The sequence below is a fragment of the Eublepharis macularius genome, chromosome 15 (assembly GCF_028583425.1).
Source record: "Eublepharis macularius isolate TG4126 chromosome 15, MPM_Emac_v1.0, whole genome shotgun sequence".
NCBI classification, from domain to species: domain Eukaryota; kingdom Metazoa; phylum Chordata; class Lepidosauria; order Squamata; family Eublepharidae; genus Eublepharis; species Eublepharis macularius.
In genome coordinates this window covers 33,734,110-33,806,198 of record NC_072804.1, presented here as the reverse complement: position 1 = coordinate 33,806,198, position 72,089 = coordinate 33,734,110, and the positions used below count along the sequence as shown (strand labels likewise).

Here is a 72,089-nt window from a genome sequence, read left to right as displayed (position 1 = left end):
ATGCTTTTTAAAAAATCATTTGGGCTCATGTTCTGCTCACTAGTGGTGAGCAGGGAACTGATTTTTCATCAAACCTTTTGGCTGTTCAAAAGACCTCAACTCTCTTCGGTGGTCACTTTCTGCCTATTCAGTCAAGACAAGAAAGAGGAATCGTTGCCCTTTCGAGAATGCGTGTCCTCACACAGCCAGCAGGGAGACCTGGCTGGCATAGCCCTCCCTAGAGCTGTTATTGCTGTACCCTGTTGTTTAAATAAACTGAGCAAACCAACCAGTCAGCCAGTGATTATTTCTATTTTTCTATTTACTTCATTTGTCCTGTACTTTTCTCCCCAAGTGGAACCCAAAAGTGGCTTCCAACTTTCTGCCTCTCTTCCTTTTATCCTCAAAATAACCCCATGATGTAGGTGAAGCCGAGTGTGACTCGACCAAAGTCAAAAGAAGCTTTTGAGATAGAGTGAAGATTTGAATCAGGGTCTCCCAAGGCCTAGCCAATATTCTTAACTACTACATCAGGCTGGCTTTTTTTCCCCCTTACTGTTTGGTGCCTAGGTCCATAACTGAGGGAAGGAAAAGCCACCCCTGCTGGACATTCATTCATTCATTCATTCATTCATTCAACCCCTGCCGGGCACTGTACCTACTCCCTTGTCCCCACACTTCTCACTGCTGTCACTGCCCCCTCCTTCTCTGTTTCCTCATTAGATCAGTGCAGAAGTGCCAGGCAACAAGAATGTCGCTAGACTCCCCCTGCAGTCCAGGCATCCCCCCTCCTGCCAACCGCTGAGCCATCACTCGCAGTTGAACTGCATTAAAGGAAAAAAGGTTAAAGGGCAAAAGGGAGGAGCTTAGTACAGCCATTAGTACAGCTTAGTACAGTCAAAAATGGTACATTCACCTGCCAAACATGTTGACCGTGAAGTTCTCAGTACCCCTGATTTTAGTATCCCTTTTTTTTTTTTGAAAAATTTTTTATTGGGTTAGAATCCGTTATTTTTACATTTACATTCAATTTTCCCCAATTTTTTCATTTCTAACCCCCTCCCTTTCCCCCCCTTTTGTTGACTTCCAACAGTTTTCCAACCCTTTGTCCCTTTTCCCTTACTTCTATTAAATTTCTCTATCTAAAACAAATACATATTCTCCATTATACTAAGCAGTACATCCTTAACTACTTTTCTTATTGTATACCCAAACTGTAAGTCTTTGTTTCCATCTTGGATAAACAATTTATCCCATTTTCCAATTTTGAATATTTCTATATATCATAAACCTATATATCATAAACCATAAAAATCTTACACATTTTAAATCAAACAATTTAACTTATTCTCTATGTATTACTCATTCTATCTTTTTATGGTAATTCTATATAACTCTCGTCACATAGTCAATCAATTTGACTCGTCTATACATTCAGTTTGGTGCATTATACAAATCTTATCAAAGAAAGAAAATATTGTTGATTACTCAATCCGTATATTTAATCCTTATCCTTAATTATTTTCTATCAATATTCTATTTATTAACCAATATATATCTATATATATATCAATCTGTTAATCTAACTGCTTATAAATTCACATTTATCTCTTCCCCCCCCGGTAAAGTCACCCCCCTCTACATTTTATTATACTTCAGTAGTTCTCAAACTGCCACAGTTTTCCTCCCACCTCCCATTTCTTCTCCAGATATTGTTTCAGCTTCTCCCAATCTGTGTTAAACTGCCCTGAGTCCAGATTTCTCAGTTTTCTTGTCATCTTGTCCATTTCTGCCATGTACAGCAATTTGTAGGTCCAATCTTCAATAGTTGGCACTTCTTGTACTTTCCATTTTTGCGCATACAAAAGTCTAGCTGCTGCTGTCATATAAAATATCAACGTCCTATGATGGGCTGGAATTCCCTCCATTCCCAAGTTTAGTAGCAGGAGTTCTGGGTTCTTATTTATTTGAAATTGTAAAATTTCACTCATTTCTCTTATTATTTCCCCCCAGTACTGCCTAGCTACCTCACACGCCCACCACATATGATAGAGGGAGCCCTCATGCTTCCTACATTTCCAGCATTTATTAGAAGTGTTCAAATTCCCTAGCGCAATCTTCTTTGGTGTCATGTACCAACGATAAATCATTTTATAGATATTCTCTTTAATATTTGTACATGTCGTTGTCTTCATTGTAGTCTTCCACAAGTATTCCCATGCCTCCATTGTTATCTCTTTGTTAAAATTTATAGCCCATTTCACCATTTGTGTTTTAACTGTCTCATCCTCAGTATACCATTTCAACAGTACTTGGTATACCTTGGATATTCTTTTCTTGTCCTCTTTAAGAAGGGTCTGCTCTAGTTCCGAATTCTCTATTCGTATACCTCCCTTTACAGAGTCCGAGTTATACAAATCTCTGATCTGTCTATACTGGAACCAGTCGTAATTCGGTGATAGTTCCTCTTGCGTCTTTATTCTAAGTTTAGATGCTTCTATTTTAGTTATTTCTTTATAAGTCAAACATTGTCTTTCGTTATCAACAGCTCTCGGGTCTATCACCTCATATGGAACCACCCACCAAGGAGTTCCTTCTTGTAGATAAATTCTGTACTTCTTCCAGATTGTGTATAGACTTCTCCGTACAAAATGGTGCAGGAACATCGAGTTGACCTTTACTTTGTCATGCCATAGGTATGCATGCCATCCAAATATTTTTTTATATCCCTCTAGGGCTAATAGTTTCTTGTTCTTTAATGTCATCCACTCTTTCAACCAAACTAGGCAGATTGCATCGTGGTAAAGTCTCAGGTTGGGCAGTTGCATTCCGCCTCTTTCCTTTGCCTCTTGTAAAACTTTCATTTTCACTCGAGGCTTCTTGCCTGCCCATACAAAATCTGATATTTTCCTCTGCCATTTTTCAAATTGTTTAGAGTCTCTGATGATTGGTATTGTCTGTAGCAAAAACATCACTCTTGGTAACACATTCATTTTAACCGCTGCAATCCTACCCAACCATGACAGATTGAGCCTATTCCATTTAATCAAGTCTCTCTCAATCTGAATCCACAATTTTTCATAATTATTCTTGAACAAATCTATATTCTTTGCAGTCAGTTCAATTCCCAAATATTTCACCTTACTTGTTACTTCACAATCCGTTGTTTCCATTAACAATTGTTGTTTCTGCTTAGTCATGTTTTTGCATAGTATCTTTGACTTCTTTTTGTTAATGAAGAAACCTGCCAAGTCTCCAAACTCCTTGATCTTATCTATCACTTTTGGCATGTTCTCCAGTGGGTCCTCTACAATTAACATTATGTCATCCGCAAATGCTCTGACCTTGTATGAATAGTCCTTTATTTTTATTCCTCGAATTTCCTCGTCTTGTCGTATTTGTATCATCAGAATCTCCAATACTAAAATGAACAACAGTGGAGACAACGGGCAACCTTGTCTTGTTCCTTTGCTTATAGTCAATTTCTTGGTCAATTCATCATTCACCACAATTGCTGCAGTCTGGTCTCTGTAAATTTCCTTAATTGCTCTGATGAATCTTTCTCCTAATTGTAGCTTTTCCATAGTGGCAAACATAAAGTCCCAGTTTAAGTTGTCAAATGCCTTTTCAGCGTCAACAAAGAAGAAACCAACCTCTTTATCACAACGCTTATCATAATATTCAAGAGCATCAATCACTGTCCTTAAATTATCTCTTATTTGTCTGTCTGGCAGAAAGCCTGCTTGCTCCTCCTCTATAACTTCCGAAAGCCACCCCTTCAGTCTCTCCGCCAGTATCTTCGCAAAGATTTTATAATCATTGTTGAGTAACGATATAGGTCTGTAATTTTTCACACTAGTCAAGTCTTGGCCCTCTTTTGGGATCAATGATATGTTCGCTTCAGACCAAGTGTCTGGAATCCTTTGATCCCTTAAAACTCCATTGATCACCTCCTTTAGGAATGGTGCCAGCTCATTGGCCATAGTCTTATAAAATTTAGCTGTAAGTCCGTCTGGCCCTGGCGCCTTTCCTAAATTTGCAGATTGTATTGCCTTACTTATTTCCTCATCCGTTACTTCACTGTTCAGTTTATTTCTCCAAGCGTCCGAGATTTCTGGAAGTGTCATTTTCTCCAGATATGACGCTATTGAATCTTTATTTACTTCTTTCTTATTATACAGTTTAGCGTAGAATTTATAAAAGGCTCTACTAATGGTATTCTGTTCCAAATACGTTTTATCATCTTCACAAATTTTATTTATTGTTTTCTTTTCCCTTCTCTTCTTCAGTTGCCATGCCAGGTACTTCCCAGGTTTATTTGCACCCTCAAATGCTTTCTGATTCAGCCTTTTGAGATTCCACTCCAATTCTTTATTACTCATTGCTGTTAGCTGTTCTTGCAATATTTTAATTTCCTGGTATAATTTCTTTTTCCCTGGTCTCTTTTTTAACTGTATTTCCTTAGCTTTTATTTTCTCCTCAATCTCTTGTCTCTTCTCCTCTTTCTTCTTTCTTGCTCTACCATTTAAGTCCATTAGTATACCCCTTATAACCGCCTTATAAGCATCCCAAACTTTATCAGTTGGTACTTCTTTATTCACGTTATATTGTATGAAAAACTTTGTCTCTCTTCTCAATATTTCCATATTCTCTTTTTCCTGTAACAAATCCTCATTTATTCTCCATGCTTTCCTTTTCCTCCTTTTCCCCAGCTTCCACATAATTGGGTTGTGATCTGAGCCTACCATCGGCATTATTTCTACATCTTTAGTCCATAACGCCAAATCTTTTGAGGCCCAGATCATGTCAATTCTTGATAATGTGGAGTGCCTTGCAGAATAAAAAGTAAACTGTCTGCTTTTAGGATACTCTCTCCTCCATACATCTTCAAGAGTCTCTTGTTGAATCAGCTCAAAAAAAAGCTTTGGTAATAGTCCTCTTTTCTTTTGTGCCATTGTAGTCTTTTTATCCAGTTCCAAATCTGTCACTCCATTGAAGTCTCCAGCAAGAATTATCTGGTCATATGAAAGATCATCTAAATGCTTCCTCAAATCCTCAAAGAAGCTCTCTTTTGCACCGTTGGGTGCATAGATTCCGACTACCAACACTCTCTTTAAATTCCAAGTACATTCCACTGCTACAAATCTGGCTTCCACATCTTTCATTATGAATTTTGGTTGCAGCTCCTCTTTTACATACAACACCACTCCTCTTTTTTTCTTACTTGAGGCCGCTACAAAGTCTTTGCCCAATTTTCCCAGTTTTAGATATTTTACATCCTGTTTTCGAATATGAGTCTCTTGCAAACAAACAATATCACATTTTTGTTTTAGTAGCCAGTGAAAAATATTTTTTCTCTTATTCGGTGAATTTAGTCCATTTACATTCCAAGATAACACTTTACACTCCATATTCATAATCTTGTTGGTAAGTCTTTTTCATTGTCCCTTATAAATCGCTCCATCTCCCGCTCAGATCTGATACGCTTTTTGGCGCCTCCAAATTCGAAGGACAAACCCTCTGGGAGCTCCCATCTGTACCTGATTTTCATGTCCTTCAGCATCTGGATTAGCGCTTTATATTTTTTCCGATCTAGTAACACTGATCTGGGTAGTTCCTTCATTATAATGATTGTCTTGCCATCGATCTCCAATTGATCTTGAAACTGTTTAGTCACAATCTTCTCTTTCATATTTCTTGTTGTAAATTGTACAATCACGTCTCTTGGTACTTTTCTCTGGGTTGCAATTCTCGAGTTCACACGATATGCCACATCTAGGATAGCCACAACATCCTCCTCCTCCTTCCCCAGGTATTCAGCTAACACCTCCGTCATCTGCTCTTGCGCTGTCTTTCCTTCCATTTCCGGCAGGCCGCGAAATCTGAGCTGCTTCTCCATATGTCTACTTTCCGCAACCGCCATCCTTCCCCTCATCAACCTCATCTCTGTTTGTTGCGTATCTGCTAAGTTCTCCATCGCTCCTTCTACTGTTTTAACTCTCTGCTGCGTCCCTTGTAATTCACTTTGTATTGTTTCCATACCTTTCTTCACTTCTGACAGCTCCGATTTTACTTCTGACAGCTCCGATTTTACTGTCTGTTTAACCTCTTTGATCAGCTCCAATTTCATGTCTTTAAATTCTTTAATCACCTCCAAAAGTTTTTTATCCAGGTTTTCTATTGCCGATTGCCACTCTTTCTTCGACATCGTGGGGCTTGCTTTAGCTCGCTCCCACGAATCTGCTCTCTTCCTTAGCTCCGTGGCGTTAAATTTAGTACCTTTTTTATTTCAAATGTCCCGGTCTTCTTGCATAAATTAATTTTAAAGGGTCCAAAATGTCGGGCGTCTTTTCTCTATGGTCTCTCTATGATTTTATAATCCAATATGGCCTACTTCCTTTTCCGCTGAAGCCGCGACCCTTCCCCTCTCAAAGATGGCGATTCCCTTCTTCCTGCCCTCCAGCAAGGGCCGCTTCTCTCCAGCCGCTCTATTGTTGTTACGCACTTCCTGTCTCCCGTCTTCCCACAGCAGGTCTCGCGATGGTGTCTTTTTCTCACAGCTCCAAAGCCACAGGTATTCAAAACAATAATCCGATTTCTTTAATAACTTCTTTAAACTTAGTCTCTTTTCTAATACAACTCCTGCCGGAGCTTCCCCTCCTTTTCGCTAGTCTGTTGCAGTTTAAAAGTCTACTTTTTTTCCTCTCTGTTTTTATCAATCTGTCCCATATCGGAAGATAGTGATCTTTACCTTCCCTTCACTTTCCTCGGGTTGTAATCGCTGTTTCGATTTCAAGTTCTCCTTTCCACTTCTTCCCCCAATCGAAGCTTGGGTATGTAGGTCTTATGCCAGCCGAATTGGCCCCAAAACTGCCGCAGAGATTGTAGCCGACCCGTCGCAAGGTGGGACCTCAAGGATCGGGAGGGGACCCGTTATGTAGAGCCCCCCCTCGTCCGAGATCTAACTCACCCTAGGGTCTTGAGCGTTCTTTGCCTGCTCTCCGCCTGAGAGCAGTCGGCCGCGGGCTATTTTTCACCCCGCCGGCCGCTTAAAACGGCAGTCCGGTCAGCTCCACAAATGGAGCTGCGTTAGACCTCCATGAATCCCCAAGCCGGAAGTCGATTTTAGTATCCCTTTTAATGTCACAGAAAGGTTGCCAACTCCTCTCTGGGAAATTCCTAGAGATTTGGGGGCAGTGTCTGTGGAGGCAGGATTAGGGGACCTAGAATCAATGGTATATCACAGTTTGCCGCCAAAGTTGCCATTTTCTCCAGGGGAACTGATCTCTGTAGTCTGGAGATGAGTTGTAATTCCAAGAGAAGTCCAGACCCCACCTGTAGGTTGTTATCTTTAGTCACACACCACTTGTATGAAACTGAAGCAAAAAAATAGCACTAACAAATACAATTCCTTAAACTGAGTGAGAAAATATGGGTATAATGAAACAGGAAATAATACAAAAGCAAAAATCCACTGTTATGAATTTCATAGCGGGAAAGCAAAAATTAAACGGAGATTTGGGCAAGCCAGTGCCTCGATCAGGGTCGGGAGGGGGCAGGGCAGCAGGGCCGGGCATTGCTGCCTTCCCTGCGCCCCAATCTGGGTGGGGGCAGGGCAGGGGGGCTAGGAATTCCCGCCTCCACTGCTGGCTCGGCCTGATGAGGGTTGGGAAGGGCAGCGCAAGCACACTGGGCCTTCCTGCTGCCTGTGCCTGAGGAAAAATAAAAGATGAGTTGTCGGCTCATCACCAATACAGCTCACCTTTTATATAGTAGAAGATATGAGTTGTGAAAACTCATGTTCTATCTTGTAAATAAAAGTTCTGCTCTTTTTCTGTTTAACCCTGGCTGGCTTGAAGTTGCTGGCTGAGGGAAAATATCATACACACATACTCCAGTCTCAAACATTCTCCTCATAACCAATGGGCCAATATATCTAAAGTAAATGGTAACAGTGTACATATGGAAAGTAAACTGTAAGCGCCCTTTCTCCAATAGCTCTGGGCAGCAGCTAGGTGAGGGGAAATAAATATAGGGAACAGACTGCCTTTCTGGTGGAGCCTCTGGGAGAGGAGAAAGGGTGTGTGTATGTTTGGCTGAGGCCTGTCTGCCTGATAACAGGTAGTGTGTTGTAGTGCCTTGGAAGTCCCCAAAACCTGTGAAGGGAGGTTTGTATTGGGTGGTGGTGTGTAAAGGTTGGTTTGCCATAATATGGTATGTCAAACAATGTAGAAGATGGTATTATATAAGTAGAAAACAAATCAGAGAGAGCAAGTTAATACATTGAGCTAACAGATAATACAGGCTTTGCAAGGAGGTGTAGTCCACAGTCCCATTCCCTTTTAAAAAGCATAGGCCAGTCCTGACTTCGGAGCAGACAGAGCATACTGTGTAATATAATGTCAAATGTTCCGCTGGGAGGAGGGGAGGCAGTGGCTGAGCCCATATTGACCACGGCTCTGGCTAGGAGCCACCCACTCCCATCCAGTTTGGCTTGCCATTGATGAGGTCTTTAAAGAACAGGCTGGCAGAATTCTAGTATCTCCATCCCGTACTGGATCTAGTTCTATCTGATTCTAATGAGACCATTCAAGGATGGGCAACAAGCATGCCCTGGAGAGTCTCCAACATATGGTTGGGAAATTCCTGGAGATTTTATGGTGGATCCTGGGGAAGGCAGTGTTTGGAGAAGGGAGGGACCTCATCAGGATGTAATGCCATGGAGTCCATTATTCAAATCAGCCATTTTCTCCAGGGAAATCGATCACTGTTACCTTGAGATCAATTGTAATTCCAAGAGAACTCCCAGATCTCCAGGTCCCACTTGGAGGTTGGCAACCCCACTCCTAACCAGAGACAATTATGCTGCTGCTGCTGCTGCTGCTGATGATGATGATGATGAATTTTTACTGTCTTTTATATTCCCATAAGCTGCCTTGGAAGCAAAGGTTTGGCTGAAAAGGGAGATTAAAATGAAATGTACAGACCAGAGTTTGTTACTCATGATGGCAGTTCTTTAGACTTTTGGTGGTCATTCTTCCCAACCCGAATTTCTCTTCCCCATTAATGAATTGATTTGACATGACAGAGCTAGATAGATTTGGCTTATGTAAATGCCACATCAATCATTGTGGCTCGAGGTGTTCTTAATGGAATGCCTGTTCGTTGCTTCAGTGTATTTAAGTCGTGTTAAGACACGCTGAATTACCAATGCGTGCTCAGCTTATATAAAGAGGTAATTGAGCCGCTCTGCTCTTTGCCAGGTGCCCCAGATGAACCTGTTTGGAGAATTAAATGCACAGTTTCAATCTATTCCTACCTCTGAGACACCGCAATGCAGAAAACCGGAAAAGCTTTATTAGCCATCTTTAATTTTTGTTAAAAGAAAAATCTGCTTTCAAGAATCTGTCAGGTATATTTTGTTTTGGGAAAAATGTCAGTTCAGCATTTTTTTTGTTTTGTTTTTCGAAGAGGTGAGAATCAAATCACATGTACGTCAGTCTAGACCTACTGACGTGGTGCGTGTGCCAGCTGCAAGTTAACAACAGGGGTGGTTTGCTTGCTTAATCTGGGCTAATCTATTCATGAATCATGAACAACCTGCTGGAAATGATGGAGAAGGGCTTGGAGGGAATCTCATGTGTGGAGGAAAACTGTGGGAGTGAAAGGGCACTGAGAAAACCCCAATTCAGAAAGCAGGAAGTCCAACTATCCAGCCCTAAACACTCTATATTTTGTAATGCTTCCCTAAACCCTATTTCCTGAATACACAGATCTAGATAGGAAAAGGGAAATTCCATTCCTTTTCCCTGAAAGGTCGAATCTATCTAATCTACTTTCCACCAGCAATGAAGGCCCTTGGCTAAATATACACCTGTTCATTTGATTTATCAAAAATTGCCCAGGCCCCTAAACATTAAAATAAAACATTTCCTCATTTCTTTATGCAACTAGATAGGAAGTTCAAAACTTATTGACCTCATTAAGGCTCAGAGCCTGTGACATCAGAGCAGCTCAGCCAATGGCAGACAGAGGACATGACATCTGGACAGCGGACTCATAGGTAAAAGTAACAAAAACAGCTTTGATTTCGGGGTCAAACTCCAAAAAGAGTAATTTTAGATGGACACTTATAATGGCTTAAGCACATGAGTTATTGAGCACTCTATGAATGGTACCCCCTGAAATGTTTTTTTCTTATAATGATCAGGCACACAAGAGCCCAACATAGATGAAAATAATGTCACAAAAGGAAGGTTATGCCTCCCCCCACTGTGCCATTTTCCTAACCTCAAACAGTCCCTGGGAGTTGGTATCTGCCTTGTAAGAGAAAACATGCAGGTACCCTTATCAGTACTTGAACTGTTACCCAACTGGGCAAATACCAAGAGACCTTCCACCAGCAACCCCTGACCTCTGCCACCACTTCATATGCCGGTGGGGGGAAATTCCGGGACAATCACCATTGCGTCAATGGTGTGATATAATTTCTGAGGCAAACCTGGAAGTAGGGGTCCCATTCCCCAGTGGGGGCGGAGCATCCCCTGCTCTCACCCTCCACCCCGGCCACCACTCACCTGGCTGGTGGGGGAGAAGGTGGGGGAACTGGCCTCCTGGGTGCGCTCCTGGGGCAGTGCAACAACATCACTCCAGGGAGTGATATCATTGCACCGCCCCAACAGCACGCACACACTTTGCAACAGCCCGATTTGGGCCCAAATTGGGCTGTTGCAAAGTGCGTGCATGCTCCTGCACCTGCGCAATGACATCGCACGGGGGGGGGGGGGCAAAAGAAAGGTAAGCGCCAGGTCCCCAACCTCCCTCTGGGATGGTAAGGGGACCTGGCAACCCTACCTGAAGCAACAGCAGTCTGTTCCTGGATTCAGCGGAAATACTAGGATAAAACCATAGAGTTTCTGCTGAATCCTAAGCGACGTGACATCACATCCAGGTTCACTCCAGAAATGACCTGAGTGCTAGTGCCACTCATGTTCCTGCCAACCGTCTCCTGACCAGTGACAGCCACTAGCAGGCAACCCTAGGACACGTGCACCTGATTTTTTTTTTGGTTGAAAATCTTCTGGTGGTTCTGTTCCATGTTTAAGCTCTCAAATATGCAAAGGTCTTTAGATTCCGTGAACGTTCCCTTTTTAAAATCCTGTTCCAGGCTGTTGTATCCCACAGTGAATACAGCTGCTACTTCAAAAATATTTGTTCCCCTTGGCTGTTTCTTGTTTCCTCTTTTTTCAAATCAGTCACAAATAGATCCCATCCAGTAAGAGATCACATCATGCATGAGATGACATCATGCAATACTACATCTGCTGTGATGATGTCACTGGATGTCAAAAATAGAGTCATAGCCAGTCCTAGCTGGGTATATGATGGTATCACAGAAGGCAAACCTTTTTGTAAGGTGCACCCCCACCCCCAAAAAATAAATCAACAAAAACTGGAGGCATTTTAGGGCACTTCCAGTAATGTTTTTGGGGAAGAAGGAGCAGCTGTGGATAAGGTGTGGTTTCTGGCATAAAGTCCATGCAGGCATAGGGAAAAAAATTAATGGAACATTCTGGGCCTGCTTTGGTTGTCTGCCAAGAGGGCCAGTTTTAATATTTATTTATTTTAAAACAATTGTTGCCTGTTCTCTTTATTAAAAAATGTCCAAAGTGGTTCACAAAATCATTCAAAGTCTAAAAACATTAAAAAACTAAAAAGCAATTTCATAAGAATAAAGATAATGATGAAACAATCAAATGTTTTTAAAGAAAATTTAAGTCATTTCCCATGAAAAAAAATTACTAGGGCAGTTCAGAAAAGATAACAGAAAAAAAGACAACACTAGCTTCAAAACAAAAATGTAAACCATTTATTTCCAGGCTGCTGTGGGTCCTCAGGGTCTTATTGAGTTGACAGCAAATAGGTGGTTCTGCTTAAAACTTAGCAGACTACATGCCGCACAAGTTACTATAGGAAATCAAGGTGCCACCACAAAAAAGTTCCCGTCTCTGGCCTTTAAAAGTTGGCACACACATCTAAAGCTGACTTTAAATGGTGGGTAAGTTCCTATGAAAGAAGGGTAGTCTAACATACCCTGGTCTAAGAGCCAGTTCTTTTGAATTGTGCCAGGAAATGATTTGGCTCCCAAGTGTATTTCTTTCAAGGCTCTCTAAACCCTATACCTGTTAACAACTTGGTGGCTTCTTTCTCAACCATCTGAAGTTTCTGAACAGTCTTCAAAGGAATCAGCATGTAAAGTATATTACAGTAATATAATCTGGATAGGCTACCCAAAGCCTTGGACACCAAATTATAGATCCCATCTCCACATCCAATGGGTCTTCAGTGGACATGGGCATGAACCAAAAAAAATTTAACGAATCCGCAGTTCGTGGTTCAGTGCTGATGACGATCCCGAAGTCGTGAACCGCAACAGACATTTCCTGTTGCCGAAATGGTTTGCGGTTTGTGGTGCTCAGAACGGCTCCCGTTGCACTTATAGAACCCATATTCACAGGGAGTGTGTAGCAGGCTCTCCTCCAGCCAGCAACCAAGTGTGGTCAAGATTGCAATATGGATCTTGGAGTTATACCCTCTCCAATCCAAGGCCCCCAGGAAACTCCCACAAAAATCCAAGCTCAATTATACTCTCTCTGTCTCTCCCCAAAGGCTAGCAAGTAGCAAGCAACAGCTCTCACACTCCACTGTTCGCTGAAAGTGAAAGCCAGCCTAGGAGCGCAGTGCTTTTTATAAGCTGAGGTCCCATAGAGCAACGCAGGAGGTCTGTGTTTGGCCGTCAGAGCTGCCTATCAGGGTTTGCAGGGATGAGATTGGAGTGCCTGTGTCTACAGAACACCCCCTCCCCCCTCCTTCCCCCGGGTGTCTTCTTCCAACTTGTAACCGCTTTGCAGCTCCATGGTTGGAAGGAAGACCTGCCGATCAAGGTAAGCTGGGCTTCGATTTGGGTTTCCAAGGCGACAGAAGGAGCTCAGACAGAGTTCAATCAAAGAGAGTCCAGTAGCACCTTTAAGACCAACCAACTTTATTGTAGCATAAGGTTTCGAGAATCACAGTTCTCTTCGTCAGAGTTCAGGCATTCCCCCGGCTCCGTTGCCATGGGAATTGATTGATGGCGTCTGACTGTCTGGCTTCCTGAACCGCGGCCAAATGCACCGAACCAGGCTTCTTCCGAACACTGGTTCGTTTGCCGTGGACAATCATGAACTGCCGGATCGCGACCGCCAATTTAAGGGGTTTTGAAGTTCGTAATGCGGTTCATGCACATGTCTAGTCTTCAGTATCCATAATTACAGTAGGAATAAATCCAGAGGAGTTAGCCATGTTCTTCTGTAGTCACAAAATAGTAAAGAGTCTAGTAGCTCCTTTAAGACTAACCAACTTTATTGTAGCATAAGCTTTCGAGAACCACAGTTCTCTTTATTCGATGCCTGCATGTCTGTGGTTCTCAAAAGCTGATGCTACAATAAAGTTGGTTATTCTTAAAGGTGCTACTGAACACTTTACTGTTTTGCAGTAGGAATTAATGTGATCAGGGAGTGGGTGTATGGAGAGAACCTGTTCTGAAGCACACAAGAACAGAATTAAAACTCAAGAATGAAGTAATTTTAAGATAAACTATAGGAAGAATTAGGATGGAAATGTGATGGTGAAGGATCAAGTTTACTTGTCCCACATTTTAGTCACCTGTTGCATCATTTACAAAGTTTACAACAGCAAATCTACCCTAGTGTGTGTGTGTGTAAGGTGGGAAGCTGAATGATGGCTAATCCCTCATAAACAGTCAGGTGCCTTTCTCTCATCTGGCAAGCTCTGAGTCAGCAGGCAAGCCTCAGTGAGATACCTGGAGGTGATAGAAAACCTTCCTTCGTCCTGACCCCATCTGTCTATCTTGAGCTACCTGTTTGCTGGAGAGGGCAGAACCAGAGTATTAGAGCATGCCCCCTGGCACAGTCATATGCTCTCAGTTTGGCACAGGAGAGCAAACCCTGAAACAGGTCTGGCCTGACTTTACAAATAATCTCAAACTAGGCATTTGAGGAGGAAATAATATTTAGGAATGTGTACAATTCTTTTCCATTCTTGTTTAAATTTGAGAAAGTTTTGCTCCTAGTTGGTAGTTTCCATGTCATTTAATATGTCATGTCAAATTGCTTGTACTTTAGATCGAGATGAGTAGCCATATTAGTATGTCTGTAGCAGCAGAAAAGAGCAAGAGTTCAGTACTAGACTCATGCTTTTTTCTGTTGCTTGCGTTTTGTTTCAGCATTGTTTCAGCTCTTTATTCAGATTTATGTTTGAGTTCAAATTTCTGCAATCCATACTCCATTGGATTGTTTATTGAATGTCCCAGCCCTTGGTTGTATTGACTAGGCCCTTTACACACACACTTACTTTCCCGCTATTTTAGCACAATGATGGTGTTCGTGATGATCCTGCTATCACCAAGCGGCATTCACATTCCCCCTCCAATAGCGTCTGTGTTGCACTATCATTAGTATACACATCCCTCTGAAAAAGCGCAATATAGGGCGGAGCGATAGCTGCTCACGCTTCTGACAAAAGTACTTTCACGCCCCCCCGCCCTTTTTTTTGTTCTAATGCAGATACAGGACCACTAATCAGATACTTTTTCTTTCAACTGGGTGCTGCTTTCAAACCAGCAACAATGGCTGCTTGGGTGTTTCAATTTGAACATGAGTTCACAATAGTGCAAGGAAAGCTAATTTTTTTTAAAAAAATGCAAACATCTACAGGTGTATGTGTGGGCTTGTCCCAGTCCTGTCCAGAAGCATTCCTCAGCAGAGTGGGAAAATTGATTCCTTTGAAGCAAAACACTCGGAAGGAGTGGTGGTTTAGGGGGCGGTCTCTTGAGAAGTGCTACTAAGCCTTCTCATGCATACCAAGAATAGCACGAAAGACGTGTTTCAAAGCAGGAAAAGTGGGGGGGGGGGAACGTTCTCATTTTAAATGCAACAGTGATGGGAGAAAGGTGGAACTGAGTGGATCGATTGCAATAATATGTGAACTGCGGTGAGTATAGCACCACAGTAGCGATACGGTGGCGCTAATATAAGGATGTGTGGAAATAGCCTTACACTATGTAATTAGTTTTGTGTCTCAGTAAGAAAGGCAGGCTATAAATAACATACATAAAATAAAATAAAATAAAATAAAATAAATGAGTCATTACAGCTATGTGTTTGGCGTCCAAAACTGACATAGGCTATCTGGTGCAATTCTCCAGGATGGTGTGCCTTACGCAGGGGATCCTCCACTAAATTTCAGACAGAAAGGAGAAATTATCCTTGCTTGCAGAGTAGGCACAGAGGGGCATTTCACAACTTGGGAAATGAGAAGGTGGGCAAAGATAATATCTGATAAAAAAAAATAGAGGGATCTTCATGTGTTTACCAGAAGTCAGTCATCCTAGAGAAAAACGCTGCAAGCACTGCAGTGCAGCTAATTAAAATGTGGGACTGAACAGGATTGGAACACTGCTTCCTCCTTTCCACATTCATAGCATACTTAAATGTGAGGGTCCTCCCTGCCTGGTCTTCTTTGACCCTTTGCTGAAGCAATTAAAAAGAGTTGCCTGTGTTTATTTACTTTGTGACATGGACAGCTACAGGAAACACGTGCAAAGATGCACATGGGTGAAACATTTGCAATGCAATTTAGAACAAGCGCTTGATGACAAGGAACTTCTTCAAGTGTACAAGGGCATTGTTCACAATTCGTGGTCAAATTCAGATGTATAGTGAACGCCCATCACTGCTTCTCTTTCGTTCCATCTCGCTCCCTCCTCTCTCTTCCTCAGCTTTGAGGTCAAATCTCCCTTTATCTAAAGCCTGCACAGAATTCCTATCCTTTGCAGGAACACTTTGTACCAACTCCTTGTGCATTGCTAGCATTCTTTATGCTTTGAATCCACGTAGAAAGGGCATTAATGTAGATTCTTTTGAGGGAGGCATTGCCTGCAATCCTTTTCTTGACAACCCTTTCCCATAATTGAAATGATGATGATGATGAAGAAGAAGAAGAAGAAGAAGAAATGATAAATGGAGACACTGCAGGAAATTTGTATCAGAGTATTCTCAAAAAAAAAAAAGCTTCCCAAATGTTTTAACAGTCTACATATATGTGCCTATACTTATCCCCTGGTGTGGCCAGCAGACTTGCCATTTGCCTGCCTGCAGTGGGTAAACCTCCACCCTTGGCCACAATCCCCTCAAGCAATTGAGGACAGGGGGGAAAGTAGTTGGAAAATGGCCTCCATAGTGACACTCTAGGAATTTCTCCATGACTCTATGATCCATACCATATAGATTAGGGGAAATTCCAAACATGTCACCTGGATGACAGATTCATCCTCCCCAAACTCCACTATCTCCAGGCACTGCCCTCAAAATCTCCTGGCAACCCTAGTGGCCAGAAACAAAGCAGGGAAACCCTGGGTTGTCAAAGGCTACAAGAAACAATACCGGAAATATACAGTCAAAGAAATTTTTTGATTTTTATAACAATATATTAGTGCAAAGTGTGCAAAAGTGCAAAGTGTCAACAATAAATACAATTTCATACAAGTAATAAATATATAATAAATACAAGGTAACAATTATACAAGGTAACAGTTGTTTGTCCGTATTTTTGTAATGGTCACCCTTCCCAGTGGGACTCTCTGCCTACAATCCTAAGAAGGCTCTACTGCAGCTCTCACCCAGATGTTTCTCTATGAACATTACAAAAACACGGACAAACAACTGTTACCTTGTATAATTGTTGCCTTGTATTTATTATATATTTATTACTTGTATGGAATTGTATTTATTGTTGACACTTTGCACTTTTGCACACTTCGCACTAATATATTGTTATAAAAATCAAAAAAAATCTTGGACTGTATATTCCCGGTATTGTTTCTTGTAACCCTAGTGACCAAGCAGGGAGCCTTGAATTGTCTCTCAACTGCAAGACCAATGTTGATCATTCATATCTGCTTATGTGCTAGAAGAGAGGTCCAAGGTTTGAGCATGCTCAGTGCGGGCCTCTGCCCTGGGAAAGGTTTCAGCTTTGCTTTATGAGATTCCAAGTTCAAGAATCAATAGCTTTAAAAGTTTTGGTGCAGCAGTGTGTGAAAATCTAACTTGCACATTGTTTGTTTGTTTGTTTGTTTGTTTGTTTGTTTGTTTGTTCGTTCGTCCGTTCGTCCGTTCGTCCGTTCGTTCGTTCAGGTATTTTCTCCCCAATGGTGACCCAAAGTGGTTTACATCATTCTCCTCTCTTTCTCACGTTATACCATTTGTGGCATTGGGTTTCATGTGGTCTTCTCGGTGCATAACTTCTGTGGCTGAAAGTCAATGTGCAAAACAGGTATCACATCAGAAGTGGTTGTGAAAATAGCTCCTGATTTCCAGGAATAATGATACCAGACTTCACTAAGTATCACTTCCTTTGACCTGGAACCTCTACCATCTAATCTTGGTTAAAGCAGGCGCAGATGTGGTAACTAAGTGGTTATTATTATTATCATTTATTTAGTACACTGTTACTACCCCTCCCTTCCTCCAAGGATCTCAGAGCAGGAGAAGCTCTCTTCGCCTACATTCCGCCCTCACAGCAACTGTGTGAGGTAGAGAAGGCTAAAAGTGAGTGACTGGAACAAGGTCACCCTGTAGGGTTGCCAGCCTCAAGGTGGGGTCTGGAGAACCCCCCAGAATTACAAATGATCTCCAAACTACAGAGATAACTTCCCCTGAAGAAAATGGCTGCTTAAGAGGGCGGACTCTGTGACATTATATCCTGCTGAGGTCCCTCCGCTCCTCAAACTCCACCCTCCCCAGTCTCCACCTTTAAAATCTTCAGGAATTTCCAAACTCAGAGTTGGCAACCGTATTACCCAACAAGTGAGAGTCCCTCTGCACAATACTTTTGACGCATGTTCTTCACATTTCAGGAGAAGCAATGTTAGCTGTGAAGCATAGTTTTAAATGACAGAGTTGACAAAGATTGCTCTGGAGGAGATGGATTCTCTCACAGCCCTCAGCAGCCTCTGATGGCTCACCTTCTGGAGCCTTTGCCCTCCCAAGTCTTGGTTAATTCAAAGTTTTAAGCAGCGAGGGTGGCAGGGTAAAAGCTCTGGAAGGGGAGACAGTCTGGCACACCAGAGGCGGTGGAGGGTTGTGAGAGAAACTGTCCCCTCCGGAGCGATCTCTGTCAGCTCTGTCTTTCAAAACTACACTTCTCAGCTAACATTGCATTTCCTGACACTTGACGAACACATGCCCCAGCACAGGTCCGGATCTAGGGTTGCCAGCACCCGGGGCAACCCTAGTCCAGCCTCTCGCGCGCGCACACTCCCGGCACAGCATGATGACATCATTTTGGTGACGTCATCACGCAGGGCGCCGGAGGCAGCGTGCGGGGCTGGGAAGCCACCTGCACCATTCGCTTCTCCGCAGGTGAATGGCGCGGGCAGCCTCGCAGCCCCCCGCACTGCCTTTCGCCTGCCCCACAGGACAGGGGGTGGCCGGCTGCCCCCTCTCTTGCGGGGCAGGAGAATGGCATGGGCAGCTGCGCTGCCCTTTGCCTGCCCTGAAGGACGGGGTGCGCGGCAAGGTGGCCGCCCCGTCCCGCAGGGCAGGCGAAAGGCAGCGCGGGGGGCTGTGAGGCTGCCCATGCTGCCACCTGCATGCTCCGGCAGCTGGCAGCCGCTCCCAGCGCCCCCTCCCTGGCGGTGCCGGGGGCAGACTAGTCCCCCGCCCCTCCCTCAATCCAGCCCTGCCCCAGCATCTCATACAGAGAGATTCTCAGTGAGGATCTCAATCTGGATTTCTCTCCAATACTAGTTTGCCGCTCCAGCCACCACCTCAGAGAAATCCACTGCACTGCACTCATGCTTAAAAGAAACTCTCTCTCTTTATTGTTACTTGCAAGCATTTTTTTTAAGTTAGGTGCTAAGCCCAGGGCTCCTTTCGAGGGGGAACGCGCAGGAACACAGTTCCGGCAGTTCCCCAAAGAGGTCACATGTCAGGTGGCCCCACCCACCTGACTTTCAGCCATTTTGGGCCCGTTTCAGCCTGGATCGGGGCCAAAATGGCCCAGATCAGGCCTCTGATGGGCGGTGGATCACTCTCCCACTCAGCAGCAGCCCAATCCTGACCATTTGGGGCCCCTTTTTGGCGATTTCCAGCCCCTTTTTGCCATTTTGGGCCCAATTCTGGCCCTGAATGGCCAGGATTGGGTCCAAAACAGCCAGGATAGGTGATGTCAGGGGGTGCGGCATATGCAAATCAGTTATGCTAATAACACACTTCTGGTGATGTCAAGGGGTGTGGCACATGCTAATGAGTTATGCTAATGAGGTCCTCCAGCTCTTCTTCTACTAAATGACCCCTGGCTAAGCCTAATCATGGTTGAAAGTGGTTTACACCTCTCCATCCTTGCAGTGAGGGCACTAAGTTCCTCATATGCCAGGTGGAAGATTGCCAGGCTCCAGGTGGTGGCTGGAGATCTCCTGGAATTGCAACTGCTCTCTAGGTGACAGACATCAATTCCCCTGGAGAAAATGGACGCTTTGGAAGGTGGAATCTATGGCATTATACCCCACTGAAGCCTTTTCCCCTTCTCAAACCCCACCCTCCCCTGGCTCCACCCTTCAAATCTCCAGGAATTTCCCAACCCAGACCTGGCAACCCTAGCAGGGTGAAGAAGAGTACGTGCAGGGGGGGTGCCCTGAGGGAATTACCAAGTTGTTTTAACTTTTCTTTCATACTTTGTATTTATTTTACAAAGAAAGACCCCCCCTGCCCCCATGCTTTGATCAAACAGAGCTGCCCAGACTACCTCACAGAGGAATCTCCTCCAACAATGCCTAACAAGAAGGAACGTGTTTGCAGGGAGTGCTGGAGGTGTTCTAGGCAGAAACAACAAACGGAGTTTCTAAGGATACCAACTCTTGATGAAGCTGCTTGTTATGAAAGGGAATGCCACGCTTGCCAAGTGGGGCTTTGATCCTACAAGGTAGCTCCGTCTTGAACTGTGCGAGAAGACAAACAACACCCTGGTAATCTCCAAGGAGCTCTGCCCTCCTCTGACCTGCATCTGTTGGAACACGTGTGGAGCTCCTGTCTTTGGGGGAAAGGGCAAACCCGTACTGCAGTCTTGGAGATGTTACGTAACACAATGCTTGAGGTTATAGAGGTGGCAGGTCAGCTTTTCTCAGCATTAAATTTTGCTCATGGCAGCATGGAATTTAAAAAAAAAAATAGCAGAGGGCAAATACAGTCTTGAATCCAAGATGGCAAGTGATCACCATTGCCTCATTTATTTAAAATTTTGTAAATCCAGCTTTTACCTTGAGCAAAGGCACCCGACATAACTTGCATCAGTCAAACGAGCTAAAATCTCATTTCACAACAACAAAACATAAATAACAAGAGAGAGAGTCATTTACTCTTTCATAATAACTGATCTCGCAAAACCACCTAAAAGCACTTTGGAAAAGCTTATAGAACCTCCAGAATCTTTGCAAAATCAAGGCCTTCCTGACATCCTTGGGAAATCCGTACCATAGAACACAAGTGACCACTGAAGGCCAAGGTTGTGCAGAAACAATTCTCACTAATCTGAGCAGAGGAACTATTCATAAACCTTGGTCCGAGGATCAAAGCTTCCTAGTGATCCCATATGGATAAAGGCAGTACTGCAAATATGAGGATCCCAGGTTGTCAAGGGCTTTAAAGGTTAACACACCAGCACCTTGTATTGAACACAGAAGCAAACTGGCAGCCAATGAAGCCATCTTAAACTTCCTAACATCAAACCTGCAGAGATGACCAAAAAGGCGTTGACACTAAAGAGACCCTGGAGGCAGAATAACCAGGGGGTGCACAGGAGATGGCAGGCTGGCTTTTTGAGGAACCAGAATGGCATGACCTTCCTGCCCATGAAACTTCTAGCTAGTCCCCCTAGGCAGCTGAGGAGACTGCAGCCTCCCTGAGCGACTGCCACCTTTCAAAGGACCCAGGCTCCCTGATAGTTTAACCCGAGGCTGCTAAACCTGTAAAGTAACATTAATCCCTTTCAAATGAAGACTGCAATCCAGATAAAAAGTATCAGGCACATGGTAGAGAAGAGGTCTATAGGGGGTGCTCAAGGTAGCTCCTTACACTCAAATTGTACATTCTGCTCTCCTATCACAAAGTCCCACAGTGATCCCGGAGTCTGTCTGTCCTCTTCCTGCTCCCACCTCTCTGCTGGAAAAAGGTATCACTGGATAACAAAGAAGAAGACAGTACAGGTGGTCGTTTGGATATCCTGCAGCCTTTCTCTTGGGAGGGAATCTCCATAAGAACATTACAGCGTTAGAATAGCCTCGCAGGCTCATATCAAAGGTTCATTCAGTCCAGCATACTGTTTCCAAAAGTGGAGGCCATATGCTTCCAGGAAGCCCACAAGTCTTGAAGGCCCTGCCCTTCTTTGACCAGCATCGACTGACATTCAGAGGCATACCCCTCCTCCATGATTACTTTCATCCCCCTTTTGGACCCATCTTAGCTTTCTCCTTAAATCGCTTTCCTCTCCTTCAGAGAGTCGCCTGTGCTTTGGCGACATCACTGGCTTCTCTACCAGTCCCCCACCATAGTCTCAGACCTATTTGCATGGCTAATCACCAACACCCTATAGAAAAAGTGCAGGAACTGGATGGGCATGGAAGCAAAAGGTTGAGAATTAATGTGGGCACAGAGGCAAGCAAGGCCCATTTTTAAGTCCACCTACACATACTTGTTTGCTAGTGGATTGCCCCATTTGGGTTGGCTGAGTCTCATAGGCACTGGATGCAACCATCTGAGTTTGGCTGGCACAGGAGCAGAAGGGCAGCGATCCGAAGCAGGAGAAGGTAGGCAATAGCTAAATAACTGTAGAGGAGCAGAGGGAGAGGGAGAGAATCTTTGGACAGATTCACAGCCACTAGACAGTTCCAAGAGGCAGCAGATAGCAGAGGATGGCTCGAATTCTCATCAGTGGAGAAAGCTCAGCTAGGCTTAAAGGAGCCATACTGTAGCTCAGAGTCTATCTTCCCTTACTCTGTTGCTTGTATGTGGGTCTGTTGATGCCTCAAAAGTAAGAAGTTAAGTCCAGGCCAATGGCCGTAAGGGGTTCAACTGTTTTCTGAGGGCACATAATGACCTGTAACATATTGTTACATGATCCTTTTGTACTAGATTATTGCTATTGCTATTGCTATTATTATACAATGCGGTTGTTGGAAGTGGAAGTGGACATTTCAAGGGGGGAAGATTAAGCACAGGAAAAAGAGATCATTTCCGCTTTCCCACTGTCAATCACCAGAGGGGGGCACAGGCAGCTGGGGACAGGAATTGTCAGGAGGGAAATAGGATGAAGGCAGAAAACAGTCTCTCTTCCCCTGAAAACTGCAGTTGTTCTGTCTGCACACGCACACAAATATTAAAGTCTAATAACCAGAATCACAAAACAACACGGGATGTCAGGGTCTGCGTTCTGATGATCTAAATCCCTTGGGCCAAGATCCAACATTTGGCAGTCTATAATCTGTTCCTCTTCAGAGAGACCTACTCTGACCTTGGAGTGTTCGAGGTTCTTGATGATATGCTCCTGTGTGCAAGAAAGGAGGAGAATCCCAACTCATGACCATTACCAAGGTCACAGGGTGGGGACCCTGCTGTGTAGTCCATAATGTGTGAATGGAAAGTCTAGTGGCACCTTAGAGACTCACCATATTTGTTACCGAAGAGGCTTTTATGAGTCAGAGCTCTTTTTGTGGGAGGCATGCCTTAGATGTGAGTGAGCTCTGCCTCATGAAATCTTGTGCTACAATCAATGTTGCAAGGTTTTTCCACACCAGGATGGGTTTTCATGGTTTTCCCATTGTTGCTGCAGCTGCCGGTAGAGTGCAGTGATACTGGGGCTTCTATATGACAGGTTGCCCAGCAGTCTCCCTGCCGTAATCCCCCATTAGTGGCCATCCCACCAACCCACCTCCCATGCCCCTCACATTCTACACTTTTTCAGTTTTTTAAAGAAGCTGCAATTGAATATATTATACCATTACAATCTGTGTATCAGCTTCTCTAAATTCCCAGCTTTCATTTTTCCCAAAAATATTCTTTAAAAAATTCGAGCTACTGCTATTAACTCAGCAGCACTAAGGCAACTTATGAAGCAAGCCCATTTGTTTTCAAATTTTAATGTGTGCTATTTTAATATGAATATTTATCTTTCCCTAAATATTGTGTTTCCTTTAAGTTTTTTAACCATATCTGTATTATTTTTATTACTCTGTCTAAAAGCCTATGTGCTGTATAGATTTCTTTCAAAAAATAAATTGAATGGATGGAAAGCCAGGAGGGAATTCAGAGAACTTGATATACAGATTGTAACTTTAGCCTCTTCTGTTGTAGATATTTTATATTTTATTTATATTTCTATACCACCTTTCCAATTCAGGATCCTCAAGGGGGCGAGCATTAAACCATTTCAGACATTAAAAAGCATTTAAAGTACGAAGATATATAAATATTTAAAACACATAAACATAATATAAGCACATAAAAATATAAAAACATAAAAATACCAAAGCAAGGAGGAGGACAAATAAGAGTTAGTGAGGGAATGTCAGACAAACCAAAAAGTCTTCACAACTCCACAACAAAAGGTGCTAGAGGCTTACTTTAAAAAAATGAATGCTGGGAATTCAGGGAACCTGATACACCAGTTACTATAGTGTTGTGACAATATAACGATATTCATTTGCTGATTTTTTAAAAAGGCCCCCCGAGGTGGTAGGGAACAGTCAGAGTGGGGACGGAAGCAGGAAAAATGGCTGCTGTGGGGCGGGACTGGGAAAACCAAAACTTTCCCACCTACATGGCAGTCATTCAAACTTTACTGCAATCTTTTCCAAAACATCACAGGTTTGAGAAAGGTTGAAGAAAAGCTGGGGAAACCCCGGAAGGTGCATGAATGCACCACAATGCTGTGGAAAGTGGGTGGGTGCGGGAACACAGCCTCAAACCCGGGGCAAAACAACTCATGTGGGAAAGGCCTTTGGGATTTTTGGTTTATTTTGCAGCTACAGACTAACACATCTTCCCACCTGGAATTATCTTCTTCTTGTGTACATTTTACTGTTCAGAACCAGTGACAGTACATAAATATGTAACTTGCAGTTGTGTATGTGAGGATACCTCATGGCAGGATTAAGAGAGAAGACCAAAGCTCTGTCAGAGAACAAGTGCAAAAGTTGTTGCATGCAGGGCTTTTTTTTAGCGGGAATGCAGTGGAATGGAGTTCAGGCACCTCTTAAAAACGGTCACATGGCCGGTGGCCCCGCCCCCTGATCTCCAGACAGAGGGGAGTTTAGATTGCCGAGCAGCGCAGAGAGCAATCTAAACTCCCCTCTGTCTGGAGATCAGGGGGAACGGCCACCGGCCATGTGACCATTTTCGCCGAGGGCGATTTAAACTTTAAAAAACTCCCCCCTTGTTCCAGCTGACCCAAAGTGACGTCATTGTGCAGTCCTGAGTTCCACCACTGAGTTACACCACCTCTTTTCCCAGAAAAAAAGCCCTGGTTGCATGCAGTGAAGACGTTCTCTGAGGAGCTGTGCTTTTCTTTTATAAAAACAAGTTTCTAGCCCTCGTGATGGCAACAAGATGCCTGCCTATGTGAGTGTAATAATCAAGATCCTCTGAAATCTCAGAGGTTGTAGAGATGGTTGGATAAAATGTCCCCTGGCAGAAGGCAGAGCTTTTGTGCCTTTTCCCCAGAGCTTGATTATTCTAAATAAATGATACGTCAACAGTAAATGTCCACAGTCATAAGATCTGCGTAACTGCAGTTTGTGTAATGGGCTTCATTAAGCTGTGCCTTCCGGAGGGCCTTTTAGTCTTGACTTAATCAGTGCGCTGGCCTTGCTTTCATCCATAAATGTGGCTCTGTGAGCCCCAAACACACTTCAACAGCTCTATATATGGTCAGGCACCACAGGGCCAGGTTGTCTGCTAAATGTTCTTCATAGATTATTTCCCTGCCCTGTTAACCCAGGGTGAACTTGCCAACACTTGAAAGCCAATAAAAATCCATGGAACAAAGTACCAAAAGACTGCAAAGATGCAGAAATTGTATCAAGATGAAGGGGGATTTCTCAACAGCACCCCTGGAAAATGTCTGTGACAACCTCTGATGTAGAATCTAAGCTAAAGGATTTTGTGGTTGGGAGGCAGCATATAAATCATTTAAATCAAAAGATTTAAGAAGAAAGATTTTGCATTCCCTACTCTTCGGGGAGATAAGTGGTTTTAGGATAAACAAGGTCTCTGATGACGAAGTGGGTTCTAGCCCAGAAAGGATCAATAAATCTGTTGGTCATTCAGGTGACAGGAGGTGCCTTCTTGGTACAACAGACTAACAATGAGGGGCTGTGGCTCAATGGCAGAACATCTGCTCAGTATGCAGAAGGTCCCACGTTCAATCCCCAGCATCTCCAGTTAAAAAGGGCCAGGCAGTAGATGATGTGGAAGACCCCTGCCTGAGACCCCAGAGAGCAGCAGCCAGACAGAGCAGGCATTGCTGACCTTGAAGGGCCGATGGTCTGATTCGATATAAGGTAGCTGTGTTCACACACCGTTTGTGTGTGAAGTGCCATCAAGTCACAACCAACTTTTCGCAACCCCAGGCAAGTGAGAAGCAGAGGTGGTTTGCCATTGCTTTCTTTGGTGGTCTCCCATCTAAGTACATACCCTGCTTAGCTTCCAAAATCTGAAGAGATCAGACTATGCCATGCTGTCTTCCCTCCCACTGAAACACTAGAGTCTTAAATAAATGGTTTATCAACTTATCGATTGAACATAGATGAAGCAAACATGGTAGTCTCAAAGCAATCTCTCTCTAGCACCCTTGGATCCTTGAAGCTGCTAAGCAGAAGCTATGAGCAAACTTTCCCATCCCATCCAAGCTTGTGATGGGGTGGCACCTGAAAAGGGGGAACCAGGGAACAAATTGGTGGGGGCCATATTGTGGATCAGTGAACTAGGCGTTCCCTGACTGGCTATGTGATGAATCCTTGGAACCGTTGGCATTACTCTGGATAGACTTTTTGCCCCCAGTAATGTCAGCAATTAGCCACATTACAAGTACCTAACTACGCCACTGGATGCATTTCCCATAGGCTTATCAATACAAACCCAGGTAACCCAGATCTCTAAGATATCCTCAGGGAAGGGAAGGAAAAGGAGGAGCCAAAAATGACATCAGGTTCATGCAGGGCTTTAGCTGAACCAGAACTTATTGGAGCACAGCCACAGAACCTGTTTTGGTTCCTTGTCCCTGGAACATGTAAGAAACTTGGGTACTTTTCGCACTCACGGTTTAGCGCACCATTTCCGAGCAGTCGCCACGATCGTTGCAGCTGTGGCTTGGTGCCTGTGCATTTCATACTTCATCTGAAGATTCGAATCGTTATCCCGCTGTTTGATTTTATACTTGCTTCGAAGCCCCAAGTTGGTTGCGGATTTGGGGGGCTTCTAGTGCACGTCACTTTTTTTGTTTTTAAGTTTGTGTATGTGTTGTAACGCTGTGACGTTAGCACTTTTTTTGGCAGAAAAACTTCCCCGCTCTGATGTCCTGAAAGTACATAAATGTGAGTCTGGTTTCTTTTCCCAATCTATGTGAAGTCCCGGGTACTTGGCGGTCTTTAGGGAGTTTCAAAAGCACCTTAATTTTTAAGAACATTTTTTTAGAGATTGTGCAGGTGCAGTAAAGATTTGAGGTTGGCACTCTGCCTAAGAACCACCCATGCCCATCAAGCATCCACACACACCCTTTTTTATCAAGTTTACACGAAGGCTACTCATGCATCAACACACAACACCACCACTTATGTTCTTCAGTATTAAAAAAAAGGTCAAAAATTGTGGAGTGGTATGCTGAGAAGGGAGAGTGTGTTCAGATCGGCACAGACAGATGGCCACAAGGGAAAGGAGAGGGGCAAGAAGACAAATTGGAGCTCAAGAAAACAATGTTGAAACATGACTACACATCATAAGATGAAAAAAAATTAAAAGCTAGACTTGTAGTAAGGGATCCTGAGAAGGGAGAGTGTGGTCAGATGAACACAGACCATGGGGAGCAGAAGGGGAAGGAGAGGGGTGAGAAGAAAAACTGTATGGTGCTTGAGAAAACAACGCTGAAAGGTTACAGTCCATCACAAAATGAAAAAAAATGGTGGACCAATCAGTCAGGAAGCTGCGGAGGGTGGGCATGGTTGCATCCACACCCACCAATTGGCGCCCAAAGAAAAGAAAGGGGAAGAAGCAAAAAGGGGGCAAAAGTGTTCACAATGGCAAAATTTGGGGCAGCTGCCAGTCAGCAGCGGACTTTAAAAAAACTTTGCGGTGTGTCCGCAGGGGGAAAAATAAGGGATACAGCAGACAAAAAGCAAGACCGCGTCCCATGACTGCCTTGAAAGTGTGAAAACCTTGCAAACATGGCACGCAGAACAGGTACGAACATGCTCTAAAAACCAAGTGTGAAAAGTACCTAGGAATAGACAATAGTGCTTCGAATCTGGACGTGTGCTGAGCAACTTTCTATCCCTACACAGCAGTTGCAGCCCATCTCCACACATCTGATTGCCTGACAAGGTTTCCATATTCAGTGATGTGACTTCTGAATGCTGGTTTTCTGTCCTGGAGTTTATCCACAGGACATAGGATTTGCACTATTGCGCAATAGTAGTTACACATTTCCAGGATTGTCTCATCTACACTGGAAAATCTAGTTAGGAGTTATCTCAGTTGATCAACAAAAGCACAAAATCCAATCATGTGTGGATGGCATTCTAGAGAGCAAAAGGTCACAGTGACAGGAAAATGGGGACAATCTGCTTGGGAAAATGATAAAATCCCTCTTTGGCATCACCTCTAGAGATGTGCCAAATTTTGTAATCAATGTGTTTGACAGATGATCTTACATCTTTGACTGCTGATCACTGAGTCTGTTTGGTTTAGGACCGAGTGACTGGAATGCCTGCCAAACAGGTTTGCATCAAGTTTTTTCTAAAATGCGTATGTGCAAAAACACTGCCAGCCAATCCAAATAGATAGGCAGCTGTTAATTTAAGTACTACTTAAATAAACATTGAATGGCAGGGTTTTTTTTTTAAATACCATGTTTATGACTAATGCATATGATTTAAGTGGAGCAGTATAGGGGAAGTAGAACTCAGTCAGGCTCTGTGTGAATGCATATGCGCAAAAAGCTATTAGGAAGGAATATGGTGAAGCAATCTGCTGGGCACTCAAAAACCAATCAATGAACAAACAGCTTGCATGAGTGACATGATGAGCCGGACATGAGTCAAACCAGTGTTTGAGCATTCATATAGTCACTGCCAGGCTATGCATCCTTTGCCAAAATATGGGGGGGGGGGGCTGTGCTTGTATCTACTACCAACTTGATCTGCTGAAATCAGCCACAGCATTTCATTGCAGGGATATGCTAATATCTGCAGAACAAGTTTTTATTAAAGAAGCAAGAGCAAAGAGTGGTAGAAAGGTTAGCAATCCTTCCTTACCCATTCTGAGATGCCGGCATCTCAGGGCAGAAGCAACCTCAGGAAAACAATGTGATTAAAGATCCTCCCCCCGCCCCCGCCCCCGCCCCCGCCCCCGCCCCCGCCCCCGCTTGAATCATGGGAGAAACACGTATGTGTGAAAACAAAGGGTGTGCTCAACTTTGGCTCAGTTGGCGCAGCCAATCAAAAGGAGCAAAAACAAAGCAAAGGCACACCTTTCTCTCATCCCTTAGGAGAGAGGATAAGAGAAAGGGAGAAAGAGGAGAAGAACCTGGGCTTTCTCCTGTGCCCTGTAGCAGAACAAACCAGCCAACCTAAGCCACAGGGATAAGACAGATCCTGAACCAACACTTCGTTTAATGAAAGGGCTGAATCTACAGACTGTCAGTTTTCGAACATCTGCAAGAGGGGAGAGTATGAGTCAGAGGAGCTAGACCAAAGCTGGCATGAAATACTGAAGGAATCTCTCAACCACATTTCCAAGCATTTTTTTTTCTGAGGCAACTTAGCCAAAACTTCAAACTGGAGGAAAGTTAGCTACATTTTCAGTGCTTTAATCTGAATTTTTGCAAGCTGGATTTTTCAAAGAGAGATCCAGCGAGAACAATGGGCATGCATGAGGAGGTTCCTGGGATGTGCATGTGATGCATTTCCCATTTGCACCACAATATCCACCCATACCACCCCCACTGCTGCCACCTCCCCTGCCTCACCTGGCCCCCTGCCCTTATCCTGGTCCACAGGGTAGCCAACCCTGGCTTGGGACATTTCTGGAGATCTAGGGACTGAGCCTGGAGAGGGAAGAGTTTGGGGAGAGGCTGGAACTCAGTGAGGTGAGGTGAGGTCACATGAGGACTCCCACACTCTAAAGCCGCCATTTCCTCCATGGGAACTGATCTGTGTAGTCTGGAGATCAGATGTGACTAGGGGAGACTGTCAGGTCCCACCTTGAGGTTAGTAACCCTACTAACCTCAAGGCAGGACCATTCACTCTCCTCTTCCCCACCACCAGCAGTATTTTTAAACAGTGCAGCAAGCCATGCAGGCCCAATAGGGCTTCCAAAACTCTCATAACCATGCAAAATTTCAGGAAGCCTTACCAGGCACGGGTAGCTGGCAGTTCTGTGTTTATGGCTGCATGGGGAGCAAGGAGTGTTAGCAGGCGGGGGGGGGGGGGCAACAGCCACTGGTAGCGCCCCTTACTAAATTGCAACCAAGCCCATCTTTTAATGAAAATGAGGCTGTGACGCACACACAATTAGATCGACACCATCATTTTAAGCCATTAATCAACGTGAAAGCAACAATATTAAAAATGTCTTTTACCAAATCCCACATTATAATCCCGGAGTTCGGGCCTCTCGATACTATACAGTCTCTAATACTATCAGTAACTGGAACCTTCCTAGGAAAGCTGCTTCTTTTGGTGGGGCGGGAAGGAAGCCACTGTTTGTGGAACACATCTGTGGGTTTGAGCCCAGAACAGGCAGCAGCCTCTTGCTTTGGTAGACAGAGACCACAAGCGAGAGAGGATTTAACTAGGGCTGTGGCAATCTTCCTCCTGCGTTCCAAGCATTGGAATTGAGGAAAACAATTTTTAGGTCCAAGTCTGAGTCAGGAGGACCAAGGACACTGCCAAGCTGAAATTTCCAGATTGCTCTGACCAGCTATTTCTAATTAGAAAGCAGGGGTTTTTTAGGGTTTACAAAGAAAACAAAATTATTCTGAAGGCCACATGTACAGATTCTGAAAGCACAGGGGTGCCATCTCCAGGGTGGGAAATTTCAGGAGATTTGGGGGTGGAGTCTTGGGAGGGCGGGGTTGGGGAGGGGCAGGACCTCTGTGCTGATTTTATCAGGTGGGCTGCAGGGATGGATCACATTTTTAATGTTCATTGTATCAGCACAGGCTGCTTATCTACTTCCAGACGCAGTTCAGTGCAGGTTCTTACTAGTTAAAATTCTCTTCCCAAGTGCTGCTCTTTGTAGGGCTGCCAGCCTCCAGGTGGTGGCTGGAGATCTCCCAGAATTACAATTGAACTCCAGACAACAGAGTTCAGCTGTCCTGAAAAAATGGCTGCTTTGAAGGATGGATGAGCTTAATGGCATTATACTCAACTGAGGCCCCTCTTATCCCCAACCCCACCCTCTCCAGGCTCCATTCCCTAAATCTCCAAGAATTTCCCAACCCAGAACTGACAACCTTAGCTCCTTCTGGCTCTGCTTGCAGAAATGAGGCAGGTGGTTAATAGAGATGGGCACCAACCAAAATATGAACCAAAATTCATGACGAACCAAGCCGGTTCGTGGTTCGTGAACCAGCAGTTCGTCAGATCCCATTTCTGACAAACCTCCATGAACTTTAGGCTGGTTCGTTTGGTTCGTTTTTTGGTTCGTCACTGCAGACAGCCTGCTGCTGATCAATCAGTTTCCTAGGCAACAGGGGATGGACTTCCTGCAGACCTTCTGTTGACCTGGAAGTGACCTTCTGCTGGTCTGGAAGTGACCTTCTGCTGACCCAGAGTCCGCCTGTTCGCAAACTGGGGGCAGGTTCATGAAAGTTCGTGGTTCGTGAAATTTGACAAACCACAAACCACGTGGTTCAGTTTTTTCTAGTTCGTGCCCATCTCTAGTAGTGAACAGAGCCACAGCTTTCTCAGTGGTGGCACCTTGGCTTTGGAATGTCTTCCCCCTTGAAACTCATCTGGTACCTACCTTACAGTCCTGAAGGTGCCCAGGCTTTTAACTAATGGCTTCCCTCTTTTCAAGCTGTTTTTATTGCCTGTAACCTAAGTATTGTTTTAAGGACATTAATCACTGAACATAGTTTTTTTATGACCCTGGATTCTTTTGATGGCTTGTTTTATTGTTGATAATTGTTGCTGTTTTATCATTCTATTATGTTGCTTTTATGTTGTAAAAGCAGGAGAGGCAGCATATAAATTCTCCAAATAAACAAATAATTGGGGGGAGAAGTGTTTGAGCTCAGCTCACACCTTGAAGTGCTATTTTTTTTTTACTTCCAAAGGTCATTTTATGTAGCAGAAGAATGGACTCACAATAACAATCCTGGCCCTCTCCGGTAGTCTGAAGTTGTGCAGTCTACCCTATCTAGGTTTGCCAGCCTCCAAGAGGGGGCTGGAGATCTCATAGTATTACAACTTATCTCCAGATGACAAAAATCAGTTCCCCTGGAGAAAATAGTAGCTTCAGAGGGTGGAGTCTATGGCTGTTTCTGCACACGTTGGATAATGCACTTTCAATGCACTTTATCAGTCGTTTGAGGTGGATTTTTTGTTCCGCATGCAAAAAAATCCGTTCCAAATGATCTATAAAGAGGAGTGGAAGTGCATTATCCAACGTGTGCAGAATCACTCTATGGCTTTGCACTCCACTGAGGTCACTTCCCTCTCCAAACTCCTCTTCTAAATCTCCAAACTGGAGATGGCACCCATAACCCTATTACTTCAGGACTTTGCCATCTCATTCTGCTGCATAAGTAGACCAGGCCTGAGGGAAAAATCAATAATGCAGGGAAGTGGATGCCCTTGGAAAGCACCTAGAAATCATTACACACAAAGACAGATGCTATTTATTCCCCAGTCAAAGATCCAGGCGAGACCTACAAACATTTATAGGCAGGTGAGATTAGACCAATGGGAACTGATGGGTCACCAGGCTGGGTGGAGCAAAGGAACCTGAGAGCCCAGTACAGGCAGTTGAGCCTTTCTTATGCAGCCTTGAGGGGTGATGGACCACAGCCCAGGAAGCCTCAGGTTCAGGTACTGATGTTTGTGAAAGTGGTTGGCTGGCTGGGAAAAGTTGTTTGGGACCTCCACTGCCGTTTGGTTCTTCCGCTCATGTCTTCTTAAATACCTCTCCATTTAAATGGATGGCTTGGGGGATTTTTAATATTGATAACTTATTAATATAAAATTCCTCAAGCAGGACTCTGATGAGATGGCACAGAAATCTCTTCAATAAACAAACAGCCATGTGACAGGTAGAAATCCAGCAGGCAAAGCTTCTCATACCATTTCTTCATTGGGAAAAGCTGCTGCTTAGCCCACAAGTTTTTAATTCTATTGTTTTATATCCTTTACTTTCTCCCCAACAGGGGCCCAAAGTGGCTCACATCATTATCTTCTCCATTTCATCCTCACAACAACCCTGTGAGGTAGGTTAGGCTGAGAGATTGTGACTAGCCCAAGGTCATCCAGCAAGCTTCCATGGCAGATCGGGGATTTAAACCCAGGTCTCTCAGGTCCTAATCTGACACTTGAAACAGTGCATCACCCTGGCTCTGTCAGATGTTGGAGGGGAAAGGTGGCTACCATTCCTTAGTTCAGACAGTCTTTTCAGAGGCCTGTCTTCATAGGGCAGGTTCTTCTCCCAACAGAAATGAAGCCTCTGACTTTGTCACTACCCTTTCCTCCTTTGCTGCATCTCCAGTGGCCCTCACATGGTCCCATCTATTCTTGGCATTTGTAATGAAAGCTCTTTGGGGCAGAGACCTGTCATTTTTGCTCAAGTTCCCTTGTAAAAGCACCACTTACTCTGAAGCTTCTACAAAGATCAAAAGGAATGAAACCATCATCTGTCCAATGCACTCCTTACCACAAAGCATCATGCGCTCCAGAGAGTGGCAGCTAACACCTACACTGGGCAGCACCCAAATTGTGACTTACAGCAGATGGTTCTCATGGGCCAGCTGAGCAAGTGCCATCTGCCAAGAAAGAGTGGGACCCCTTGTCCTGAGGAAAGAGGGAGAGGAGGGGGATATGCTGCGTTTGCCACGCCAACCTCGGGCATCAGCATCTTCTGCAGGCTCCCTCCTGCTCTTCTGCAGGCTGCAAAACCAGCCGGGTGAAACTCTACTCTTCCTTTCCTCCTCCTCCCCCTCGCCTTTGCAGCTCAAAAAAGGATTCCTTTCCCCTTGCACAACCTCAAAAAGACCACACCTACATTACTCAGTGCAGCAGGAAAGAAGGCAACTCGCCTCCATGCAAAGAATCCACGATCTGTAGGTGCTTCTCTTGCACGGCCAGGGGAGAAAGTTTCATGGCATAAGCTGTCCGGCGTGGGGATTCCGACCTGAAGGGCAATTCTCTGCCGCTGTTTTGGGTGAGGTTGACAGTGCTGGGGGAAGGTCAAAGAAGTGTCTTAGTTGGTAAGTTGAATTTCACGTTACTGCCGTGTTGAAGTGGAGCATTGAATGAGAGACAGGCGGGCGGGCGGGCGGGCAGGCGGACAGAAAGATGGACGTAGATAGATAGATAGATAGATAGATAGATAGATAGATAGATAGATAGATAGATAGATAGATAGATAGATAGATAGATAGATAGATAGATAGATAGATAGATAGATAGATAGATAGATAGATAGATAGATAGATAGATAGATAGATAGATAGATAGATAGATAGATAGATAGATAGATAGATAGATAGATAGATAATTTGAAACAAACTGTGACCAACCTGACATGCAAATGATTCCTATAAATGCACAGTGAAAATTATTAATATATCGTAAGTAACGAGCTAGTCTAACAGCATTAGAAGGATGCATTTTTGACGCAACACACATGTTTTCTGGGTCCAGTTTCTCAAATGCAGCTTCAGTCGGCCTGGAAGAAATGTTGCCAATGAGCAAATTTACCTTGGCTGGTAGATGTTGTTTAAATGAAAAGGAAGACATGGTTTCATGCTTGTTGTAAGGAAGAGTCTCTTTCACCCTTTTAAGTTCCTTGACTCAATTGGTGGTAGGTTTTGTTAACTGGAAATCTGAAAAGAAGAAACGGGGGCTTCAAGAAAAAAAGGTTAAGGCAAAAGTATTTCCTGTAAATGCGGGAGTTTGTAGGGTTGTTGGGGACCTTGCTTTGTTTTGGTACGATCCAGCCAAAGTAAGCATGTTAGCGTACTTTTGATTTCAATCGGAGAACATCAAGCATGCTTTTAACTTTTACGCTGTTCTTTCTTTCCGAGTTAAGAAAGACTGCTAGTCGATCACGGGTATATATCTTTCCTTACAAAGGAAAGTGTTAGTGACTAGTACTATTTAGGGAGTGGAAAAAAACAAAGGTCCTTATAGAGCGATGGAATCTGTTTTGTTTTGTTTTCAGAGTTCTGTGGCGCGACATGCTTTTGAAATATAGGGTACTTACTACAGTTCTAAGAGACAAAGCTTTTGAACAAAAGACATCTGTTAGCCCTGGAGTGTGTGTGAGAGGGAGAGAGCTTAAGGAAACCTAATATTCATATGCATGCATATGAACACACACATATATATATACTAAAAAAGGGAAAGTGAGTCTGTGAAATATATGGATGGTTTTAAATGTGTGTTCCTTTTCTATGCATGGGTTCCATTTACTTGATGACTGGCAATGGAATATGTGGATAACTCCACTGAAAACTGACCACGTGAAGCTGCCACATTCCGAATCAGACCTTTAGTCCTTCGACTTTAGTATTATGTACTAAATTGAACCTGGAACTGCAGCATATCAAGCAGATGCTCAGCTTCTGGGCTGCACTCCTAAATGCGCCTGATCGGTGAGCCCATTCACTTGCTAGTCGTTTCTTCATGCAGGGGTCACCACCACATGGTATTTGTGTGAACCTGTCCTTCAAGATTCTTACATTTATATTTTACTTATTTACTCCATTTATATCCTCCCCAACAGGCACTCAGATTGGCTTACATTGTTCTCCTCTCCTCTATTTTATGCTCACCACAACCCTGTAATGTAGGCTAGGCAGAGGATGCATATTAGCTCAAGCTTCCAAGGCAGCGTGGGGGTTTGAACTTGGGCCTCCTAGATCCAACTGTCTAACCACTACATCACACCGAATCTCTTTACATAGTGCTTAATTCCCCAAATACACGGTTTAGGGGCTTGACCTTATCTGAAAGTGTCACTAATTGACTTGGAGGTCCATGGCCCCAGTCCCAGACATACAAGGTCTGTTTGTTGTTGGCAATGAGGAAAAGGGCACTCTACACTTGGTCAAGGGTGTTCTCTTATTTTTTCTACGTGGAGGTGCTGAGGACAGACCAGGGCCAATCTGACAAGTGGACCGGCCATTTAACTTCCACAGAAATTTCCTGCCAGGCCGCTGTCCTCAAGGGCGGAGCCCAGCCCCTGCAAGCCTGCCAGTGCCTTGGGGACCACATGGCCCCTCAGAATCAAGGAGGATCAGTGTCAGGCCACCATTTGGTGCTTCCTGTGATGCCACCAGTTTGTGGGAGAGAGGAGGAAGAGGATGTGCCAATGCCCAGTGTTGGCACTGCTGAGAGGGCCCTGCAGCCCTGTGGCTTGCTCCAGAGCCATTTTACACAGCGGTGTTTCCACAAGCCTTCCAAAAAGCGTAGCGACCCAAAGCCCCAGGCCGTCAGAAAGAAGTGTCCCATTACACTCCTTGCAAAGTCGCAGGAGCAGCCCTGCTCGATCTGCCCAAAGCTCTATCCAGTATCCAGTTGCAGCCAGGCCTTTAAGAAATGCACCAGCAGGCCCTGAAGGCAACAGCCATCCTCCGCCATCGTGTACCCAAAGGTATACAGCCTTTGCACATGGAGGCTCCATTTTGTCCACTGCTTTAAAATTCTGAAACACTTTAGCTAGCTGTTATCATCATGTGACAGAGTCAAATACATTAATTATGTGTTGAGTAAAGAAGTACTTGCTCCTGAACCTGCAATCAACCTCATTTGGGTGATGGAGAAGTCACTGAGGAATTCTCAGTGAGGATGCTGAGCAAGTCCTGCTATGTGCTTGGTTAGTGACCTACTTCCTTTTTGCCCTGTTCTAAGGCACGTACTGTGGCTCACTTCCTCGAGTCATCTAGAGAGGCTTAATATTTGAATTCCCCTCTTGTCTGCCTATAGCTACTATGTCTGACTTAGCTGAGCATGAAACTCATTAAAAGAGGCTTTAATAGCAGCAGAAAGGGCCTTACCAGGAATCTCACTAGGTATACTTAAGCAATGTTAGACATGTACCCCATCCTACAGGGCTAGGACACAGTTATCCTAAAGAGTACAGCTACATCAACTGTAAACCTGCAAGTGGGGCCTGTCTTTAGTTTTTTAATTTTTGAGATTCTATAAAAAATTGGTAGTAGTAGCAGCAGCAGTATTAGTAGGTGACCTGAATACTCAAAAAGGACTACATAAATGCAAAAAGTTCTTATTACCGACAGAGGGCTGAGAGGAGATGCATTGAAACATGAACAAAATGGTTTAGGATTTTGTGTGATTACATTCTTATATTTGATGATTTGATGATTTTCTTATATTTCTTATATTTGATGATTTATTTGACTATTCTTATTTGACGATTCTTATATTTGACAATTTGATAATTTATATTTAAAGTGCTTTGAACTTTTGTTACAGGATAAAAGTGGCATATAAATTTGCTAGATAAAAAAATGCCAGTGTCCACACAAGAAATTCATCACCTCACACAGCATTTCAGTTGCAAATCACTTTACATATTTATTTATTTACTCCATGGCCCTTTGCACACTGCTTACCTGCTGCCGCAACATCGTGAAATATCGCACAAAAACCGCGGAAGATAGCGTCTTCTCGCGAGAGTTTTGCACAATGTTGCGCAAAAATTTATACCCTTCCTTTGTCTCCAGTGGGGACCCATAGCAGCTTTACAGCATTCTCCCCTCTTCCACAAAGCTCCTTACAACAACCCTGTGAGGTAGGTGAGGCTGAGAGGGCTAGAGTGTGTGACTGGTCCGAGGTCACCCAGTAAGCTTCCATGGAAGAGTGGGGATTCAAACTTGGCTTGCCGATATTCTAGTCTCTTTAACCAATACACCACTCGGGAAGTTTACAGACTTCCTTATATTTTGCCATCACAACAGCCCAGTAAGGCAGGGATGTTTCTATAATTTTTGGTTTCTCATACTGGAAACTGAGACCAAGGGAAAAGTGACTTGCCCAACTTTCCAAAAAGCACCGCTCATGACGGGCAGGATTTGCCTTTGGGTCACCCTGGTCCAAGCTCCATCCTCTTTGCCCTGGGCCTCACTGTGGGCTATGATTACCAGGTTTGGCCTGGCAACCAGAAGGAGACTAGGGGCTGAATGGGCCCTCCAGACCCGCACTGAGGATTCAAACCCACTGAGACACAATGGCCCAAGCATGACACGACTGGCAGATGCGTTTCCTACTGCTGAAGCATTTAAGAGGTTAATTTCCGCTTTCTGTGTTAGACTGACAGCTCACTTCTACTGCACTCCCAACCAGTTAACTCCCATTTAAGGACTGCCTAGAATGCAGGGAAAGCAAAGTTAAGAAGAACCCAGGCAAGTTTTGGTGAGAGTAGAAAGTGCTTCTCTGTTTAAAGAAGCGACATGTTTGGAACCCAGAGATTTAGAAAGAACATGCAAGGAGTGTAGGTATTAAGCCCAGCTGTCAGAAACCAGATGTGCACTTAAAACCAAATTAGGAACACTGTTGCCAACTTTTTAAATAATCCTGCTCCTTAACAGCAGCTTGATGTGCAGAATTTAATAGCTGGCATTTTCCGATACAGCTTCTCTCCAAGATTGGGAAAGATTGGAAAGACTGGGAAAGTTGCCCCTGCTCGTCTGGTCATTGCTGGGAAGTGGAAATCCCTCAAAGGCCCATTGCTTAAAAAATGGCATCAGAAAATCTGGGAGCAATATTTGATGGGTAGGATTACGCACAATCCATTTTTGGGCAACTTGCATATGGCAGTCCCTTTATTTGAATATGATGAAATATGGAAACCAATTTTAGATGTTTTAAATGCCAAAGAAGTAATTCTCCCAATGCAACCAAGTTTAAATGCTTGTTTATTGTAATTCTTGGGTTTTTAACAATTTGCCAAGAGTGGTTTTGATAATGTCTTTTATGGTTTAATTTTAATCCCTTTCTTGTTTGTATTGTACGGTTTTATCATTTCTTGTATTAAATTTGGATTAATACAATTTTTTTAAAAAAAAACAATTGGGAAAGTCTCCTCTGATAAACTTCTGTATGCTTTAAGTGCAAAGGAGCAGGGCCAGTTTTAAAAGCCAGCAACCCTAACTATAGGACTTTCCTAGAATGATAGTTTCAGATGCAGAGGTAAATCACAGCACAGCAATAATGAGAATTAAATCCAAATGGCAGCTTTAGGATGTCTATGGAGGTCAGGATGACCAACTTTTTTTAACCGGCTCCTGTGCAGGGGGCCTTCAAGAGCCACTTCATCTGATCAGCAGATACTCTAGTGTATTCATTTTATATCCATTCTGAAAAAAATCCTCATAGGCTGGTTTCTGAAGAACAAGCTGTTCTTAATTGTTGATCATTGTTGCTGCTATTAATTTCTTCCCGTCAGTTGTCAACCCTAGGATCTTTGTGCCATGGTTCAGCAGCTCTCATTAATTCAGTCGGATCCTATTCCCTCCCTTGCAAATCTATGGCTGCGTCTCTAAGAATGTTCTCCTGGGGATAAATAAAAGACATAAGGAGACCTCCTTAGCATTGCTCCCTACGCCCAGCAAATTAGACTGCAAGCAAGAGAAGGACTTGGTGACCTCCTTTTTAGTTCAGTGTTTAGTGTCACAGCAGAATGGACTTTTTCCAGCATTATGCTCTTTGAAAGATGATGAAAAATGGGTTAGTAAGAGGTAGAAGTAGCAGCAGCTACCAGGATGAGTCCGGAATCCAGGAGGTGCACTGTTCAAATCGTGCCTTGGTGTGAACTCGCTAGGGCTTGAATTTGGGCAGTCTGTTCCTCTAGTGGAGGCGCATTCCTCCAACGGAAGGTTTCTTCCATCAGAGCAAAGCACCTCAGCTAGCGGAGTCTCCAGTCTGTGAGGATAATGTTTTATTTACTTTATTTAGAATATTTATATATCCTGCCTTTCTCCCGAGACAGTCCAGACCTAAGGGGTGACAACAGCGTTTTATGTTGTCTTATGCTCCAGCTGAGCTTTTTTAATAGGGGCTTTTAAAATTGTTAATGACTTTTATGGCATTTTATATTTTTTATGTTGTACTCTCTATGTCGCCTCAAGCTGGTTCTCTGGAGAGGCAGCATGGAAAATTTCAAAATAAACAGAAAGAAAACAAAAATCATCATTGATTGCAATAACTAAAACACATTGATTAAAATGGGTAATTGAAGCAGGGAAAAAAACAAATAAATTGAACCCTGTTCAAGCTACCACATAAGCCCCTTTAAATAGTTTGAGGCTCACAGCTTCATCAAAAGGCACCAAGGGAAAGAATCAATTCCACAGCAGTAGAGCTGCCAATTTTAGGTTAGAAAGTTCTTGGAGATTTTTTTGTGGGGGGGAGCCTGGGGAGGGTGGCATTTGGGGAGGGGAGGACCTCAGCAGGGTTAGGGTATAATGCTATAGATTCCACCCTCCAAAGCAGCCATTTTCTCCAGGGGAACTGATCTCTGTCATCAGGAGATCAGTTATAATTCGAAGAGATCACCAAGCCCCACCTGGAGGTTGGCAACCCAATGGGCAGCAACAGGCTAGGCCTGGGCTGTAACACAGAAGCCATTTCCACATGTCCTTAAAGGGATGGCCCACACACCAAACACTGGTGGCTTTTCTCCTTCACTCCACACGTCTCTGACTTCAAAATAGTAGCAAGCTATTTGGCTTCCATTTTGGGGGGCGCTTTTTTGAGAACGCACTTTCCTGTGTCCCTGAAAAGGCACTGAAAAACAGAAGCCAGACAGCCTGCTACCACTTTGAAATTGGAGACGTGTGAAGCGAAGGAGGAAAGCCGTCAGTGTTCAGTGAATGGACCATCCCTTAAGGAAGTGTGGAAACGGCTAGAATCTGTTTGGAGACATTCCTGTTGTGTGGAAAGTGATTGCCTCATAGGTTTATATTGCAAGAGATAATCATCCTGGCCTGCCATATAGGGTTGTTGTGAAGGGAGTAAAAAGACAATAGCCTACATCCCAACCCCTGTTCAACAAAGTCTGGAGCCTTCCTCTGACCCAAAAAGCTTTCCTCCAACTTAAATGGTTCTTCTATGGGCAGAAGGTGCAAAACTTTGGTGAACAGAGCGGTGGAATGCAAGCCAGTTTATCTGAAGTGGTTTGAACATCGAAAGCACTCTACAGATGCCAAGCATTATTGACACTGCTTAACTCTTGATAATTTTTGAGATTTCCCATGGAATGCCTGCCAAACTTAATCCAAACTAGAAAAGGCTGACTGCAACAGCAAGTCTTAAAAACGAAGAAAAGGAACCAAGTCAAAACAGGCGTGGAAAACATTTCTGGGGGAAATATCCTATTGCAATAAGAAAAAAGATAACAGAAATTGCTAGGAAGGCCTTTTCCCATTTTATATATTTTTGATCCTAAAAGGAATTTTTATATTTCCAAACTTTTACAGCTTATCTGGCTTTGCCTTCTTTATTTTTTCCAGTGTTTTCCTTAGTTAGCATTAGTAAGTTAGCAAGCAAAATGCCACTCATCTTGCAAGGAGGGAATTTATGCTCCAGTCCAAATTCAAAGTACAGTTTGTAACGTTTGCACTGCAAATGCAAAGTTTTGCCAAAGTTCAGTGTGATGTTTCATTTTGACTCCAGCAAAAACTGGAGAAGTTCTCTGCAAGCCAGTGCCAACATGCCCTTGGCTTCCCACTAATCGTGGTGAGCAAATCACAGTAACCTCTAAGGAAATAAGAACAATTCTTTCCCCAGTACAGTTTGTATGAATGCAAATTCAGTTCTGTTGCAATGATTAAAAAATCTATTATGTTTCTATGAGCCCCAGAAATGCAAAAGAAGGAAACTGAGAGTTCTGACTCCAGTCATGACTAATACAAAATTGGAAAGTGACCCAGTACTCTGCTCCCAAATATTGCCTCCAGTCACCTACAGGTTGCCACTTGCCAGCTTCCCAGCCTACGTGTTGTGTTGTGCTGTGCCCTAATTTGCAAACATTAGTGAGAATTCTTGTCTCTATGCTTTGAAAAGCTTTACCTGCAATTTCTTGCACAGCTCATTTGGTGTAGTGGAGTCTAGGAGACTCAATTATGAGTCACTGTTGTGCCATGGAAGCTCGTCAAGTCTCAGCCTAGCCTACCTTGTAGGGTTGTTGTGGTAAGGATAAAACAGAGGAGAGGAGAACAATGTTGTAAGCGGCTTTGGGTCCCCATTGGGAAGAAAAGTGGGATATGTGCACCTAAATAAATAAATATAAAGGCATTAAAAAGAGATCAAAGGCTTGTTTTCTGCTGTTCTAGAGGTTGAAATGATCTAATGGGCTTAATTTAGAAGGGGCTTGAACCTTTAAAAACTTCCTACTGGTAAGAGTAGTTTGATGATGGAACCAATTCCCTATCGGTTTGTCGACAGTATTCAAATGGAGCCAGTGTTGTGCAGCGGTTAGAGTGTCAGACTATGATCTAGGAGACCTGGGTTCAAATTCCCACTGTGCCATGAAAGATTCCTGGGCTGGGCCTCTCAATGTTTCCCAGCCTAACCTACCTTACGGGGTTGTTATGAGGATAAAATGAAGGAGATGAAAATGATGTAAGGGTTTGGGGGTCCCCATTGGAAAGAAAGGCAGGTGCAAAGGAAGCAAATCATGGGTCCAACCTGTGGCTGTCAATGCCATTCTAGAGAAGAATTTAGCCATTTAAAAATTGCTGCAAGGGCCCTTTTAAATAGTGAAATTTTTAAATGGCTAAATTCTCCTCTAGAAATGGCATTGGTGGCCCTGAGTCAGCACCATGGTTGCCGTAACATGTAATTTGGCTCTATGACACTTCTACGAGGGTCAGCCAAAAAGCTGACAATAGGCATTTGTCAATGTACCAATTATTAATCAAGCTCTTACCTAATAATCCAGACAAAGGAAAATTGATATGATCAGCTCTGCTTTTTTATAAGTATGTTTCAAAAGCATCAATATTCACAAGAAATATCTAGAGTGCAAGTTTAATATGGATATATGGAAACGTTCAGTAATCAAATACTTCACTGTTCACTGTTGGAAGTAAGAGAAAATTGCATTATAATGCCTTATCCATGGATCCATGGCATCTTCCGTCATGGAAAAAGTGAGAGTGAGCGTGAGCATGAGCGAGCGTGAGCGTGCGTGCATACACAAACTGGAGGCCAGGGCTTCCTTTATGGAGTCCATTTGGGTCTTCCACTTTTCCCACCTTCCATTTTTTCCTAGCATTATTGTCTTTTCCATTGAGGTTTGTCTCCTCATGTGACCAAAGTACCATACCCTTAGTTTAGTCATTCTAGCCTCTAGGGAGAATTCAGACTTGCTCTCGAACCCACTTATCTGTCTTTTGGGCCACCCATGGTATTCACAAAGCTCTCCTCCAGCATCACATTTCAAACAAATAAATTTTCTTCCTGTCAGCTTTCTTCGCTGCCCAACTTTCACATCTCTGCATAGTAATAGGGAATATCACTGTGTGGATTATCTTGATCTTGGTCCCCAGAGAGACATCCCTATCCTTAAGGATCTTTTCTAGTTCTTCCATAAATTTGAAAAGATTTACTGAGAGTCTTCTGGCCAACATTGATCTTGTTGTATATCACATGTGGTTAGGGTTGCCAGCCTCCAGGTGGTGGCTGGAGATCTCCCGGAATTACAGCTGATCTCCAGGTGACCGAGATCAGTTCCCCTGGAGAAAATGGCTGCTTTGGAGGGTGGACTGTATGGCATTATACCATTCTGAGGCCCTCCCTTCCCCAACCCCACCCTCTCCAGACTCCACCCCCCCCAAATCTCCAGGAATTTCCCAACCTGGACCTGGCAACCCTACATGTGGTATTACAATTGTTAGACACAACATTTCTAGAAATTGGTGATATACTTTATATCAGAACTGTTAAATACTGCATGTCTTTATTAAACAGAAACATTATTGCTTAATTATGTTGGCAATGATGAATATCATAAAGGAATATGTAATGAATTAATGGGACTGCAGCCTATTTTTGCCCAACATGGAAAGGACAGAAACCCCCTGGGAAAATAGACTGGTATATTAAGATGTGGGATCTGATCAAATTAATTAAACTAACAGCACATCAAACATTTAAGGATCTAATTAATGTGGTTAGATCCTGGTTTAGGTCTTGCAATATATAGAGTCTGAAGTAGGAAATTTAAAAACAATATGATTATACATGATTTAAAACATGCATACACTATTTATATAATATGCCAATTTTATGTATGTATTTTTTTAAGTTATGGTATGCTCAATATGCTAATTATTAAGTTCTTGTCTAACAACAACACAAAGAATGTTGATAGGAACTGATCTGCTTTTCACTGATCTGCTTTTTTAAAACATCACCATTTCTACCATTTTGTAAGAAGTTTGGTGCTTCTAAAATACAGATTGCTTTGGATCCTGGCTAGTGTTTCTGTGGGCTCATAGATGTCTACTCGCACAGTGCAACTTTCTTGCCTCCCCCTTCCCATGGCAGTCTGAGATGCCCCTGGAAATCCTGTCCTTGAGTGTCAGGGAACCCACAGGAATAAGATTTCAGGGGGCATATTAGGGAGGCATATTGAGGGGAAGACAGAGGGTCACATTTTGCAAGTGGAATATGCTTGCAGAAGCACTAGATTATATCCAAGCCATAGCATCTAGACACCATTTTACACCTGTTATATACATGAACAAACTGATAGTCAAGATTGCCTGTCTTTTACTGGCCTTGTTCTGTTGCTTTTAACAGCCCAGAGAATTAACAGGAGCACATTTTTTCCCCAGAGATGCACAGAGGCACATTTTTGTATTCAGTCATGCAATCGGAAAAGGTGCAGCCCAGACATAGATTTTTCCACCTTGGCAAGAACTTGGACCTCCCCAGGAGTGAATGAGTCAGGATAAGTTAAAGAGTTGAGAATGGGTGGCATTTCCCCACCTTTTCCAAACCCTGTTATGAGCATAATAGTTTTTTTTTAAATTCACATTACTCATAGCAGAAACAGCATCACTTTGTAAAATAATGTGATCTTGTCTGGAACGGTCCTGATCTGTGTACAAAGGTGACAGTCAGTCTGGTGCAATGGTTATGGTGTCAGAGTAAGATCTGGAAGAGTCAAGGTCAAATGGAAGCTTGCTGAGCTACTGCAGGCTAGTCCCATATGCTCTCCGCCTCACCTTCCTCACAGGGTGGTTATGGTGAGAATATAATGGAGGAGAGGAGAACAAAGCAAGCTGCTTTGGGTCCCCATTGGGCGAAAGACGGGGGATAAATAAAGTTACAGCCTGCCACTTTTGTATGAACTTAGCAGTAGTTGAGCAGATGCAGTTTTTCCTGGCATAGAGGTGGGGGGGGGGTTTGATCCTGTTGAACTTTCACCTGTCCTGCAGTTCTTAAGGACTGAATAAAGCCAAGTGGGGTATGATGTTCCGATGTGCATGCAGGTCAGGAATAGGGTACCCACTCAGGCTTCTGCTGTTAGGTTCACATAGCAGAGACGGGTGCGTTGAAAACATCCAGAGCTTTTTTTCAGCTGGAACGTGGTGGAACGGAGTTCCGGAACCTCTTGAAAATGGTCACATGGCTGGTGGCCCCGCCCCCTGATCTCCAGACGGAGGGGGGTTCAGATTGCCCACTGCTCCACCAAGCGGCACAGAGGGCAATCTCAATGCCCCTCTGTCTGGAGATCAGGGGGCGGGGCCACCAGCCGTGTGACCATTTTCTCCTAGGGCAACCCACTGAGTTCCACCACCTCTTTTCCCAGAAAAAAAGCCCTGAAAACATCCATTTATTAGCAAGGAGATACGGGGATGGGAGAAAGGGGTTTCAGAACAAGGGAGAGCATGCCGTCCTCTTCACTTCTAACTGGCAAACAGAACTGGGGCGCAGCGGCTCGACCCCAAGCGACTAAGCCAACACACAAAAATATCGAGTGGGGGGTGGGGGAGAGACAGGATTCTGTTGAAATGGAGATAATCAATACACCACATGGAGATTGGTTCCAGGGTTAGGTTCCTTGGAAGCTTCTCTGGGGGTCAAAAGGGAGAATAGGCTGACAAACGTGTTGACGCTGCCTACCAACGATGGTTCTCTCACTGGATATATAGCCACAGAGAAGTGTGAGGTGTGTATTCAGCTTCACTCTCAGTTCACTGGCAACAGTGGTTTATGTGTCAGGCTCAGCCAAAAGTCTGCAGGGACTCACTGTGCCCCACTCCCCCCCCCTCAAGATTGCCAGCTCCAGGTTAGGAAATTCCTGGAGATTTGGGGGGTAAAGCCTAAAGAGGGCCGGGTTTGAGGAGAGGGTATAATGCCACAGAGTCCACCTTCCAAGGCTACCGTTTTCTCCAGAAGGATGGATCCCTGTCACCTGGAAACTTCTTGTATTTCTGGAGGATCTCCAGCCACCACCTGGAGGCCGGGAACCCTACCCCCACCGCCAAATGCAAAATCTTCTGTAGCTGCAGCATTTCCTCAAGGTAATACAGCAAAAGGTTCCCTTGGCCAGAGACATTTTGCAAAGTGGTAAATCAAGCCATGCCCTGCCACTCAGAGGAACGGTCTGTCCCGTGTGCTCCAGTGAATGGTCTATTTTTCAGAGTATTAACATAAATCATCAACCACCTGTGAAACCACAAATGGTGGGAGGGGGAGCCAGGCTGGGAAAAGTTAAGAGGAAACCAACCCTCCCCATTTGGTGCATTCCAGGGATATGATCAGCTCCAGTTAATAGCTTACAAAGCCCTCTATTAAAGAACAGAAAGTAGCCCAGTGAAATTTAACTAGCTGGCTTAACAAAAAGAAACTTTCTCATAGTCCAAGAAAAACCCAGAGTTGGATCGAAAGAGGGAGCGGATTTACTGTGGCCAAGTGACCAGAGAAAGACAGGCCAGAGTGCGCTTCTGCTGTAACAGTGTATCAAAGTGCAAAAAAAAAAAAGTTAAGCTTTCCAGAGGATGCGGGAAAACATGAGCAGCTATTCCTGCTTGCATAACTGAGTGGGTGTTAAAGGTGTAGCTGCTGTGGCTGGTTGAGAAACAAGCAAGTCTATACCCAGAGGGTGACCAGATGCAAAGAAAGGGCTGGGCCCCAAAACTTTCAGGTGCCACTTATGGAGAAATGACATGTTGCAGATGCTGAGCTCCCCTCCTGTGCTAAGTAACAATTACTTCCTGAATTCTGGAAACGAAGTTTCTGCTCATTACATTTCTTGTGGCTCGCCTGCCTGTGCCACAGCAGCCCACCAGGTGCTTTGGGAAACCTCAGGTTTTCGCTCCCTCTTTGTGACAGCAAAAACAGGATATTTTGTCAAGCATCTGGCAGACCACAATATATGGCTGCTGGACAGCATTACACACCTTGTGTTTTGAAGGCAACTTAAAATTGTGTTGGCCTTCTGTGCTGCAGCATCACAGCAGCAAATCATGTCCTGTTTGTAATCCATTTTAACTTCCACATTAGGGATCCCCAGCTTGGTGGCCATGGACACTATGGTGTGCGCATTTTGGTGCTTATTTACTTCTTCAAACAAAACATCTCTCCCCCAAAGCAAAAAGCCAATTGTGCCTTTCCTTCACATTCATTCATTCATTCATTCATTCATTTAGCTCTTACGTTTCTCCCCAATGGGGGCCTAAAGCAGCTTACATTGTTCTCCTCCCCTCCACTTTATATTCTCAACAACCCTGTGAGGTAGGTTAGACTGGGAGGGTGTGACTGGCCCAAGGACACCCAGCAAGCTTCCATGGCGGAACTGGGATTTGAATCTGGCTGTCCCAGATCCTAGGCCAATACTGTAACCCCTACACCACACTGGCTCTCAGACGATTCTTCAGAACTCACTCAACTGCAGTTGTTCCATTCTAGACAGATGCTTGATTTGCAACCTCCGAACTTTTTGTGATTGGCCCCAGCACCCCAAGGCAATCATTTTGCGGTGGTGTCCATTCCCCATTCTCAAGATTTCAAGAGTATCCCCAAGGCCAACTAGACTGGGAACTCCTGCTCTATATCTTAGTCCTTCTACCCAGACAATTGTCCCATGAGATAAGAACCAGTATTTGGTATTGCTTAATTTTGCTTTACTGCTCACCTGCTGACCATTGCCCATCAAATACCAGAACCCCTGGTACTTTACACCAACTCTTTTGTTAGCTGCTTTGAGTACCCCCACCCCCAATTTGAAGAGGGAGGGAAGGAGGTTTTTTAAATATGTTCGTAAATCAATAGTGTCCTTTTTCATATTCTTTTAAGGTTGTGTGATAGTAAATCTTCTGACATCAACTGTCTGGACTAGTTTGAGGTAGGTAGCCACATTAGTCTGTAGCAGAACTGCAGGATTTGTGTCCTGTGATGCCTTAGAGATCAACAAGATCCTCAGGGTATAAGCTTTTGAGAGTCAAAGCACCCTTTGAATGAAGAAGGGAACTTTGACTCTTGAAAACTTACACCCTGAAAAGCTTATTGGCCTCTAAGGTGCCACTGGACTCAAATCCTGCTGTCAGAACTAGTACAGGGCATATAAGGTTCAGTTGTTGAGAGAACTTGAACAGTTTCTAGTTCAGATTCTGCGAGTGGAAAACAGGGCTTTTTTCTGGGAAAAGAGGTGGTGGAACTCAGTGGTGGAACTCAGGACCGCACAATGACGTCACTTTGGGTCAGCTGGAACAAGGGGGGGGGGTTAAAGTTTAAATCACCCTCAGTGAAAACGGTCACATGGCCGGTGGCCCCGCCCCCTGATCTCCAGACAGAGGGGAGTTTAGATTGCCCACCACTTGGAAGGCAATCTAAACTCCCCTCTGTCTGGAGATCAGGGGGCGGGGCCACCAGCCATGTGACCATTTTCTCCAAGGGCAACCCACTGAGTTCCACCACCTCTTTTCCCAGAAAAAAAGCCCTGCGTGTGGGAATGCTTTAAGTTGCATGGTTCCTTATCTGTCATAGTTCTGCCATGTGACCGTTTTCAAGAGGTGCCAGAACTCCGTTCCACCATGTTCCAGCTGAAAAAAAGCCCTGGTGGGAAGGAAGCTGTCCATTTGTCTGGGGGATGCACTTTTTGTTTTTCTCCTCCCACAAAACAGCCTCCTTTTCCAGTGTGTTTTGGGTGGTCCGTTTCCAGTGATTATTCCACAGGGAGTGCAGCAGAGGGAAGGCCTTGCCAAGTTGCTGAAAATTGATGTAACAACGAAGGAATTGTTCTAATATTTGATTTGTTTTTTCGGATTGCCCGTCGGTTTGTGGGTGGTGGCTTGAACTGAGGCCTTGCTCAATATTCAACATTTTCAAAAGCTCCCGCCAGAAGTTGGCAACGAACTGTCCGCCGCGATCCGAAATCACCTTGGACGGAAAGGAATGTAATTTTACAATGTGTTTTAGAAACAAATCCGCTAGTTTTCGAGCGGAGGGTATAGCAGTGCAAGGGATAAAATGAGCTTGCTTGGAGAACAGATCTACCACAACTAAGATACTATTATGTCCTTTAGAGATAGGCAGATCAGTGATAAAGTCCATAGATATTACTTCCCAGGGTCTGTTTGGTGTCTCCAAGGGTTGTAAGAGACCCGGAGGCTTCCCTTTCCTGGTTTTGGCGCTGAGGCAAATAGGGCAGGAACTAACGTATTGGGAAATGTCTTTGCGCATGCCCGGCCACCAAAATTGTCTCTGGATCAGGTGTAAAGTTTTCACATACCCATAATGTCCAGCAGTGGGAGCGTCATGACAGCGCTGTAAGATCTCCAGCCTGAGGCTGTTTGGGACATAAAATTTGCTCCCAGCTAGCCAATCCCCGTGTGGGGATTGGGTTAGTTTGTTTCGTGGAGCCCTATCCCCCTCTTTCTCTACTTCAGTTTTGAGTTTCGATTTCCATTCTTGGTTAGCCGGGAGGGGCAGCTTGGCCCGACTGCGAGTGGTCACCACGCCCCCAAGTTGCGTAGGTGAGAATACAGTGTCGACAGTCTCCTCCCTTTTGCTCTTGTGTTGGGGCATGCGCGATAGGGCGTCCGCTAAAAAGTTAGTTTTGCCCGGGAGATAGTTTAGAGTGAAGTTGAATTTGGAAAAGAATTCCGCCCATCGCAATTGCTTAGCATTCAGTCTGCGCGGGCTTCGGAGGGCCTCCAAATTCTTGTGGTCCGTCCAGACCTCGAAAGGGTATCGCGCCCCCTCCAGCCAATGTCTCCAGTTAGTGAGGGCTGCCTTTACTGCAAAGGCCTCCTTCTCCCACACATTCCAATTTCTTTCCGCCTCCGAAAACTTTTTAGACAAGAAAGCGCAAGGCCGCAGCCTCCCATCCTCCCCCTTCTGCAGCAGAACTCCCCCAATCGCTGTATCGCTGGCGTCGACCTGCACTATGAAAGGGGTTTGTTCGTTGGGGTGGGAGAGGACGGGTTCCGTTACAAATTGCTTTTTTAAATATTCGAAGGCCGCCTGGCAATCGGGGGTCCATAGCAGTTTGGAAGATGGTTTCTTAGCTTGGTCCCCTTTATCTTTGGTTTTTAGCAAGTCTGTTAAAGGGAGCGTGATTTGGGCGAAGTTTGCTATGAAATCCCTATAGAAGTTGGCAAAACCCAGGAAGGATTGCAGTTCTTTACGGGTGGTGGGTGTTTGCCAGTCTTGGATCGCTTGTATTTTGGCTGGATCCATTTTCAGACCCTCTTGGGAGATACAATACCCGAGGTAAGTAAGTTCGGTTTTATGGAATTCACATTTGGACAACTTGATGGGCAGATTATTTTCCATCAGGGTGGCTAATACTTTCTGTACGGTTTGGATATGTTCCTCCTCGTTGTCGGAGTAAATTAACACATCATCAAGGTACACCACCACCCCTTTGTACAGAAATTCGTGTAGAATTTCGTTTATCATGGACATGAATACGGATGGGGCTCCCGTCAAACCAAAAGGCATAACTAAGTATTCATATTGTCCGAGGGGCGTATTAAAAGCCGTTTTCCACTCATCCCCTGCCTTAATACGAACGTGGAAGTAAGCATCTTTTAGATCTAATTTTGTAAAGATCTTACCTTGGGCCACGACGTTGAGAAGGTCTCGGATGAGCGGTATAGGATAGGCGTTGTTTGTGGATACCGCATTTAACCCTCGGAAATCAGTACACAGTCGGAGTCCGCCATCCTTCTTTTTCACGAAGAGGACTGGAGCGGCGTGGGGGCTGGTGGCCGGGCGTATGAATCCGCGTTGGAGGTTGGTGTCAATGAATTTTCGAAGCTCTTCACGTTCATGGAGACTCATGGGATAGAGCCGTCCTTTGGGCAGTGAGGCTCCGGGTAAAATTTCTACCGCACAATCCGTACGTCTGTGCGGGGGTAGAGTATCCGCTTCCTCCTCCGAGAAAGCCTTTAGAAAGGGCCAGTACGGTTCGGGTATTTGGCTGACTTCTTCTTGGGTGAGAAGGGCCTTTTCTTTATGCGTTGGATCGTCGCCCCAGTTCTGATTCCAACGGTGATTTTTACAGTTGGTGTGACTGAAGGTAATACATCCTTGTGCCCAATCTATATAGGGGTTGTGATCACATAGCCATCTACTGCCTAGAATTAACGGGTACTTGGCAGTAGAGCTGATGACAAAGGACCTCTTCTCCCAATGTTGCCCCATGCCCGTGATTACTGGGATGGTCTCCGTTGTTACAGGATTCATATTGGTACCATCCATTTGTTCAAAGATTACTGGATTTTGTAAATCCCGGGTTGGTAGGACTAGTCCATTGACTAACGCAGGGGCGATAATGTCTCTTGAGCAGCCCGAGTCAATAAGGGCTTGCACCCGAATGTGCATCTTCCTCTCAGGGTTGAGTAGAGTCACTGGCATGAATAAAATGGACCCAGGTGGCCGGTCCCGTGCAGGGACGGGCTTCTGGTGGATCTGTCGTTTGGGTCCTTTTACGACAGATCCATTTCGTTTCCCGACTGGGGACTTTCTGGATTGACTTCTGCGGTTGGGGAAGCGGGATCATATTCCATGACTTCTTCCGCTTCCAACCCTCTCTCTGAGGCTGGCCTTTGGGAAGTGCCGCGACCTCTATTCGCCCGGGGTGCTGGAGTCGGGCGTTGGGGCGCATAAAACTGAGCCGGAGTTGGACGGCGTAGTTGGAGCGGAGGTCTTTGCACAGGCCGGTAAGGGCATTGTGCGGCAAAGTGACCAGCCTGTCCGCAATGCAGGCACAGCCCTTGTTGCCATCTAGCATCTCTCGCACCACGGGTGGCGTAGCTAGTTCCCCGTGCCGCCCTCTGTAAGGTTAACGGTCTTCTTTGTCCCGTTTGTTGTTGTTGTTCAACCAAACGGACTTCTAATATGCGATTCTCCACTTCACAAATAAGTTGGATCCACCCTAACAGCGTAGGGGGATTGTCTTGCATGAGGGCTCTGTCCAAAAGTCTCGGGTTAAGGCCTTGTTTGAACAGGATAATTTTGGTGGACTCCTCACACCTGGGGCACTTGGCTGCTAATTGTCGGAATTTTGTAACATAGTCTCTTGCTGTCATGCTGCCTTGTTTGATGGCTTGCAGTTCTGTTCGGGCCCTAGTTTCCTCTAAGGGGTCTTCATATTGGGCTCGAATAGCATCCACCAACCCCTGGAGAGTATCAAGTTCTGGGGCCCCGACATTGTATAGTCCTACATACCAGTCTGCTGCCTTGCCCTGTAGACGAGATCCGAGATGTTCGATTTGACTGGCCTCGCTGCCGAATAGGTGCCCCCAACGGTTGAAAAACTGTACCACTTGTACTAAGAAAAATCCCAGTTTGGAGGGGTCCCCATCGAAGGTGGCTTCCAGCTTTACCCAGCCCATCGGGAGGTCTTGTCTCGGAGCAGGCACTGGGTAAAAGTCCATCGGCATTTCTAGTTGTCCCTGAGGCACAGGCGGAGGTAACTGGGGCCTCGGTAGGGGCAACGGTGCCGGCTGTGCTGGCGGCGGTCGAGCCGGCGGTGCCGGCTGGGGTTGACCTGGTGGTGCGGGCGGAGGTTGTCGTGGTTGCGCTGGCGGGGTTGGCCTTGGCTGGGCCGGCGGCTGCAATAGCGGGCGAGCAGGTGGCGGTATCCTCGGTCTAGCGGGTAACACCGGAGGCGTTGGCGGCGGCTGTCGAGGTGGAGTAGGTTGGTGTGGTTGATTTGGGATCGGCCGCTGCGGAGGCGGTCGGAGGGGTCGTAGTGGTGCAGGCCGTCCCGGTTGGTTCGGGGGTGGCAAGACGGGCTGGTCCTGAGGCTGCTGCACCGGTGTGAGCTGCGGTCGAGGTAAGAGGGGCCGCAGCGGCGAGGGTTGAGTAGGTGGAAGGCCGCGCGGGCTTGCCCCTCCGGGCGTCGTCAATCTAGGAAGCAGCGGCTGGCCTCTGGGCGCTATTGGACCTTCTCCCGTAGGTTGGCCGACGGGGACAGTGTTTGGCGGTTGACGCGGGGCTCCCTCTTGGTCCGGCCGGACCGCTATAGGAGAAGTAAGAGGGGGTATCACCGGTGTATCACTTGGCTTTTCGGCACCTTCTGTAGGCCTCTCCACGGGAGTCTCATCTGGGGGCGCATCCCCTTCCTGGTTAGGTTGTTCGGTGGGGGTCTCTCCGGGTGGCTCAACCGAGTCATCCCTTCTCGGTGGAATTTCTTGCTGCTCGGGAAGTTCCTCGGTTTGCTCTCCCGATTCGCCCAGATAGGTGCCCCCTTCGCCGGTAGGTGACGGCTGCTGTTGGGCATCCTCCACCGGATAGGATATGACACTTTGAAGGGTAGCTATCTGTATCGCCATCTCTTCAGGGGATAATCTTTCCCCTGCTCCCATTGCCGAAATTAAATGGATGGCACGAGCTAAACTTTCTTCCATATCCATCAGTTTAGCTTCTAACTGTTGCATACGACTCGCCCCCGGTTGTTCGCTCGTGGAAGCTTCATTCGTTGCACTCACCGGGGACAAGGGGCCCCAAGGAGGAGGGTCCCCTTGGACGACTCTCGATCTCGCGGCTAGGATCCCCTTGGCCATGCCCGTTACGGCCGAGATGCTGGTATCCACCGCATAGGTGCGACCTTGTATCTGCTCCCAACTTTGTTCAGGGACTTCCGTTGGCTCTTTCCACGGAGCAAGTTCGGAGTAATCCCAACTCAGGGCGCCGCGGCGAGACGTGTCCTCTTCCGTCGGCTCGAGCGTCCTGTTCCAATAATTCCATGATTGGCTGCTGTCGAGCTCCAGGACGGTTCCTAGGCTTCGGCGCCTTTCCATAGAAACTCGAGGATGGAGCCCACCTACACGACGCTCTCTAGTTTCTCTGGGTCTGGCACCCCACTCCGACGGGGTGGGTACCGAAATCAAGGGGAGAGCGGTCGCTTTCGGCCTTGCCCCGAGGTCGGCTTCGGTCTCGACCGGAGCACTGAGGTCGATGAGAGGCGGGGTGGAAGTGGAGACTTCGGTTCCATTCCCGGCTGCTCCCAGCTCCTGGGAGTCTTGGGCTTGTACGGGTTGTTTGTCGGGAGACACATACGGCTCGAACAAAGGATCCCTGTCCGGGACAACCTTGGATTCCGCTGGGCCCGACTCAGACATGATTGGTAACAAAATGTCAGACTGTGGCTAGATAAGGTACTCTCTGCCAGATTCCCTTTAGAAGCAAGAAAAAGTCCAATGTCTAGCAAAGGAAGTTTTATTGCAGAAAAGGTCCATTATAGTCCACTGTCCTGAATAGGAGACTCAGGATGGTACATGATCATTGTTACCAATGAAGAGCAAGCATAGGATACAGAGTAACAATACCCATCTGGAACAGCCTCCCCCCACAGTTCTCAAAACAACATCTTTCAGTCCTGGGAAGCTGCTCTCCTTCAAGGCCAATGCTTGGTGGAACTGGGTTAGACACAACAATCTCCTCTGGTGGGAATGCTGCCTGGGAACTGGTGCACCTGGGGAGAAAGCACTTAAACACTAGAAGCATTAGAAAATGGAGTCAGTACAGTTTAGAAACATACTGGACCTGACACCATGCATCCAGGTAGCCTCCCCTCATTGCTGACATTCAGGCGTAGGGCTGCCAAGGCAAAAAATAGATAGTACCTTTTTTTGGCCAAGGCAAAAAATATCTACTACCTTTTATCAGAGACTTATTGTGTGCAAATAGGTAGTTGAAGCATATCATGACATCAAGATAAATGACATCACCTGATAAATTAACCTTCTATTAAAGGAACATAGCTTTTTTTTCCCTTCCAGGCAGTTGGCAACCGCCCTTCAGATGGCAGAAGCTGCTTTTCATTGTGAAGTTTTTGTAACTTCAGTTGGCTTCACTTTCCCAGAACCCTTTCCTTCTTCAAAAGAATCAACCTTCATTTTAACACACTATTACACAATCAGATTTTGCTATGTAAGGTCAAGATACAGAGGACTAACAATGCCTAATGAGGATAAATCTTCCTGAATAGGCATTTACTCTCACCCTGTATCAGCTTAATTTATCCTTATTGATATTGCTGTGCAGCTAAATCTCATTGGCTAGCAGATGATGACATCATTTGTTGTCAGGAGGAAGAAGGCAGGTTCTGAAACCATAAAACGGGCTGTAAATAGTAGCGATCTGGTGCAAAATAGATACGGCAGTGTCACTTGGGAAGCATTTTGGATCCTGATAATGCTGACTGGAGGACATCCGTTCAGCCTTAATTGAAGCCTCACCTGAAAGTAGGATGTGAGTTGGGAAGATGGAAGGACAAAAAGTTCAGAAGAAGTTGCAGAGTAAGCAATGGATTGTGCGAAAGGAACCAGACAGAAAAGGAAGCGTTAGTGAAAAATGTAGTTTTTGGAAAGTAACAGCAGAGACAGAGAACTGGGTCAAGACAACTGGACAGGAAGCTCTGGGGAAAGTTCATAGTGATTAAAAAGAGGAAGTAATGGATGCTGTCAGCAGACAAAGAGATGAGTGTTAGGAAGTTTGCTCAGAAGAGAGAGAGGTTAAAAGAAGTGGGACAAAGTAGACAGTGGCCTGACAAGCAGAGATTTGAGGAAACAATGGCAAGTGAGGACAGGGAGTTACAAATGAGGAGCCAATAAGGACATGGGACTGGATCAAAACAAGAAAGTATTTCTGGCACAAAGGCCAGCATCACAGGCCTCCTGCCATGCCCCACACACTGCTTCTTTGTAATTACTGCCTGTTTGCCTGTGAGTGCTGCCCGTCTTCTTTGAGCAAATGTGCAGTTTCAGCAATGAAGAAAAGGAGCAGCTACCTCCCTTCATCTCACCCTCTCCTTCTGGGCAATAGTAGGAACTAGACTGAGAGGAAAAGGGCATTTCAGAGGACAGAGACCCAGTGATGGCATCTTGTCCAAAAGGGCTCCAATATCTGGAGCCCGCACTGTCTGAGGACATGCTCCATTGGGAGAAGGAAAGTTGGCAAGCAAAGGAGGGTTTGTAACCACAGACTGAGGTTGCAAGGTATAGTTTTGTGCAATTCTGTCCTCTATGACTACTCTTGCTTTGCAGCACTGTGACCCACATAGGATAACAAGAGCCAAAAAGAAGTTCAGAGGGTGGTCCGAATTTCATGTATTGATTTTAACAAGCTAGCCAGCTTTTCGGCAGCAAGCTTGCAGTCTTATTTGTTTCTTTGCCATGTAGTTTTCTTCTTCCCTACTGAGCATCCCTGGCTGAGTGGCAGACGCTGAATTCGAAACGGGGTGTGACAAATGAAACCCCTTCTCTACACCTGCAGTCTCATTAAATGCTTCCCTGTTAGCTAATGATGTTACAAAAAGCCAGTGAGGCTGTGAGTCAGTGAGAAATGTATACCTAATAATTAGCTGTCTCTACCCAGCCCAGATTAATAAATATTGTGATGCCAGCATTTTGGGCAAGACCAGATTAGGTGCTCTAAATTTTAAAAAAGGAGACTAGGACAGCTTGATAGCCAACATCAGGCCAGATCTTGGCAACAGCAGCTCAAAAGCAGCGGGACTGGCCTTTCGGAGAATTCTAAAGGGTCTGGTGTACTGATGGTATCACTTGTGTTTTGGCCACACAAAGAAAGCCTACACATTTGAGTTTTTAACAAGTTCAGTACGGGGTATGGACTTTTTAATGGCTTTTTTAAAATAAAGGAGAACCCAAACATGCCCAGAACACCACATTGTGGGGGAGGGTTCCTGCCTCCACCCTGAGCTGTTTTCCTGTGAGGAATCAGCCCGGTAGGGAGAGTTATTTCCCCATTTTTGCAGCTCCACATGCACAGAATTCCCAATGTGAAGCAAAAAGGGGGAAATAAAAAGCCCCTGTTCCTTTTAGAAGAGCAGTATATAAGCACAATTATTATTATTTTCTGCACAGGAAAATGGATTGAGGGAGGTAGGGGCCCTTCCTTTCCCTCCAGCAGCGTTCCCAATCTGTTTTGGCTCTCTTTTTTAAGAGCTATTTCCCACATGTAGAAAACTTAGATCCAACCCATTAAAGCCCTGTTTGCAACTGCTTGGTGGATAACTACAGTCTGTTTGCACCCTCTAAGTAGGGGACTTCTACCATGGTTAACATTAGGGATGCTCAAAGACCTGCTGGTTCAGTTTACGTTCTGCTCACCAGTTGTGGGCTGGGAGCGGATTTTTTTTAAAGTGTGTGTATGTTATGTGCCGTTAAGTCACTTCTGACCTATGGCGACCCTATGAATGAAAGACCTCCAAAACATTCTTTCATTAACAGACTTGCTCATATCTTGCAAACTGGGCGTGGCTTCTTTTATTGAGTCAAGCCATCTTGTTTTAGGTCTTCTTTTCCAACTGCCCCCCCACTTTTCCTAGCATTATTAACTTTTCCAGAAAATCTTGTCTTCTCATGATGTGATGAAGTACGATAGCCTCAGTTTTGTCATTTTATTTTATTTTATTTTATCTTTTTATTTTATTTTAATTATGTCATTTATATTCCATCTTTCTCACTGAGACTCAAGGCAGATTACATAGTGTGAGATAAGTACAATCAATGGCAAGGATAAGGGCAGGCATTTCCATACAGTGTCAAGAATATTTCCATAAACAATGTCATGGGGTAAATGAATGTAAGATTACAAAGACATAGCATCCACCCTGAGCCTGCTGATGCGGGGAGGGCAGAATATAAACAAACAAACAAACAAACAAACAAATAGTATTAGCAAGGATCCAGTATGGGGTTGAGGAACTGCTGAAACAGAATATACTCAATTCTAGGACATACATTAAACAACATAAAGCACAGGTAGTATATAGGAGTACATATTTTAGCTTCTAGGGAGAATTCAGACTTGATTTGATCTAGAACCCTCTTATTTGTCTTTTTGACCATCCATGGTGTGTGCAAAACTCTCCTCCAGCATCACATTTCAAATGAAACCATTTTCTTCTGGTCCTGGCAGATTACTTTCTGCATGTTCAAACAGTACAGTGCACACACTAAGCATTATTTTATGCATGCACATTCTCACACAATCCATTCCCTCCCCCACGTCCTGTTGTCTGATTGTGCTGCCCAGCAGTCATTCATTTAAAAAAAGAGTAACCAAACCAGTCAATCAGCCAGTGATTAACACTGACTTGCCCCTGATAAATGCTGATCCTACCATTCGACTAAGAGCCAAGCTACAAGTGACACCTGACACAGGTTGGACACTTGTCAGCTTCCCTCAAGTTTTGATGGGAAATGTAGGCATCCTGGTCTTGCAGCTGTAATGGAGAGCCAAGCTGTAAAACCAGGATGCCTACATTTCCCATCAAAACTTGAGGTAAACTGACAAGTGTCCAACCTGTGTAAGACGTCACTTGTAGCTTGGCTCTTAAGTAAACTGTGAAGCCTTCCTCCAGCCTCGGAAGAAGTCCTTCTACTTCAGTGAGTCTTCCATCAGTGTAAGAACCACTTAAATTCGAGGAAGTCTCCCTAGGCTAGAGAAGTGGGGTGCGGTTTGGTGTTCATCTAAATCAATGTTATCAATATTAATTAGTGCATATGGGATTTTGCACAGCCTTATGGGAACAGTATATCTTCCCCATTTAATTTAATTTAATTATACAAACATCCATGACTCTGGAAGAGGATCATTTTCATCTGTTCTGCAGAAGCAAAAGCAGCCATAATCACTATAGAGTTTCCAGTATTTCCTAGAGAGATGTGCTGTCATTTCTAGAATTTTCCCAGAAGTGATGTCACACCATAGGCCAAACAACCAACATAGTATGTTCTATTTGCTGTGAAGTTCATGGCACGTCTAATCAATATGCCATTCATACCCCTTTTTGGCTGTCTCTGAGCATTCTTGCAGGCTAGTCTCTGTGTTGAGGTCGGCCTGGACCAGATCTACCATGGCAGGAATGCTCCTTGGGATTGTGGCTGATGAGTGGGTGACACCTGCAACTTGTAAAGAATGAGATCCGGCAGGTAGATGAGCTTTCAGCATTGTCGTAAGCAAATTCTGCCAGTGGGAGTAGCTTGACCCAGTTATTCTGGCAGCAGTTGGGGAAGTATCACAGATACTTTTCAAGCCCTTGTTTTGCTTGTTCTGACTGCTCATCAGTTTGCAGGTGAAAACCACTAGTAGTGGCTCTGGGGCTGCTGGACTCAGGTTCTGGGTTCAATTCCCCTCAGCGCCTGACACTTTTCTAGATGGTGTGATTCATCTCCCCAGTCTTCTTTTGTAAACTGAAGAAGGGGGTTGTAGGGAGCTCTACAACACTGAACAAGAAAAATCAAGCTAAGGTCTAGTGCCACCAAGAAGACTAACAACATTTATTCCAATATAAGCTTTCATGGGTCAGAGTTCATTTCACCAGATGTGCAGAGCGTACATCCAAGTGTGATCTAGCCATGGTGACTCATGTTCTGTTTAGATTCAGCAATGTGCTGTATGTGGGGGCTGTCTTTGAAAAGGGTCTGGAAACTTCAGCTCATACAAAATGCAGCAGCAGGCTAGAGTCAGGGCAGGCTATAGGGATCGCATCACCCCAGTGTTGAGAGAGCTACATTGGCTGCCCATTTCTTTCCAGATAAAATCCACAGTTTATCTTTCAAGCTCTAAATGGCTTGGGCCCAGGGTACTTGAAGGACAATTGCCTTCTCCCATATTGTCCAGCCTACCAGTTAAGATCTGCCTTGCAAGACCTGTTCTCAGTGCCCCTGCCTTCAGAGGTGATGTAGGTGGCCACCAGAGACAGGGCTTTTTCAGTAGTGGCACCTCTCTTAGGAAATGCTACTTCCCCTTGAGGCTCACCTGGCACCTGTACGGCTCTTTTCAGCATCAGATCAAAATGTGTCTGTCCAACCAGGCTTTTCATTAAGGGGCCTTTTAACACTGTCTTACTGTGCTTTTAGTCTGGCATGGTTAGTTTGAGCTGCCTAGTAGTCCAAGTTTGCATGCCATGGGTGGGTCTATATGCTGGATTTTAATTAATAACTTTGGCTGGACAGACTGCATAAAACATTTGCTAAATAAGTACATCCACCACAGATACATTCTATACTTAAAGTTACAAACAACAGAAAGGTGAGAAAGGGAAGACATTAGGGTTGCCAGCTCCAGGTTGGGAAATTCCTGGAGATTTGGGCATAGACTTGGAGAGGGTGGGATTTGAGGAGGAGAGGGACCTCAGCAGGGTATAATAATAATAATAATAATAATAATAATAATAATAATAATAATAATAATAATAATAAACATTTGATTTATATACCATCCTTCAGGACAACTTAATGCCCACTCAGAGCGGTTTACAAAGTATGTTGTTGTTATTATCCCCACAACAAACACCCTGTGAGGTGGGTGGAGCTGAGAGAGCTCCAGAGAGCTGTGATTAGCCCAAGGTCACCCAGCTGGCTTTCTTGTTTTGATCCAGTCCCGTGCTCTTAACCACTACACCAAACTGGCTGTCCATGGAGCCCACCATCTAAAGCAACCATTTTCTCCAGGGGAACTGATCTCCGTGGCCTGGAGATCAGTTGTAATTCCGGGAGATCTCCAGCCACCATCTGGAGGCTGGCAACCTTAGGAGACACTGCGAAGGGAGGGCCATGAGAAACAACAATTGATCAAAGATAATTCAGTCCATTCCGAGTGGGTGAGGGCCACTCCCAACTCTAGACAGATGAGCAGAATAGGATAAACATAAAATGAGATCAGTCAAGGAAAGTGTAGAGTGAGCATAAGAAGCAGAATTAATTAAAACCTACAAAGGCCAACTCCAGGTTTCAAAAGAGCTTTGGGGAAGAGTTTGCAGAGGGGAAGGACATCAGCAGGGAGTAATGCTATAGAGTCCACCCTCCAAAGCTGCTGTCCCCCCCCCCACCCTCCAAAGGATCTGATCTCTGTAGTCTGGAGATCAGTTGTAATTTCAGGGGCCAATCTCCACCTGGAGATTGGCTGCTGTATATAAAGGGTGGCCAGCCAAGACTCCTTCCAACAACACAAAGCATTTTGTAAGTCAACAGCTGAAAGTAAAGAGACAGCCGATCACTAATTTATCTACCACTGAGATCTGGTTTTATGGGCAGTATATAAAGGCAGTAACCTCCTATTTCTCATTTCATTCCCCCAGGCTCGGGTGAGCGGGGCCACAAACCTCTGCCGCCATGGACTGGAAGACCTTACAGGGCCTGCTGAGTGGGGTGAACAAGTACTCCACAGCATTCGGTCGCATCTGGCTCTCTGTCGTGTTTGTCTTCCGGGTCCTGGTTTTTGTGGTGGCTGCCGAGCGGGTTTGGGGGGATGAGCAGAAGGACTTTGATTGCAACCACCGGCAACCTGGCTGCACCAATGTCTGCTATGACCACTTTTTCCCCATCTCCCACATCCGCCTGTGGGCCCTGCAGCTTATCTTTGTCACCTGCCCCTCGCTGCTGGTCATCATGCACGTGGCCTACCGCGAGGATCGGGAAAGGAAGAATCGGGAGAAGAACGGAGAAAACTGCCCCAAGCTCTATAGCGACACAGGCAAGAAGCACGGTGGCCTTTGGTGGACTTACCTCCTCACCCTCTTCTTCAAGTTGACCATTGAGATCGTCTTCCTCTACATCCTTCATAGGATATGGGACAGTTTTGACCTGCCACGGCTGGTCAAGTGTGTTGACTTGCCCCCGTGCCCAAACATTGTGGACTGCTACATTGCACGGCCCACAGAGAAGAGGGTGTTCACCTACTTCATGGTAGGGGCGTCCGCCATCTGCATTGTCCTCACTGTGTGCGAGATCTTCTACCTCATCTTCAAGCGGGTTGTCCGCTCAGCACAGAAGTGGAAGAAGAACAAGAAGTCTCTCTCTTACAGCAAGGCCTCCACCTGCCAGTGCCATTTGCGACTGGAGCAACCGCTGGATGGGAAAGTAAAGCTGACGCACTCAGAGGCCCTCAGAGCCTCAGCCCCTAACTTGACTTTGATTTGAGGGGTGGGGGGTGGGAATTCCAAATGGCTGACTGCTGTTTGGATGGTTCCACTTTAGGTGGCTTTGGAAACATGGGATGGGGAAGGATGGCTTTGAATGGAGGCCTCCCCTCCATAAAACATCGCCCACTGATTTTTCCACCAGGGAGCAGCACCACCGTGTTGCTGACACTTAAAGACTAGGACTTAGTCCTTACAGCCTGTTTACATAAAGCCATAACTTTTCTTGAGATAAAATGCATGGCTCAGACATTCCGGCGCAAGATGTGGCTTGTGTACCTCTGGAGGATCCTGCAACCCTTTTAAATTCCAAAAAATAAAATTATGCTTTTAAAAGCATCCCCCCACCCCATCTTGTAAAGATATGACTAACAGATAGTTGCAAGGAAAGCTATGTCTGGCTAACACGTGTTGCGGTCTTCAGAGGACCCCGATAGAAGATGTGGCTCTGAGCTTTGGTTCTTTCTGCTGACTCGCATGAATGTTTCTAGAGTTGTAAGGCTGCTAAAATGAGTTTTGGTTTGTTAATTAGGAACATTGATGGAGCATTCCTCATTTGGCTTTCCTTCCCCCGCAGGCCAAATTTCTCCAAGAGGACCAAATCCTTGATGTCCAAAACCCAAAGCCACATGAATCAACTGGAAAAGTCTGTGGATCTGCTACCAAAATTTCACCCAAAGGGAATTCAAAGAGAGGCAAAATATCTGAGAGTTTTTGACAGACCTCAAAAGAGATTCCTCAAGCCACATTTCTTGTGGGAAGGAGAGGGCTGGCTCACCATGACTCGATCTATGCTTGTGTTCACATGAATGTAAACAGCATTAGATGCTTCTGCAGGGATTGTTCAAAAACAAGTGCCTTATTTCTGAACTGTCTACACACTTTTTATACACACAAGAATATGTTCTGCCCAAAGGAAGGGTTATAAGTCAAGTCTTTGCTATGCTTTCTTGAGAGGAAGTGAATTCTCCTTCCTGTGGTAATCAGAAGTACCTTGGGAAGGAAAGAAAAGGGCTTTACTCCGGTAGCAGTCAAACTTGCCTCTGAAAACTGTGCCTACAGTGAAATTTGAAGTAAAATTTGGATGTTCCTCCTCAGGGGAGAGAACTAAGATTGCCAACTGCCTGGAGAAATAATGTTCTAGCCCTTCAATAGAAGTTTAATGGAATTTTATTTATCAAGTGATGTTATTTACCTCCATGCCATGAAAAGCTTCAACTGCCAATTTCTACATTTTATGTCATTGTTAATGTTACTGGATATTTTTCCAGGGTTGCCAGCCCTCCAGTAGGAGTAGGGATCCCCTACTCCCCAGCTCAGAGCAGCGGTAAGAGAAAAATAAAAAACGGCAACTGGGCCTACAGCATGATGTCACTTCTGGGTAAAACCTGGATGTGATATCAGCCCTCTCTAGGAATTGCTGGAAACTCTATGGTAAAAATAATTGAGTTGCTGTCTGGCAACTCTACATTTCCTCCAGTCCTGTTGGCAAATCTAGGAAGAGGTTCAATGGAAGCTGAAAGAATGGGAACATTCTCAGGGTGGGAAGATTGTACACACCTTGAGGAAGCAAAAAAAATTTGGCCTAAAATGAAACACTCAGTGAAATAAGATGTTCTTGCATCAACAAAACATCTGAAGAGCAGGGAGGAAAGGCAAAAAAGGTTTTGATCAAACGACAGAAATTTACAATGCAAGCCTAAAATAAAAAGTTTCACCCTTCGAAGCACATTGATTTCAAAGGATTCTGCTTACGGTTGCATTGTTAGACTTTTCCTAGCAACCGTCTTGTGAGTAAACAAGTTCATACTATGTGGTAAGCTCTCCTCCTTTAAAAAGAAGCAGTAACTGTCGCTCTCTGATGGAGCAGGAATTTTGGTACAGTGAAGGTTGGTAAAACTGAAGCCAACGGTTCATTTCTAAAAGAAGTGAGGAAAATCCCAGCTCAGTCTAAAAGCCATGCAGGGCTGGTATGCTACTTAAAAGAGTCTTTGGAAAGTGGAAAATACGAGCAAATTGATTCCATTCTAATGAAAAGAGACATTTGAAGAGTAGGGGACAAAAAGGGAGGTTCTACAAGATGTCAGAATTTCATTCTGCCAATGCTCAGAGGCAGGCAAGGGTGTTCCTTCCCTCTTGCTAGAGCACCCTGTGGCATGTAACATTGCTGCAAGGACTGCAAAAGGATGCATATATGTGGCGAGTAACATTGCGGCAAGGACTTATAAAAGGATGCATAGATGTGTAACAGAAAATTACAAAGAGAAATGAAAGAGAAATTCTTCTTTTGAAATAGAAAAAAAAATAAGATGAATCAATTGCTATGTCTTTAAAAGGTGAATTTCAGAGCAAGAAATTCTGCTTCCCAGAGCAACATTAACAGGGTCTCTGGAGGTCTTTCTCATCCCCGTTGCCTGAGATTCTTTCTCTGGAGATGCAAGGTCGGAATGTGGGATTTTCTGCATCATGGCCCCTCCTCAAAATTATCACCACAGAGTTCTTGTCTAGCCCAGGAGGACCACCACTTGCCCCCACCCTGGTGTTATTCTTAGCACCAAGCTCTGGCCAACAACGCTAGGTGAACAAAGGGTTCATTAGAGAGCAAGGAAACCGTGCCCAGCTATTAAACTTTGTTTGATCAAGATTTCATGCTTGTAAACATTCCTACCATGACCAAGGAATGAAAAGCTTATCTTTATGCACTGAATACATTCAGTCAATCAATTCTCTGTTGCCAGAATTTATCATCATTCCTCATCAAACAGCAACATTAACAGTGGCAATTTTTTTCACGCTCACAGCAACTGCTTTAGCGCCCCAAAATTTCCAACAGAACTTAAGAGCTTCTGTGATTATATACCACAACCTTTGTAAGCGATTTCCCCTAAGTACAGAATAATTATTAACATTTTTTTTAAAAAAAAGACCATTTCGAATAAGAACAAATCCTCCACTTCAGCAGGACAATAGGAGCTCCTAGAAGTTAGAGGAAAGAGGTAGGAATAGGATTGCCAATTATGGGTTGGAAAATTCCTGGAGATTTGAAGGGACAGAGTTTGGGGAAAGACGCAAAATAGAAAAGAGCCCAGTAGCACCTTTAAGACTAACCAACTTTACTGTAGCATAAGCTTCCGAGAACCACAGCTCTCTTCGTCAGTTGCATGGAGGGTATGAAGAAACTGGCCAGAGATATATAGGTGGTGAGGAGGGGAGTAGATGCAAATCAGTTTGCTTCTGGTAATGAGATCAGTTTGCTTCTGATAATGAAATCAGTCACTTCTGATAATGAGATAGCCATTCATAGTCTCTATTCAATCCAAGTCTGACTGAGTCAAATTTACATATGAATTCCTATTCAGCAGCTTCCCCTTGGATTTTGTTTTTGAAAGGTTTCTGTTGAACTATGGTGACCTTTAAGTCCTTGATGGAATGTCCTGGTAGATTGAAGTGTTCTCCCACTGGTTTCTGGACGTTGCCATTTTTAATGTTAGATTTGTGTCCATTCTTTTGCACAGAGGTTGGCTGGTTTGTCCGATGTACAGAGCAGATGGACATTGTTGGCACATGAGGGCGTAGATCACGTTGGAGGATGGGGAAAGGAGGGAGCTCAGCCAGGATGTGAAGCCATAGAGTCCACCCTCCCAAGCTGCTATTTCCTCCAAGGGAACTAATCTCTGTAGCCTGGAAATTCCAGGAGACCGCTAGGTCCCACATGGAGATTGGCAACCCTAGATGGGAATGCTACCCACAAAAAGACCTCTGTACGTCAGTTTGGATGCCGGGTGGCACAGTGGCTAGAATGTTGGTTGAGGGTTCATATCCTCACTCCATCATGAACATGGGTGATCTTGGGCCACCCATACTCACTCAGCTTAACCTACCTCACAGGGTTGTTAGGAGAATAAAATAGAGAAAGGGGCACCATGTATACCACCCTGAGCTCCTTGGAGGAAAGGTGGTATAACAATATGATAGATTAGAGAAAGGGTGACAGAAAACCCAAATCATTAGCTGTCCAATGAATGAACAAGAATGAGCTCATATTCTGGATGAAATCTTGCCCGGAGGAACAGAAAAAAGCGGTGAGTAAGCCTGCTCCTCCTGAATCTATCATTCACTTGTCCTGGACTGTCCCCACCCTCCCTGATAAACAGTGTGGCGTGTTTGGCACTTCCGTCTCCAGGAAGCTCTTACTCTTTTTTTTTTTTGCTCTGAGTGGGTTCATTCCTCACTGAGAACAAAGGGAGCACTGAAGACCTGTTCTTCGAGGGTTTAAGAACAGGTTTGCGACTTCTCCAGAAGTGAGTAAAAAAAAAAAGACCATGAATCAATTTTAATGCATTCTGCACAAGCAAATGGAATGAAAAGGGGGACGGCCAAAGGAACAAGCTCAGGGACAAAAGCTTTGGGTGAACCAGGTCTAGGGGAGGAACCTCATCAGCTGCAGGAACACAACAGTCCAGGGGGCAGGAGGTGTGTGCAGTCAGTTAAGCCAGCAGGATGAACAAGGCAGGCAATAGGCTCAAGGAAACATTTGCCAGAGGCAAGCAGCGTGACGTCCCCCACAGTCACACAAGTTGTGGGTTCTCTTGCCCATGTGATGCATGATTAGGATCAGGACTGTGGTGTGCATGGAGGAGGAGCTTCGGCCTTCCCCCTTGCCTGTTTTCTCGATCTGAGAGCCAAGCTACAAGTGACGCCTGACACAGGTTGGACACTTGTCAGCTTCCCTCAAGTTTTGATGGGAAATGTAGGCATCCTGGTCTTGCAGCTGTAATGGAGAGCCAAGCTGCGAAACCAGGACGCCTAAATTTCCCGTCAAAACTTGAGGGAAGCTGACAAGTGTCCAACCTGTGTAAGGCATCGCTTGTAGCTTGGCTCTGAAACAATTCCACGTGTCCCCTGGGATGCAGGGAGGTTTCCCCAAAAGGCCCCTTACCCTGCACCCTAGGACTGTTTCAGGCTGGAAAAATGGGGCAGGGCAGAGGCTGAAGCCCTGCCTCCACATGTAGAGGAACTGAGAGAACCCTCAGCTTGTGATTGAAATGGACACAGGCTGGGGACACAGACCCTGTGTACTTTGTAATGTGTGAAGAGTTTTCAAAAAAGCAAACAAGACATGTTACATCCAGTCGCTCTGTGCCACTTTTTGGCGACACGTACAACATAAACCCCCAAAACATTAAACTTAAAAAGAAAACAAATACTTCCGTTTTTTGTTTTTTGTTTTTTTACTTCTATACAACACATGCATTCCAGAAATACCATTCCGGAAGAACCCAGATCCCAGCATTATGAGTTCTGCTCCGGTAAGCTCTGAGCAAGGCATATCAGCTCTTTAGTCACTGAACAAATATTTTATTTGCATTGTGAACTATGTAATGCAGAAGGTCAAATAAATGTTACTTTGTTTGTACAGAAGCATGTCCAGTTGTTATTAAAACGATGAGGTGGGGGAAGGAGATGTGGGGGGGGCGGGGGGACAGAATTGTAGACTGGTGGTTTGTGTGTGAAATCAAGCATACAAGTATAGGAGGATAAGCAATTGGGAAATTCTAACTCCCAACCCATATCCCCCTTCTCTACCACAACCCTATAAGCGCTTGCGTCTAGAGCAACCCAATCTCCCTCTCCTTTCGTTATTATCATTATTTGACTCTTACCTGCTGCCAATATTCTGAAGGCAATGTGTATGCTCAGACTTAGAGTAGGCCTCCCATTTACCCAACCCTACTTTCCCACCTCTAAGGAACTGGAGAGAGTGAAAAAAATGGCCTCCAAATAACAACAATCTAAGAACTCCCCCAGTCTCTATGGTAAAGACCCTAGAGACTAGGGGAAGTGACCTAGGGTGTAGAGGTGGGCACAAACAGCAATACGAACAAAAAAAAGCCACGAACAGCCCAATCCGCTGTTCGTGAGGCCTCGTTTCCCGGCGAACATGTGTTTGTTCCAAGCCCTCTTCATGGCGTTCGTCAGCAGTCCGTAAAGCCAGACAGTCTAGCACCTTTCAATCAATTCCCCTGGCAACATAGGCATGGACTGTCTGAACTCTGTCTGAACTCCTTCTGGCTTTCCTTCTGGCTTGTAGCCCCTCGAAGTAGCTTCCAGCAGACAGTCCAGTTTTAGCCACTGTGAAAAGAAAATGACAGGAAAGGGAGGGACCAATAGATCACAGCTTTCCCAGGGTCCAAACTCTCTGAAACTTGGGGGGGGGGTCTTCAGAGGACAGTGAGGACTATGTCCCCTGTAAATTTGGTGGGTATTGGACATTGGGAAGGTCAGTTTGTAACCCCTCAAATTAGCTTCCAGCAGACAGTCCAGTTTTTGCCACTGTGAAGAGAAAATGACATGAAAGGGGGAGACCCATGGATCATGCCTTTCCTGGGGTGCAATCTCTCTGAAACTTGGGGGGTCTTCAGAGGACAGAAAGGACTACTTCTCCTGCAAATTTGGTGGGCATTGGACATTGGGAAGGTCAGTTTGTAACCCCTCAAAGTAGCTTCCAGCAGACAGTCCCGTTTTTGCCACTGTGAAGAGAAAATGACATGAAAGGGGGAGACCCATGGACTCTCCTTTCCCTGGCTCAAGTTCAACTAAGTCCCAAGGGGGCCATTCTGGCTCCCACGAACCTCCAACTATGAACATGTTTGTGAACATGTCATGTCCGTCGATGTTCATGAATCCCTGTTCATGGTTGGCAATGAACAATGAACATCGTGTTCAATTTTTTTTCCTGTCCGTGCCCACCTCTACTAGGGTGTCACATGGAAGTGACATCCCTTCATCTCCAAATGCCGCCATCCCCAAGCACCCCCCTCCCAATATCCCGATGTTTACCAAGGCAGTGTTCGAAATCCTGGAAAGAAGGGATATTGTCTTGCTTGCTTGCTTGCTTCTGACTACCTTTCTCACTGAGACCAGATTTAATTTGCCAATTAATTTTCTGCAGGCCCAGGGAGCTCCTATTTGCTATTAGAGGGAACTTGCTGGGCCCCCCCAAAGAACTGCGCTTACGAATACATGTAGCTGCCTTCTACTGAGTCCAACTCTTAGTCTACTGAGCTCAGTATGACCTATTTTGACCGGCAGTGGCTCTCCAGGATCTCACTCAGGCGGAGGTCTTTCATGTCAGCTACTATCAGATCCTTTTAATTGAAGGTGCCAGGAATCAGACTCTTCTGCATACAAAACAGACACCCAGTCACGGAGGCATGGAAATACATTGAATGTCTTCTCTTTGACATTCAGAGAGTGGCTAGAAATCACACTGCAACACCTATCACGGGACTTCACAAGGCTTCCTTTGAATTCAACAATCGGATTTCCCAGGTACGTACCAGCTGCTACATGTCATTTCAGGCAGAAAAACAGCCTGCCCCATCAGAGCAGAGAAGGAAGGCCAGGGAATGCTCTCTATCACTGGGGCAATCCACAGAAGGGTCACTAGCTCTCATTCGGAGTCATTGCAGCTCTCTGGGGGCGGTGTGTTGTCACTTCTTTTGGCCTCCGCTTGTACCCAGCCCACTCTCCCACACCCTAGCCTGACCAGCTCAGCCATCGGAGTCAATCCTTATTGCAACGTTACAGCTTGCTGACTCTCTTGCTTACATTGTTCTTTCATGCCAGAGGCTATTAACCTTGAAGATTCACTATGGATATGGGTCTTCCCCATTTTTCTGGATTTTTTCTTTAACTGAATCTTGGTTGATCTCAGCATCTCATGCTTCCTGGAGTATGTATGGTTTGCATGGAGGAGATAAGGCAATAGTTTTCTTTTTGTTAATATACAAAATCATATTTTTGTTTATACTTATTTATAGTCTGCCTTTCTCACTAGGACTCAAGGCAGATTACACAGAGTAAGTCAATACAGTCAACAGGATGGGACATGCTACTGTATCATAGAAATTTGGAACCAACCAGAAATCTGAAAATGGAACTGAAGCAAAGAATACGTATTAATACAACACATTAAACTCTGCAAAAAAAATACACACTTGGGGAATCTCTGATGTTTGTAAAATTCTCTATATTGTCCGTAACTCTGCAGTTTTGATGATCGTCGTAAGCCATCCACGATTCTCTGAGATAAAGCAATCCATAAAGTGCTACTGAACTATGGAGTTCAGAATGACATCCATTATGTCTTGAGAGTAACAATGATCCGAAATGTGCCAATCATTTGGAATTGTGTTTAATGAAGTGAGGGGCCTAGGGCAGCTCTGGTGGAAAGCATCAGACCTTGAGTTAGGCAACGATCCTAAGCAAGTCGGATCCACTCAGAAGGAAGTCCTATTTTATTCTATCAGGCTTACTTCCATGAAGGAGTTCTGCAGACTGAAGCCCTACTGTAATATAAGGTAAGAAGGGCCAAGGTTCTAGTTCAAATCTCACCCTCTACATGAGCTCACTCGGTGGTTTTTTTAACACAATTCCAAAAGAAAGTTGTTTGAACACAACTCCAAAAGAAATGCTCTGACTTGGATAGCCCAGGTGAGCCCAATCTTGTCAGATCTCAGAAGCTAAGCAGGGTTGGCCTTGGTTGGTAATTGGATGGGAGTCTTCCAACAAAGACCTGGGCGGCAGAGCAATGGTCACTCTCCACCTCCCAAGAAAAAAAGCTAGCTCTTGGCATACATGTGCACATTTGTTTTGCCTATATGTGGAAAGGAGGAAGGAGTGGATGAATGGGTCAAATAGCTTCTTACCTTGTTGGCTGTAGGACTTGCCCCTGTGTAAATTGTTTCCTAGAACTGCAACCAAAGGTTCAAATCCCACCAAAGGACTGCAGCTCTGCTGGTTCAAATCCTGCTACTGCCATGAGCTCAGGAGGTGGCCTTGAGTATGCCACTCCTCTCAGCCTCAGTTGCATTGTGGGAATAAGAGTGCGGCACTAGTCTCTTCCAAAAGGGTGGTATATACGCACAGTTATTATTATGATCGGAAAGGTCAAGCAAATATACAATAATTGGTTGTATGGAGAGTGACAATACATGTGTTGAAAAGGACAAATAGTTTATTGGGAGCCCAAGGAAACCTGTACCCTGAGCTTCCTCATAGGTGAATGGAAGTTCAAACTCAGGGCTGAGGTGAAAACCACCATTGTCTTTGAATTTTTTCATCAGCATCAAAAATGCCTCCCTTTTTAACACTTCTTGAGAATTATGTTCTTGTTTGTTTACGTTGTCCTGAGGGTCTCAGTTTCCATTGACTACGCTGACATCATTGCACAGCCAAACCTGATTGTCTTCATAGCACTGTGACGTCATCCCGCTCACTACATGATCCCTGATTGGCTGGGATGATTCATATAACCAATCCAGGAAGGTGAAAGAAACATCTTCCGAAGGCAAAAAGTGGTGTTGAAGTAGCAGTGAAGCTGATAAATAATAATAATAAAAAGAAATCTTGCAAGTCATTCCAGTTCTGATACCGGTAATTTGGCAGATACCATCATTGTGGTTCTTAAAAATAAAGGTAGCTTCCTGATAATCCAGGCAGGCATCTATAACGTAACCCTTTACCACCAACACTAAACCCCTACTCCTATCATTTATTAAATTACAGCACTGTCAGTTTTCTTAAGTTGTTTTTTGTTCCACATATATATGCACGCACTGGCCACTGACCTTCATAGCAGTGGTCACAGGAAGAACCTGTGATGCTCTTTAGGGGATTAGCTTTGCGGAGATGAACCAGGACTCTGCTTCAAGAAGACAATGGTTGGAGTGCTGCCCTTGTTGAAGCAGGGATTTATGTCAGCTTTGAATGTCACACAAAGAGGAACAAGCTTCTTTTAATTTATTTAACACTGAACACACAAAGCCAATTTATAGTGAATTAGACTATTAGTCCATCGAAGTCAGTCTTGCTTACTCTGATTAGCGTTAGCTCTCTAGAGTCTCAGGTGATCTTTCACATCATCTAATTCCTGATCCTTTTCCTAGAGACTGGACCTGGGAATTTCTGGATCTTGTTAAGTAGATGCTCTCCCAACAAGTCACAGCCTCTGTTGGGTCAACTGATTTCTTCTGTTGTTTGCTCTTTGCTTTGCTCTTTGCCTTTGTTTGCTCTTTAAGGTACTGCTGCCGTTTTTTTCCAACTTAGCAGTTGTAGACAGTGGTTGG

At 44.8% G+C, this 72,089-nt stretch overlaps 1 protein-coding gene across 1 annotated transcript; it reads left to right on the top strand.

Moving 5' to 3' along the window:
- Positions 1-33,614: 33,614 nt before the first annotated feature.
- GJB3 (gap junction protein beta 3) lies at positions 33,615-66,708 on the top strand. The gene is made up of 3 exons (XM_054999134.1): positions 33,615-33,784; positions 61,120-61,900; positions 62,537-66,708. The coding sequence occupies exons 2-3, from the start codon at positions 61,154-61,156 to the stop codon at positions 62,675-62,677; spliced, it is 888 nt and encodes a 295-aa protein (XP_054855109.1). The 5' UTR covers positions 33,615-33,784; positions 61,120-61,153; the 3' UTR covers positions 62,678-66,708.
- The last annotated feature ends 5,381 nt before the right edge of the window (positions 66,709-72,089 follow it).

Excerpts from the sequence above, each read along its gene's own strand:
- GJB3 (XM_054999134.1), top strand. The coding sequence starts at position 61,154 with ATGGACTGGAAGACCTTACAGGGCCTGCTGAGTGGGGTGAACAAGTAC. Across the intron at positions 61,901-62,536 it reads AGCAACCGCTGGATGGGAAA|GCCAAATTTCTCCAAGAGGA; the intron begins GTAAAGCTGACG and ends CTTCCCCCGCAG.